General features: G+C 32.9%; 1 protein-coding gene and 2 long non-coding RNA genes across 5 annotated transcripts; 1 reads left to right on the top strand and 2 right to left on the bottom strand.

The window, feature by feature from the left end:
• Positions 1-13342: 13342 nt before the first annotated feature.
• On the bottom strand, positions 13343-17912 carry LOC143077258 (uncharacterized). The gene is made up of 2 exons (XR_012978938.1): positions 17335-17912; positions 13343-15479 (listed from the first exon to the last, which is right to left on the bottom strand). It is a non-coding gene; the product is annotated as an uncharacterized LOC143077258 (long non-coding RNA).
• Positions 17913-29423: 11511 nt separating this feature from the next.
• On the bottom strand, positions 29424-43950 carry LOC143077222 (uncharacterized). 3 transcript variants are annotated; one of them, XM_076252962.1, is made up of 8 exons: positions 43812-43919; positions 43278-43321; positions 42269-42362; positions 40714-40784; positions 39854-39994; positions 38530-38644; positions 34613-34685; positions 29424-30186 (listed from the first exon to the last, which is right to left on the bottom strand). In XM_076252962.1, the coding sequence occupies exons 3-8, from the start codon at positions 42359-42361 to the stop codon at positions 29918-29920; spliced, it is 762 nt and encodes a 253-aa protein (XP_076109077.1). In that variant the 5' UTR covers position 42362; positions 43278-43321; positions 43812-43919; the 3' UTR covers positions 29424-29917. The 3 variants fall into 3 exon arrangements, with proteins under 3 accessions (XP_076109077.1, XP_076109078.1, XP_076109076.1); XM_076252963.1 differs by lacking the exon at positions 43278-43321 and having other exon boundaries at positions 43812-43950; XM_076252961.1 differs by lacking the exon at positions 43812-43919 and having other exon boundaries at positions 43278-43424.
• An 18325-nt stretch (positions 43951-62275) lies between these two features.
• Positions 62276-65305, top strand: LOC143077211 (uncharacterized). Its single transcript, XR_012978936.1, has 2 exons — positions 62276-62577; positions 63196-65305. It is a non-coding gene; the product is annotated as an uncharacterized LOC143077211 (long non-coding RNA).
• Positions 65306-72089: the final 6784 nt, after the last annotated feature.

The following is a 72089-nucleotide window of genomic DNA, read 5'->3' as shown; positions in this document are numbered from 1 at the left end:
TCCATTATTCAAAATATCCATTTCATTATTCAAAATTGGCTATTTCTTAATTTTCACGCGTATTTTGGCATTTAGCTCTTCTAATTTTCGTTACGGAACATATTGACTATATACATGTTGTTCCTCTTGTAATCAGCTTTCGAATGAGGTATAAGGTTTATCTATAATTAGGGGCTAAAGGGTCGCCACAGTCCATTCCATTATTCAAAATATCCATTTCATTATTCAAAATTGACTATTTCTTAATTTTCACGCGTCATTAGGCATTTAGGTCTTCTAATATTCATTGCGGAACATATTGACTATATACATTTTGTTCGTCATGTAATCAGCTTTCGAATGAGGTATAAGGTTTATCTAGTATTAGAGTCTAAAGGGTCGCCGCACTCCATTCCATTATTCAAAATATCCATTTCATTATTCAAAATTGACTATTTCTTAATTTTCACGCGTAATTAGGCATTTAGGTCTTCTAATATTCGTTGCGGAACATATTGACTATATACATTTTGTTCGTCTTGTAATCAGCTTTCGAATGAGGTATAAGGTTTATCTATAGTAGGGGCTAAAGGGCCGCCACAGTCCATTCTATTATTCAAAATATCCATTTCATTATTCAAAATTGGCTGTTTCTTAATCTTCACGCGTATTTTGGCATTAAGGTCTTCTAATATTCGTTGTGGAACATATTGACTATATACATTTTGTTCGTCTTGTAATCAGCTTTCGAATGAGGTATAAGGTTTATCTATAATTAGGGGCGAAAGGGTCGCCACAGTCCATTCCATTATTCAAAATATCCATTTCATTATTCAAAATTGACTATTTCTTAATTTTCACGCGTAATTAGGCATTTAGGTCTTCTAATATTCATTGCGGAACATATTGACTATATTCATTTTGTTCGTCATGTAATCAGCTTTCGAATGAGGTATAAGGTTTATCTATAATTAGGGTCTAAAGGGTCGCCGCACTCCATTCCATTATTCAAAATATCCATTTCATTATTCAAAATTGACTAATTCTTAATTTTCACGCGTAATTAGGCATTTAGGTCTTCTAATATTCGTTGCGGAACATATTGACTATATACATTTTGTTCGTCTTGTAGTCAGCTTTCTAATGAGGTAGAAGGTTTATCTATAATAGGGGCTAAAGGGTCGCCACAGTCCATTCCATTATTCAAAATATCCATTTCATTATTCAAAATTGGCTGTTTCTTAATCTTGACGCGTATTTTGGCAATTAAGTCTTCTAATATTCGTTGCGGAACATGTTGACTATAAGCAAGTTGTTCCTCTTGTAATCACCTTTCGAATGAGGTATAAGGTTTTTCTATAATTATGGTCTAAAGGGTCGCCGCACTCCATTCCATTATTCGAAATATCCATTTCATTATTCAAAATTGGCTGTTTCTTAATTTTCACGCGTATTTTGGCATTTAGGTCTTCTAATATTCGTTGCGGAACATATTGACTATATACATTTTGTTCGTCTTGTAATCAGCTTTCGAATGAGGTATAAGGTTTATCTATAATTAGGGGCTAAAGGTTCGCCACAGTCCATTCTATTATTCAAAATATCCATTTCATTATTCAAAATTGGCTCTTTCTTAATCTTGACGCGTATTTTGGCAATTAAGTCTTCTAATATTCGTTGCGGAACATGTTGACTATAAGCATGTTGTTCCTCTTGTAATCACCTTTCGAATGAGGTATAAGGTTTATCTATAATTAGGGTCTAAAGGGTCGCCGCACTCCATTCCATTATTCAAAATATCCATTTCATTATTCAAAATTGACTATTTCTTAATTTTCACGCGTAATTAGGCATTTAGGTCTTCTAATATTCGTTGCGGAACATATTGACTATATACATTTTGTTCGTCTTGTAATCAGCTTTCGAATGAGGTATAAGGTTTATCTATAATTAGGGTCTAAAGGGTCGCCGCACTCCATTCCATTATTCAAAATATCCATTTCATTATTCAAAATTGACTTTTTCTTAATTTGCACGCGTATTTTGGCAATTAGGTCTTCTAATATTCGTTGCGGAACATATTGACTATATACATTTTGTTCGTCTTGTAATCAGCTTTCGAATGAGGTATAAGGTTTATCTAAAATTAGGGGCTAAAGGGTCGCTGCAGTCCATTCCATTATTCAAAATATCCATTTCATTATTCAAAATATCCATTTCATTATTCAAAATTGGCTATTTCTTAATTTTCACGCGTAGTTTGCAATTATGTCTTCTAATATTCGTTGCGGAACATATTGATAATAAGCATGTTGTTCCTCTTGTAATCAGCTTTCGAATGAGGTATAAGGTTTATCTATAATTAGAGCTAAAGGGTCGCCGCACTCCATTCCATTATTCAAAATATCCATTTCATTATTCAAAATTGGCTATTTCTTAATTTTCACGCGTATTTTGGCATTTAGGTCTTCTAATATTCGTTGCGGAACATATTAAGTATATACATTTTGTTCGTCATGTAATCAGCTTTCGAATGAGGTATAAGGTTTATCTATAATTAGGGTCTAAAGGGTCGCCGCACTCCATTCCATTATTCAAAATATCCATTTCATTATTCAAAATTGGCGATTTCTTAATTTTCACGCGTATTTTGGCATTTAGCTCTTCTAATTTTCGTTACGGAACATATTGACTATATACATGTTGTTCCTCTTGTAATCAGCTTTCGAATGAGGTATAAGGTTTATCTATAATTAGGGGCTAAAGGGTCGCCACAGTCCATTCCATTATTCAAAATATCCATTTCATTATTCAAAATTGACTATTTCTTAATTTTCACGCGTCATTAGGCATTTAGGTCTTCTAATATTCATTGCGGAACATATTGACTATATACATTTTGTTCGTCATGTAATCAGCTTTCGAATGAGGTATAAGGTTTATCTAGTATTAGAGTCTAAAGGGTCGCCGCACTCCATTCCATTATTCAAAATATCCATTTCATTATTCAAAATTGACTATTTCTTAATTTTCACGCGTAATTAGGCATTTAGGTCTTCTAATATTCGTTGCGGAACATATTGACTATATACATTTTGTTCGTCTTGTAATCAGCTTTCGAATGAGGTATAAGGTTTATCTATAGTAGGGGCTAAAGGGCCGCCACAGTCCATTCTATTATTCAAAATATCCATTTCATTATTCGAAATTGGCTGTTTCTTAATCTTCACGCGTATTTTGGCATTTAGGTCTTCTAATATTCGTTGTGGAACATATTGACTATATACATTTTGTTCGTCTTGTAATCAGCTTTCGAATGAGGTATAAGGTTTATCTATAATTAGGGGCGAAAGGGTCGCCACAGTCCATTCCATTATTCAAAATATCCATTTCATTATTCAAAATTGACTATTTCTTAATTTTCACGCGTAATTAGGCATTTAGGTCTTCTAATATTCATTGCGGAACATATTGACTATATTCATTTTGTTCGTCATGTAATCAGCTTTCGAATGAGGTATAAGGTTTATCTATAATTAGGGTCTAAAGGGTCGCCGCACTCCATTCCATTATTCAAAATATCCATTTCATTATTCAAAATTGACTAATTCTTAATTTTCACGCGTAATTAGGCATTTAGGTCTTCTAATATTCGTTGCGGAACATATTGACTATATACATTTTGTTCGTCTTGTAGTCAGCTTTCTAATGAGGTAGAAGGTTTATCTATAATAGGGGCTAAAGGGTCGCCACAGTCCATTCCATTATTCAAAATATCCATTTCATTATTCAAAATTGGCTGTTTCTTAATCTTGACGCGTATTTTGGCAATTAAGTCTTCTAATATTCGTTGCGGAACATGTTGACTATAAGCAAGTTGTTCCTCTTGTAATCACCTTTCGAATGAGGTATAAGGTTTTTCTATAATTAGGGTCTAAAGGGTCGCCGCACTCCATTCCATTATTCAAAATATCCATTTCATTATTCAAAATTGGCTGTTTCTTAATTTTCACGCGTATTTTGGCATTTAGGTCTTCTAATATTCGTTGCGGAACATATTGACTATATACATTTTGTTCGTCTTGTAATCAGCTTTCGAATGAGGTATAAGGTTTATCTATAATTAGGGGCTAAAGGGTCGCCACAGTCCATTCCATTATTCAAAATATCCATTTCATTATTCAAAATTGGCTCTTTCTTAATCTTGACGCGTATTTTGGCAATTAAGTCTTCTAATATTCGTTGCGGAACATGTTGACTATAAGTATGTTGTTCCTCTTGTAATCACCTTTCGAATGAGGTATAAGGTTTATCTATAATTAGGGTCTAAAGGGCCGCCACAGTCCATTCTATTATTCAAAATATCCATTTCATTATTCAAAATTGGCTATTTCTTAATTTTCACGCGTATTTCGGCATTCAGATCTTCAAATATTCGTTGCGGAACATGTTGACTATATACATTTTGTTCGTCTTGTAATCAGCTTTCGAATGAGGTATAAGATTTATCTATAATTAGGGGCTAAAGGGTCGCCGCAGTCCATTCCATTATTCGAAATATCCATTTCATTATTCAAAATTGGCCATTTCTTAATTTTCATGCGTATTTCGGCATTTAGGTCTTCAAATATTCGTTGCGGAACATATTGACTATATACATTTTGTTCGTCTTGTAATCAGCTTTCGAATGAGGTATAAGGTTTATCTAAAATAGGGGCTAAAGGGTCGCCGCAGTCCATTCCATTATTCAAAATATCCATTTCATTATTCAAAATTGGCTGTTTCTTAATCTTCACGCGTATTTTGGCATTTAGGTCTTCTAATATTCGTTGCGGAACATATTGACTATATACATTTTGTTCGCCTTGTAATCAGCTTTCGAATGAGGTATAAGGTTTATCTATAATTAGGGGCTAAAGGGTCGCCACAGTCCATTCCATTATTCAAAATATCCATTTCATTATTCAAAATTGGCTCTTTCTTAATCTTGACGCGTATTTTGGCAATTAAGTCTTCTAATATTCGTTGCGGAACATGTTGACTATAAGCATGTTGTTACTCTTGTAATCACTTTTCGAATGAGGTATAAGGTTTATCTATAATTAGGGTCTAAAGGGTCGCCGCACTCCATTCCATTATTCAAAATATCCATTTCATTATTCAAAATTGGCTATTTCTTAATTTTCACGCGTATTTTGGCATTTAGGTCTTCTAATATTCGTTGCGGAACATATTGACTATATACATTTTGTTCGTCTTGTAATCAGCTTTCGAATGAGGTATAAGGTTTATCTATAATAGGGGCTAAAGGGTCGCCACAGTCCATTCCATTATTCAAAATATCCATTTCATTATTCAAAATTGGCTGTTTCTTAATCTTCACGCGTATTTTGGCATTTAGGTCTTCTAATATTCGTTGCGGAACATATTGACTATATACATTTTGTTTGTCTTGTAATCAGCTTTCGAATGAGGTATAAGGTTTATCTATAATTAGAGTCTAAAAGGTCGCCGCACTCCATTCCATTATTCAAAATATCCATTTCATTATTCAAAATTGGCTATTTCTTAATTTTCACGCGTAGTTTGGCATTAAGGTCTTCTAATATTCGTTGCGGAACATATTGACTATATACATTTTGTTCGTCTTGTAATCAGCTTTCGAATGAGGTAGAAGGTTTATCTATAATTAGGGTCTAAAGGGTCGCCGCACTCCATTCCATTATTTAAAATATCCATTTCATTATTCAAAATTGGCTATTTCTTAATTTTCACGCGTATTTCGGCATTTAGGTCTTCAAATATTCGTTGCGGAGCATGTTGACTATATACATTTTGTTCGTCTTGTAATCAGCTTTCGAATGAGGTATAAGATTTATCTATAATTAGGGGTTAAAGGGTCGCCGCAGTCCATTCCATTATTCGAAATATCCATTTCATTATTCAAAATTGGCCATTTCTTAATTTTCATGCGTATTTCGGCATTTAGGTCTTCAAATATTCGTTGCGGAACATATTGACTATATACATTTTGTTCGTCTTGTAATCAGCTTTCGAATGAGGTATAAGGTTTATCTATAATAGGGGCTAAAGGGTCGCCACAGTCCATTCCATTATTCAAAATATCCATTTCATTATTCAAAATTGGCTGTTTCTTAATCTTCACGCGTATTTTGGCATTTAGGTCTTCTAATATTCGTTGCGGAACATATTGACTATATACATTTTGTTCGTCTTGTAATCACCTTTCGAATGAGGTATAAGGTTTATCTATAATTAGGGGCTAAAGGGTCCCCACAGTCCATTCCATTATTCAAAATATCCATTTCATTATTCAAAATTGACTATTTCTTAATTTTCACGCGTAATTAGGCATTTAGGTCTTCTAATATTCGTTGCGGAACATAATGACTATATACATTTTGTTCGTCTTGTAATCAGCTTTCGAATGAGGTATAAGGTTTATCTATAATTGGGGTCTAAAGGGTCGCCGCACTCCATTCCATTATTCAAAATATCCATTTCATTATTCAAAATTGACTATTTCTTAATTTTCACGCGTAATTAGGCATTTAGGTCTTCTAATATTCGTTGCGGAACATATTGACTATATACATTTTGTTCGTCTTGTAATCAGCTTTCGAATGAGGTATAAGGTTTATCTATAATTAGGGGCTAAAGGGTCGCCGCAGTCCATTCCATTATTCGAAATATCCATTTCATTATTCAAAATTGGCTATTTCTTAATTTTCATGCGTATTTCGGCATTTAGGTCTTCAAATATTCGTTGCGGAACATATTGACTATATACATTTTGTTCGTCTTGTAATCAGCTTTCGAATGAGGTATAAGGTTTATCTATAATTGGGGGCTAAAGGGTCTCCGCACTCCATTCCATTATTCAAAATATCCATTTCATTATTCAAAATTGGCTATTTCTTGATTTTCACGCGTATTTCGGCATTTAGGACTTTTAATATTCGTTGCGGAACCTTTAATGGCTGACTATGCGGTATGGGCTTTGCTCATTGTTGAAGGCTGTACGGTGAGCTATAGTTGTTAATGTCTGTGTCATTGTGGTCTTTCTGGATATTTGTCTCATTGGCAATCATACCACATCTTCTTTTTTAAATTTCCTCATTTTTATGCATTTTGTGGCATTTAGGTCCTCCGTAAACACTCTTATGGTCATTTCGAATCAAAATATAGCTATTGTGTCACAGTCAATTTTTTTCTATATTTTTTTCACTATTCACCGCTTCAATTTGAATAATGAAACATAAACCATTTCATTATTCATTATTCATTTTTCAATAGTGAATAGTGAATAGTGAACTATTGTATTATTCATTATTGAATAATGAATAATGAACTATGAATAATGGACGTACTTCAGCGCGGTATCTTTAGAACCAGTACGACATTTCCCCACCCAGACATAGTTATTGTGCAAGTCACGAGGCTTGCAATTTGTCTTCAAAAATGTTTCAACCAAGCAAAGTAGGTCTGGGGAATCTTGATCAAGGTGTTTGTTCACCTCATGAATTTTACCCTTGATGCCTCTTATATTTAATAAATCAATACATGATTGTGACACTTTATTTTTATTTTTTCCACCCCTGTGATGGCGTCGATTCTTTGTTGTCTGACTACATCTTACGTTTAAAATATCATTCGAACTGTCGCCGTGTCCGGCGCTAACATCATGGCCGAAAACCTACAATAAGTAAGTAGTGAGCAGTTGTCGTTACAGACACACGTTCACCTAATCTGTCCCAGTCAATGGGATAATTTAAGGTTGTCAATCAATGACCACAGCTACACTGTTTTGAATATGATTCTAACTATTTCACCGAGTTCTGCCAGCTGAATTTCCATAAGAGCTATCTCATTCGACTTTCAAACTTTTGAATGATGCAACAACAAAAATAACTAAAAACGTAACATATGTCTGGTGGTATATTACACAATCAAGTATATTGAAAAATGGCAAACTTCCGATTCAGATGTTTATAGTAATCCTGGAATCAGACTCGGTGAACACACATTTTATCCAGATTTTGCTAATTTTTGGTCATAGTTGTTAATTTCTGTGTCATTTTGGTCTATTGTGCAAAGTTGTCTCATTGGCAATCATATCACATCTTTTTATATTTGACAATACATTTATTTCAGGGTGTAACTAAAATCACGCCTAAAATTGAGCTCGGACATTAAATTTAGGAATAGATTTCGTCTTTAACACAGTTCTGCGCAAATGATCTTTTTTTCATCAATCTAAATTACAATTTATTATTTGCTCAATTGTGAAGCTAATCGCGGGCGGCGCTAAATATACTCTTTAATTTGTTTGACGTAGAAGTTTGGTGCTTCTATCTGGAACTCCGGCTTATTTCAACAATAAAAGCTGGCCGCCCCAAAAAGATAATATTGTTGAAATAGTCGTTAAACACCAAATATATTTATCAATCAACTTTTCATTTGCAGTTAAACAAAACCGGTTTTTTTTTTTTATATCGAAAATGTTTTTTTTTAAATCTACGATATGTTCTTGACTCGTTTACAACAGCGGAATGCTTATAAGTATTTTATTGTATGAATACATAAAAAATAGTTTGAAAATGTGTAGATATATAAAGAAAAGTATATGTTTGAAGATTTTGTAAAATTCATCTGCCATTTTGGTTTAAACAGATTCAGGTTTTGACTCTCTGAATGGAACAAATACATTGGATAAGCATTGTTTCTATAACGTTCAGTCAATTGGACATTTAGTCTGAGCTGAGTAGTCCGTCCTTCTCGTTAATCATAATTTTTATTTCTAAATCTTTTTCAGAAAAATGCTACTTTAGTAGTATTTTTGTTGTAAGATACCTCTTGGTCATATAGCTCGTTAGCAGTTATACAAAGTCATGTGCAAGATATCTTTTTTCTCCTTTTATTTTTGTTTTCACATTTTTTAAATATAAATTCTAAGTCAATACCGCTGCTTTATATGGACTGTTAATACCACGATTTGAAGCCTGTTTCGGTTATATGATTGATACCAGACATTTCCTTAATTTTCCTTGGATGACTTTATAAATTATTATTGGTATAATATTACAACTCATTCATTAAAATCTATAAAGAATTGGGGTTTTGGTTTTATTTTAAAATAATAGCTGTATCTGAATAAGTAAGAAACGCAAAATAACTGTTTATTTTTAATAAAAATAACCTCATTAAAGTTTTATAACAAAACATATGTTCTGTTTATATAAATGTATTTTGAATAAAACATTTCAGAAAAGGGGTCCAAATGTGTATACAATTCAGACTGGCGAAGAAATCATTTCTGCTTGGTATAGTCGTATCTATATAGATGTTCCACTGTGTCCAGTCAAAATCTGTTAAAATCATTGTCATAGGAAAAATCGAAAGCAAACTTATAATTAAAATAAAATTATTATGAAAAAGAATTAAGCTGATATGATATATAATGCCACCACTACATGTATGTAAAATGAGGCTAACCTGATGTTCAGTGGTTGTCGTTTGTTGGTGTGGTTGGTACAATGTAAGTGTTTCTCGTTTGTATATAGATGAAACCGTTCGTTTTTCCGTTTTAATGGTTTTAAACTAGTCATGTAGCTTGCTATTCGTTGTAATCCAATGCTCCGTGTTGAAGACCGTAATTTGACCTTTATATGATGGTTAATTTTTACAAATTGTTACTTGGACGGAAAGTTGTTTCATTGGCAATCGTACCACATCTTCTTATATCGATTAATAAATCGGACAAAAACGAATTCTAATACTAGTAGTATATCCTTTTCATGTAGCTCTGAATATGCACGACCCGTCCTTTAAGCAGGGCACAGGTCTTTTCCGCTTTTATACTTGTTTAAAGCCCCAGTCCCACTAGGCCACGATCGCACCACGCTCACCGCGATCTAAAATGAACTCAGATCGTGGTAAGGTCGTGGTATGAGCGGCATGAAAATGTAAAGTTTCGTTGCTTTCACGATGCTACTACGTCCTCATTACGCTTCTACAACGATCCCGCTACGTTTATACCAAGTTTATTCTGCGACCTCACTACGATAATCTCGATCTTTCCACGCTCATCACGTCATCACTACGACCATACCACGATTTATCTGATTGCAACACGATCTTACCACGCTTTTACTGCGATTATACCACGACCGTACCACGTTCATATACTGAGATCTTACTACACTCCCTGTAATATATCGTCAACATCGTGTTCCATATAAGTACTGTATCATTCCTTCTATTTCTCATTGATGCGTATTTCTCATTGATGCGTAAAGTTTCTCGGAAACAACGTAGTCATGCAACAAAAATCTACCTGAACTCGTGGGCGTAGTGGTAGGGGTAGAGGCAGAGGCAGAGGCAGATCTGATAGTAACGAATCATGATCCAGTAGAGATTACTAATCAACAAATCCAACCAGAATTTATTGCTGGTCCATCAAGCTCAAATGATGATGTTTTAGTGAACGATAGCAGGGATGACACAGATGTGTCAAGCATGGTTGAACCGTTGGATAAAAAGGACAAGAGGTCCAAATTACATGTACATACAAACAAAATTTAGAGAGCTTTTATGTATTTCATGTGAAAATGATAATGTGCATGATTGTCGTAGTATGAACGTAGTAAGGTCGTAAGAAGAGCGTGATGAGGACGACATGGGCGTGTTAGAATCGTTCTATGGTCTTGAACAGCGTAGTGTAAACGTGGTATAGTCGTAGTGGAAGCGTAGTTAGGTCGCGATGAGAACGTAATGGTCGTAGTGAGGTGGTAACGTCGCTGTGAGAGCGTTGCGAAGTCTATCCGAATAGAATCACGCTTTCGCTACGCTCTCGCTACGATGGTACAGTGACCTTTGCGATCTTATCACGACCGTACCACGCTCTCACTACGCTTCTACTACGACCTGATTTCTCCACGATTGTTTAGAACATGTTCAAAGTTGACCACGCTCATCACGATCTTGAAGACCTCACCACGACCGTACTACGACCTTACTGCGATCTGCATCATCGCGCTACGACCATCAAAATTTTCATTTTATTCACATATCGTAGTGTGATCGTGGCCTAGTGGGACTGCGGTATGCCAACGACATTTGCGCTCACAAACTATGGACATTTGCGCTTTATAATTTGATACACCTATGTGAAGTTGAAGGGAGATTTGCGCTTTTTATCTATAAAATTAATGAAAAACGGATTTATAGATTTTACACATACGACAACCTAAGTGGTTACTGTTTTTTCAAAATTGGTTGTTAATAATTGTATATTAAGGTTGCTGGATATTTTGTTTGAAAAGATTGTGGTATGTTTCAGACTTTATGTGTGGAATATTCAAATAATGCCAAGAACTCTACAAACATGTTTATGCGATTCACGGAATGAAAAATGGAAACTGTACTCCGCTTGTCTTTATGCAGAAAATAGACTTTCAAGAATGATGTATGCCTCGTTCACACGTACATTTAATTCGAATCGAATGCGAATCGAATTCGCTAATCGCGTTCACACACTCTTTTATTTATTCGAATTAATTCGAATTGGCTAATTCGAATTATCCAATTCGCATTTGAAAAACGTTTTTGTTAATACGAATTAAAAGTTAACGCAATTAGGACAGTAAAGCGAATTTGACGCGCATTGCAATTCGCATTAGAATTGACGTAAGGACGTAAAGCGTTTCGAATGCGAATTAAACTAATTCGAATTAGTTAATGCGAATCGAATTCGAATTACGTGTGAACTCAGCATAATGGTAGTTTTAAAAAAAAAGACTAACCTAGACATTATAAAACATTCAAAAATTAAATTGTTTTTAACTACATCTTTGCCAGGGAATATTTCGATAAATTTTCCTTTGATAATGGTTTCTCGTCTTGGTTGGGCATAAATAATACATATCAACCCAATCAATTTTTGAAATAAAACTGTATGACGGTGTTTCGGCACTTTTCCAAAATATTCGTTGGTTGGTTACTAAGTTAAATCAAGATAAATTCTAATTATTTGAACCGTTTTCTTTTATTTGAATATTTTTTTATCCCATCAACAGTTCGACTTTACAATAAAACCCAATTTTTTTTCAATATTTCGTTTCTATTGTTTTACACCAAAACTTTCTATGTAGTAACATTATTCCATTCTGGACAAATAAGAATTATACGAGGACAGTAGACAAGGTCATGAATTATACATCAGTACTATGAGTAGTAGTACTACGTGAAATATCATGATTTATCGACAAATTTTGATAATTTCCGTGAAACCGGACTTTTTCCTACTGGAACAACTCTAGCAGGGGCGGAGCCAGCCATTTTAAAAAGGAGGGTTTCCAACCCAGGATAAAAGGGGGGTTCCAATCATATGTCTCCATTCAAATGCATTGATCGTCCAATAAAAAGGGGGCTACAACCCCCGGACCCCCCCCCCCCCTGATCCGCCACTGTCTAGCATGGAAGCGTATTGTGTATTTTGATGATGACTTTGCTGCTTTTAAAACGACCAAAAAACATATGTACCTCACTCTGCATGGACTACATAGCATTGAAGCATCCAACCCTACGAAAATATGCATATTATTTGATTTCTGTTTGCTGTTTAGTAAGAGACAATGCCAATGGGCAATACATTCTCTGTTACAGGTGTGGTCAAATGTTTTTGGATCCACAAGTTCTCGCTCATGTGACTATCTCGACGAAAACCCTGTTATCTTTTGGTGCGAAATTATAAATATAAATGCAATAACTTTCAGTATCTCCGTAGCAAACATGTCTGATGCAGAACTTTTTTTATAACTTACTATCCTACAATTCGGACAATATCCCACTAGAAACTGACCAATTAGAGACATTCCAAGCAATATGCGTTCGTTTTATTTAGAAATTTGAAACTTTACTAAGAGATTAAAATCACTGTAATATCCGTTACTGAAACTCACTCATTTCAACTGATCATGACATTCTAATTTAACTTGCCTATTTTGTTCAATTGTTAAATTTGGTGTTGGTAATCCGAACATTTCAGATATATGCAACAAAGTTTTTATTGAACAAAACTATATATTGAAAACTAAGAGATTCACATAACAATTCTTAAAGACTTAACTACAATTTCTAATCCTTGAATCGTATAATGTAATTGGTATTTTTAATTTTTTTCTGAATCAATATTGATTATACTATAAATGATAAGTTAATATTGACATAAAAATACATCTGAACTAAAATAAAAAAATAAGGTAGTTTTTTTAAAAGCAGCCTCATAACTTCTTATGAACTTTACCATTGTTTACTATTGGCACTAGAGCTATCAACATGATCAAGGTTCAGACACAATTTATTTCAAAAATGAAATTTAAATTATTCTTCAAGTTGCAGCATACATTGTAGGCACACCGTATCTTCTTATAGCGACCGGATTCAATGGCGAACTTCAACGTTTACTACAATGGCATGCAATGTAGTTCATTTTTTACTAAATTACAATTATTTTGTGAATTTTAATCAAATTGGCAAATGACATACAAAAGGAAGATGTATTATTGCCAATGCAAACTCACCACTAGAGACCAAATAACACAAAAATTAATAACTATAGGTATTCAACAATGAGCAAAGCCAATACTGCATAGTCAGCTGTAAAGTTATTAATATTTTCTGTGTTTACATCTGGAATATAAAAGTATATATTGTATAGAGTATCTAAACATCCAAATTATACTATTATGACTATGAAGCCCTTCACTTTTTAGAAACCGAAAACAAAAATATGATATAACAACAAAAAACTCTTCAACTACTTGATCATCTTTTTCATGTTTTTTTTATAGGAAACACAGACATGTTTGGAACTATTTCTGTTCAAAAACAGAAAAACTACTGCATCGGTATAGGACCATTTTTGTGCAGGCATTATTAAAGCAAATAGCAGTATAGGAAAGCGACTCTTCATAACTTTCTACGACGTCCAAGAATGTTCCATCCGGCTTCAGTCTATATATACCTTTCGAATCTACACAAACGTAAACGTAACCATTGTTGTCAACTGCTAGCTGCCACAGAGTATCGTCATCTGGTGCGGAGTATGTATAAACTTCTGTACCATCGCTTCTAATACAGCTCAAGACTTCTCTGTCGGTGTAATAGATGTTTCCAGTTTTATCCAAAGTAATGAACCAAGTTAGTTTCCTATGATGTGCTTCTATTAAACGAATAAATTTTCCTTGAAGATCCAGAATTTTAATGTTACCTCTGGTTCCAACAAATATGTTTTCATTTGAGACCGCAACTCCTCCTTGGTGAATTCCTTCAACAGTTACGGTTCTTGATATGCTCTTTTCTTTAAAGTCAACAAATTGTAGGAAATCGTCATGGTGCGATGTCACAACGGCTTCATTTATACTTGAGATAAAAGCAATATCCCACGGTCTATATTTAGTATCGATTCGGTACTTGAAGATATCCTTATTATCGTATACTAATATTCCACCAGTTCTTCTACCATCAACTATGAGTACTTCATCATTATCATTTACTGTGATGCCGTTAACACTATGATCGTCCTTTATGATAAAATCACTTTTATGAACAAATTGTGGCAAATTCTTAGGCTTCTCACATGGCGTTAGGGCAGAAGGTACTTCGTTAAGTTCTATTGACCCGATAGATTGTATAGTTTCCTGTAACCTCTCTGGAGTCAGTTTAATTGTAGCATTTGTCGACTGCCCTTTCATACCAGTTATCTTTTTCTTGAGATCTGTCAGAACTTGTGTGTACGCATGCGCAAAAAGAAATGCTTGCTTCTCGGAACCATGTTTATCTACAAGATCAAAGACAACTTTTTTGTCTTTTGCTATCTTTCCAACATCTTCGGCTTCAATAATAGTTGTCTTTGACTTTTGCATTATTTTGTCTTTTTTTAGATCAAGGTCAGAAAGTAGTGACTTTTCTAGTGATTCAATATGACTAATTGCTTCTTTCTTCAACTCCCTTATTGCATTTTTGACTGAATTGGCCTCTTTTTCAAAGTTTTCAATAAAACTCTCTCTGTCAATGACAATGGTATGTGTTGTCTCTACTAATTCACCCACAAGTTCCAAGGCATCTATAAATGACTGAGACTGCTTGGCACCTTTAGATACCGCATCAACAGACACTACTTTTTGACAAGAGCGATGACTTTCTGCAAGACATTCTTTACAAGAAAGAACATCATGATCGATACAAAAATACTCAAATGGCAAGTTTTCGTGTTTGAAACAGCATTGGTTTGCGATATGTGTATGCATAGGCTTTCTGTTGATATCGACGAGTTCATGGTCTCGCGATATTTTCTGGGCATGATGGTTTTCTGTGCAGTCTGAACAAAAGGACTCTTCACAAAAAACACACCAATGAGTTGATTCGTGTTTTTTGTCGCGGGTTTTACATGGTTCACATTCAACTTTCTCCATTTCCTGCAATAAAAACAACATAAATAATGTTTTATCTGCCGTGGAATATTTGAAGATGAAAACCTTGGAGGTGAACATTTGATTTCATTAAGGAGTTCCTCCATATTGACTTAAAATAAGATCTTGTCGTGGTGATATTTTTTTTGCTTATTCAAGTTTCGATACATCTATAATTATTATTTTGAAAATATCAGCTTCTAATTCTATGATCGTATATCTGGTCAATTCCGGTCCTCAATTCCTTTCAAAATATGTTTTCTTTTAAAGATGTTTAAAATGAAGCATTTTTTTTTAATCCAAATTCGTAAGAATTTAGAAATCTTATAAACAATAAATATTACAACAAAAAATGTGTACGATTAAATAAGTCTAACCGTATAATTATAATTCCATTCAGGCCTTTCCATATTATTCTCATTCAGCTCCTAGTTTTTGGCGCATTTTCAATTATTGTATTTCGATTTTAATACTTTTCCTTTAAACGAACGAATGCAAATTTAAAAGTATTTCCTCTATTTATATACTTTCGAGTCATTTCAGGTACGCGTTCCAGTCTTTAGTGTAACCCTATTAATTTCGCTTTCAGTTCATGTTTATTTATAGCAACAATCCAATCACGAATCCCAATATGCGACTGTTTTTTATACAACTACACTAAACTATTATCAAGTTTCGACATTTTTGTTCATGTAAAAAAAGTTTATTTAATTGTTACGTGTGCATGCATGCAGACGACGAGCAACCAAGAACTGAAGAAGTTGTGTAAAAACTTGCCACTCCCAGTAAATAATGGCAGTATCTTGGTACCTGTTTTGACGCGGACCAGAAATGACGCACCAATTTAGTTTTGGGTTTTATATTTCTAAACAAAAGCTGTGACGTCATTGATAATTACTATTCATAACATGATGGTGAAGGTCATATGACTACAACATAGATGCGGAAAACTCTGTCCAGAAATGTTATTATTGCTTGAATTATTAAAGATAGTGCAATTTCCGCCATTTTATTAAGGTCAAAAACAGTCTACCCTTCCCCAAATGATTATCAGTCCTAAATCCACTTTGATCGGCAAAAAGTTTGTAAGCCCATGCTTCCCCAGTTTGTGTTTTTCAAATCATGTGACTGTCATGTGACATGGTTTTACATTTAAGCGGGAATCACTGTAGAACAAATGATCATCGCTTATATAATTTTCTATGGTTTATCGACTTTTTTCATTCATTGTATGAAGTATACATTGATAAATGTATTATTGTCAATGTTGTTTTATGAATGCAATTACTTCTTATTTTCAAGTATTTGGAATATATATGTTACTTTGATAAATTTTGAACAATTTAATATAAAATTTGAAATAAAATATAAGTTATAATTAAATTAATGTAAAAAATTGTGTTGCTATCAACATGATCATAAAAGTGACTGTAAATGTCAAAATTTGTTAATAAAATTGAATTTGTTGAATAGTGTTAACTTTAAATTATCCGGATTGAAGCATTTTTTCGAACATCAGGTACGTGCAAGTGGTTTTTACTGGTTTGTTTACAGTGCGTCATTACTGGTACCCATCATAAGGTTGACAGTCCGTTTGTAATGTTAGCAAACATGATTTTTATTGCTATTACTGTTTCAAAAATAAACTGTTTAATGATTGAAATGTTTTAACAAGTGATCAATCTTTCATTCTGTTCCGTTTTTCTAATTCTTTTAAATGGTAGATTAAATGTAGAGACAAACACAACGTTAGGTGCGTCATTACTGGTTCCTCGGGGATATACGCGTGTATTTCTCAAATTTGGCACAAAAAAAGTATACTTACAGTCGCTATCCAGTTAATAGAATGCATTTAATTTACCTCTTTAACTTAGGCTATCACTAATATATCATATCAGGTTAATCATAAGTAGATTAATGTAGAAAGATCACCAAGGTCATCCTTCATGGTCAATGAAGCACACAATATGACAACAGTGGTCAACAGCCTAATGATCTCCGATCAGGAAAGTCAACGGATAGTACGTCCACGACTGGCACGTTCAATAAAACATTATTTGATTGGTCCGGTACTAACTCTTTACAATAAAGAAATTAATCATTTGCTACTATAAATACATTTGTCCTCGTTCTTATATATGTCGAGTTATCTCGCCTACAACAATGTTAGTATTTCGCATTTATATTATTTTTGTAAAAACAAGGATTTGTATAGTACAAAATATATATACAAATTGTAAGAATAAATAAATTATAGTTTCTATCATAAAAAAAATACAACTGAAATATTAAAGGATTAAACGCCTTTTTAAAAAGAATTCATTGGTGTATAAACTCTACAAATTCACTCACCTTGAAACGAGAAAAAATCTTTCGGACTTTTACATTGTTTTATGATATGATCTGATATGTTTGTGACTGACTAAGTCACGGGGGGGGGGGGGGGTGGTTAACTTCCTATTATTGGGTATACGGGGATGTGCCAAAAATATGGGTCATAATTTTGCGAGATTTTATATAAAAATGACCCTCCTTTTTAATGACATCCTATATTAAAATGCATTTACGTTTGATAACTGTATATTGATTTGGGGTATGATCTACGTATCATATATACATATCTCACACCCACTTTAATATGCAATTAATCCAACAATCCATGCGTATATATAACGATAAACTACATGTGCACCAAACGATGTCAGTTCTATGATGTTTTATTTCCATAAAATGGGCTCACAAGGAGCATAATATGATATCATTGTAATATTATCGGGATTCTTTTACAAATATAAACAATACAGTATACATAGTCACAAACACAAATAAGAAACAATAGTTTTCACATATCAGTATATATATAAAACCTTTGTCTCAGGCAAACCTCTAGAAAGTAACAAAAAAGAATACTGTGAGTAGGCTAAATATATCTAGCTGAACTGCAAGAGGCATCAATGGACGGTGCTGTATGGTATGGTGAGTGCATATATAAAAACTTAAGTGTGGCTGGTATATTTATGAATTATGAGTGATGATGAGTTAGTGCTTATATAAGCATGGGTCATATTTTAAATATTGTATATAAGTATAGGTCATTCTTTCTTAAATATTTATATAACTATAGGTACTGAATTTCAGTGAATGTTATAATTATTCTTATGATTATGTACTCGTGAATGCAAACGAATACAGATAACATTGGCAGTTTCTCTTTTTACCGGAAAAAAGAATGCACATATGAATTAGGTACGATTTAGTTACCTAATAGAGATTATAATGACCATAACAATTATACTAATATTTATTATAATAATAAGAGCATTTGATGAAGATTTAAAGAATTAAACGCAGTATATATTTGGTTTTTTTTTTCTTTGAATTTTCATATTACATAACATCTTTTTCGATTCATGCAAGTTACTTTAAATATGTTAAAAGTTTTTGTTATGATCAGTCAATCTTAGGAAACTAATTTAAAGCGAGATAACTATGACACATTTCAAATATATAATACAGACACAGTTATCTTTCCTTAGCGTCCTCTCCGTGGACTAACGTTCTCAGCGATGACGTTCCCAGCGATGACTACGCTGTTGACCCCTTTTCCATGAAGCATTCTGTTTTTGGTTCAGTGATTCAGTCAATATTTAAATATATATAAAATATCGATGGGCATGTATTATATTTCGGTATTTTGAACGTTAATAATTTAATTTAAATAATTACATAACAAAAATGAATATAGATTAAACCATGGATTTATATAATAAGATTATAATAAATCATAAATCATATTGATCGAACAATCGATTAAGAAGTAACAACTTTTTCAAAAACAAAAAGTACTGGAACTTTTAATTCAAACTGTTAATGCACACACACACACACACAGAAAGCATAATTATATTTTGTTGTATAGAATTACATAACAAAATGCCAGGGGACAGTTTCACGAAGCTGTCTTAGGACTAAGACATGGTCTTACGACATATCTTAGTCCTAAGTTGGTTTCACAAAGCGGTCCTAAATTGGGACATCTCTGTAAATTGGTCACAAAGTTAGGACTACATGGGAGGTGTCTGATGATGGTCTTAGGATATATAGTCGTACGTTTATATATTAATTTTACCAATTATCTTTTCAATTTTCTATTCTCCTTTTCCTGATTTTACCTAAATATTTATAGGTTGACGAATTATATATCATGATTGTTTAACAATGAAGAGTTGATTTATCTATATCACAAATGCACGATTTTATCCTTTAACTTATTTTATAACCAATACAGTGACAAATTGAATTCAACTCATTGGTACAGGTTTTTTTTCTTTCATTTTATTCTTTTTTCATAATTTTTATATTTAAAGTTTTCTATGTATATTGGTGTATTATTTGTAGATTATTTATATCGGTTGCACTTATTTTTCATGATAATTTTGTAAACTTTCTGATTATATTAACCAATACGTTTAGTAATTAATGGGAAAGACATTCTACATTGAAATGAATTTGTCTATACATCCATGTTTTTCCATCAATCCATTTGTAAATTTATAGAACTTGCGACAAGTTAAGGATTTTTTTTAAGATCATCCTAAAACAGCTTCGAGACGAGGTCAGAGATATGTCCTAGGATAGTCATAAAAGGATCTTAAGACATGTCCTAAGACATACATATCTTATGACATGTCTTATATAGGACAGCTTCGTGAAACCGGTCCCAGAACTTTTTGTTATACATTTTAGATCTTTAACTATCGTTTATATACAATTTACCTTAGGTTTATAACAAGTATTTGTATTGAAACTTTGAGAGATACAAACATTTTTTTATCAATTTAGCCAATCATTCTCTATTCTTTGTAAAATGTTACCCCAATATGCTGTATTCTTTAATTCTTTTGCCTGATTTGAGTTTGTTATTTTGCCTTTTATTTTACACTCTTTCAGTCTTTGTCTATTAATTTATTCTCTATTCTTTAGAACCCAAACAGTTTATATCGCGCAATAATTGTTCATTTAATATAAAGGGAAATCAGTAATAACTAGTATTCATTTCCATCCATTGTATTATTATTTTCTGTGTGCGACTCAACTGAATAAATTGTTGATTCATTGTTTACTTTACGTCCAGTGTGAAATATTTCAGATAAAATTGATAAAATTATTATTTTGTTCCGGGGGTTCGATTCCCCCTTTCAAAATGATTGGATCCTCGCCTGATCTGAAATTTTCAGTATATCAATCGGCTAATTTACAAAAACGTACACAAAGAACATATAACAACAAGGACAGGAGAAGCACTTTTGAAAATTAAAACAACAGCGCAAGTTCAACGCAATTATTTTTTTCACATCAAATAGCATTTTAAACCCCGCTGATAAAACCCTTCCGTCTTGAAATATAATTTGCTGTTCTCATACAGCAATGGGTGTTTTCCTCCTATTCCCACTTTTTAAAAATCACTTTTCCTTCTATTCCCACATACAAAGAACTAATAATAATATCGGACTAAAAAGAACTAATAATAATATCAGACTAAAAAGTCATTGAATTTGTAAACCTAAAAAATTGCCATCCGAACACATAAATTGAGGATAGATAATAAAATAACAAACTTCCCATCTTGCAAGATTTCCATGTACAACAAATGACAAACGAACATAGTAACAGTTTTATCAAAAAACCAAAGGTGGCACATTCTTTCTAATAGACGACAACACAATTTGGTGTGTGTTAGTCCTCAGTACTCGAAAGAATCTAACACATTAGCAGCAGCAGCAGATATCAAATACTAGTATGGTAAAGGTACATTTTACTCCTGTTCAAGCCTATTTTTCAAACTTTACACATATCACGCAAAGGTTGACGGCGGTATATGAACGGATATGAACACTGATCGACTTAATAAAAGATTTTATAACTGGGCTGAAAATAGTTTAAGACGTTAAAAAGCATGTAACAATTCATATTACAGACTTTTTAAATCGTCACTTCGAATCGTGTAATATAAGTGACTGGTATAATGACACGAACATTCATAAGACTACAGTGTTAGCTAAAATAGAATATAAACTTTTTACTAATTTTAAAAATAAATGGTCGGGTTATTTACTACTCGAATGTCAGTTTTAAAGCATAAACAATACAGGGAATCACTTTCTTGCCCAAAACAAACTATTGAAGGTCTTACTTCTTACCTATTAAAGTTGTCCACTTAAACTTAATTTGGTCTTTGGTGGAGAGTGATTTCATTGTCAACCTTATTTCATCTTCTAACTTTTATATATTGAGAAAAACAAAACAAAAATTACAGTTTTTACAAGGCCAAGTGTTTAGATCCTTATAAAACACATGCATTTGACTATCTGTTTACACTTCATCTTGGTCCGACGACAAAATGTTCAACTTACCTATTGGATTTATTTATTGTCGTCCTGAATATGCATGATTGAAATATTTGCTATTTGATATTAAGCTAACAATCATAAAACAAATTTTAATTTGACATATTAAAAGCACATGAACAATCAAACATGTACTATGATTGCCAATCAGACAACTCTCCACAAGAGACTTCACTTGTTTGTGTTAACATGTCTTTTGATTTACTTAAGTCATTTAAATTGAAATTTTACAGTGGTTCTTTCTATGTTGTAATGTTATACTATTGTTTCAATTCAGAGTGAAGATTGGTACCTATTAAAACGTTTATCAACCCTGTGCATTTTTTGCACCTGTCCGAAGTCAGGAACGTGATGTTCAGTGGTTGTCATTTGTTGATGTGGTTCATAATTGTTTCTCGTTTTTTATATAGATTAGACCGTTGGTTTTCCTGTTTGAATGGTTTTACACTTGTCATGTTGGGGCCCTTATCATGCAGCTTGCTCTTTGATGTGAGCCAATGTTCAGCAGTGTTGAAGACCGTACTTTGACCTTTAGCAGTTTACTTTTGTGGCTTTGATGGAGAGTTGTCTCATTGGCACTCATACCACATCTTCTTATATCTATAAAGTACTATCAACAATCTCAATATGCACCATATCCTTGTGGTACACGTACGTGTCACGCTGTTGACAATGTGCACAACGGTAATATTTTCAAATGGATTTTTAACGGACTATAAATGTACATGCAGTGCATTTTATCCTTTAAAGGATACCTTAAATTCTGAAACAGTTTTGAAGGAACGTGGTTTGTCTATAATTATATTGTGTTCGTCTGATTAAATTTTTTAATGAAAAGTGCAAATCTTTATAAGAGACATTTCATATTTCAGGTTGTTGCAAAATATTTGTAAAACTGCACTTTGAAGATTAATATAATAAAAATACGGAAGTAAGGTCCAAAATTATTCATTTCACGCTTTCCAAAAATTAAGGTGTCTTCATCTTGGATTTTGAAAAAGCAGATCTGAACAATCGTTCTGGATTTTTAATGAAATGGGCTAGAGTAGTATGCAATTCGTGTACAAGACTTTTTGTGTTAATATAGAAAATCAAATATTTCATAATATTAACGGGTGTATTCTACAAAAACAGAAACCAGAGTTTGATTCCCATCTTTTTAACTTTGCAACATAAGGGGAGGTAACTCAGATATAAGGGAAGATAAAAGAAATTGTGTTGTGAATTAAATCATCACTTCGAATCGTGTAATATTAGTGACTGGTATAATGACACGGACATTCATAAGACTACAGTGTTAGCTAAAATAGAAATAATCTTTTTCATTATGTAGAAAAAACACGAGTACGTTGACCCCATTTTTTTTTCTTCTTATCTGAAAGCATATCATTTAAGCTATCTCCTCATATTTTATCTTTAAATTCTATGGTGAAGTTTTCTTTTTTATCATACAAGATTGGGTTTTCCAGGCATCTATACCAAATGTGACAATTTTGCAACACCTGTAGCTTGAAAAAAGCCCGATGACCCATACTTATAAATTATATTTTTGAAAAAAAGCATTATTTAAACTACATTTTGACAAAAAAAAAAAAAAAAAATCTATGGATTTTAATTAATAATTTCCCCATCTACCTTAATTTCCCTTCAGTGATGCGCGTGGCGTGAAAGCAAATTTCAACAAACCTTTATCAATATTTGTCGCAATTTGTCAGTATCGAATTCCTTGCTACTTTGCTGGTGATACAACCGAGGATTATCAATTAACAAACAGTTTGATACACTATTGTGGATAGCGGCTACGCTATACTAAATTAAACAAATGTACTCATTTTCTTTAACTTTAATATAAAGCAATAAAACATAGTTTAAAATACATCTACTTAAATATATTAAATTTGATGGAGGGTTAAAAACAAATGAAACGAACATATACTTAAATATCACATAAAAAAATAACACAAAATAAAAAAAACAACTTTGAGCTTATAATCAATAACAACATCATGAACAACGAGTAACATTAAAAAGATTAACATCATATAATTGAATATCAATTATGAATTATTTAAACAGTTGCAAAAACATTAAAAAAAAAAATACAAGATGTATATATCACGGATACAAAAAGGATATGAACGTACTTTGAAAAGATAATACTAAATTATCATCAACATCATCAAAAATGGCGTTTCTGATCGCTTTTTATATTGCATACCCCATGCGCCAGAAGATTCAGACAATAACCATACTCTTAAACCTGAACAAATGAAGAATGAAGAAGGGCGAATATTAAAACCACAGTAGCTTTCTATCACAAAAATTTCACCCAAATAGTTTACTAAGAAAATTCGACTTTTTCTTAGTATTTTCTGTTGTTGAAAGATCCTTCGACGTTTCACTTGATTGAACACTCCCTGTGGTTTGTAAAAGCTGAGTGTCTGATTCGCTTTGGACTGTCTCTGTATCTGTTGCTTTCCTTGGCTTTGATATTGTAGCTGAATACATAACATCAGTCCTTATTGCATATTTTCTTCCAGCAATAAGTTCAGACCCTTCATGGAGTATAGGATGTTCAAAGACAAGTACGGAACCTAAAACAAAAACAAATTAAAAACCAATTCCTCAGAGAACAATTGAAGGTCTGTCCACCTCGATAATAAGAATGAAATTGAAACTAGAGGCTCTCAAGAGCCTGTGTCGCTCACCTTGGTCTTTGTACATATTAAACAATGGACACAGATAAATTCACGACAAAATTGTGTTTTGGTGATGGTGACGTGTATGTAGATCTTACTGTACTGAACATTCTTGTTGCTACAATTATCTCTATTTATAATGATCTTGGCCCAGTAATTACAGTGGAAAATATTTTTTTTTAAATTTACTAAAATTTATGAAAAATGTAAAAAATTGACTATAAAGGGCAATAACTCCTTAAGGGGTCAATTGACAATTTTGGTCATGTTGTCTTATTTGTAGATCTTATTTTGCTGAACATTATTGCTGTTTACAGTTTATCTCTATCTATATAAATATTCAAGATAATAACCAACCAGATGCTCCGCAGGGCGCAGCTATATACGACCGCAGAGGTTGAACCCTGAACAGTTGGGGCAAGTATGGACACAACATTTAAGCTGGATTCAGCTCTAAATTTGGATTGTGATTAAATAGTTGACACAGCATAGGTTTCTGACACAGAATGAATGTGGTCTAATGAACTTAAAATATTTTTTTTGCCTTTGAGCAATTCACTATGCTGTTGAATATTAATCCTCTCAAAAAAAATGTTTGAAGAAATTTTATTTTTATTTATGAAATCTGAAATGAGAAAAATTTACCCCCCCCTTTTTTTCACATCCCCCTTTCCCTTTTTCCAAAACTAATCTCAATTCAAATTCCTAATGGAGTTTGCAACAATAACTACTCATTTAAATACATCATAAAATATTAAAATGTAAAATAAAGTGCTTATCACTGAATGGTAAAGATTGTTTTAATTTATCAGTTGGTAGTAAAAGTGAATATACATTGTATATTGTATAAAACAATGATTTAAGTTGATTCAACTACTATTCTGATAAATATTGAAAAGATAATAACCAAAAACAGAAAAATTTCCTTAAAATTACCAATTCAGGGGCAGCAACCTAACAACAGGTTGTACGATTCATCTGAAAATTTCAGGACAGATAGATCTTGACCTAATACACAATTTTACCCCTTGTCAGATTTGCTCTAAATGCTTTGGTTTTTGAGTTATAAGCCAAAAACTGCATTTTACCCAAATGTTCTATTTTTAGCCATGGCGGTTATCTTGGTTGGATGGCCAGGTCACCGGACACATTTATTTAACTAGATACCCCAAAGATGATTTTGGCCAAGTTTGGATTAATTTGGCCCAGTAGTTTCAGAGGAGAAGATTTTTGTAAAAGATTACTAAGTTTTACGAAAAATGGTTAAAAATTAACTACAAAGGGCAATAACTCCTAAAGGGATCAACTGACCATGTTGATCATGCTGACTTATTTGTAGATCTTACTTTGCTGAACATTATTGCTGTTTACAGTTTATCTCTAACTATAATAGTATTCAAGATAGATCTTGACCTGATAAACAATTTTACCCCATGTCAGATTTGCTCTAAATGCTTTGGTTTTTGAGTTATAAGCCAAAAACTGCATTTTACCCCTATGTTCTATTTTTAGCCATGGCGGCCATCTTTGTTGGTTGGTCGGGTCACCAGACACATTTTTTAAACTAGATACCCAAATGATGATTGTGGCCAAGTTTGGTTTAATTTGGACCAGTAGTTTCAGAGGAGAAGATTTTTGTAAAAGTTAACGACGATGGACGACGACGACGGACGGCGGACGCCAAGTGATGAAAAAAGCTATACAGCTATGCCATGAGCGCATGATACGCCCGACGTCTTGTGTGGAAGTTTTATGCAATAATCATCAATAGTTTCTGAGAAAGTTTTAAGCAATAACCATTTGAAAAAACATCCCCTTTTTTACAAAATACTCAATAACTCAAAAATAAATTTTGAGTCATCTTCATAAAAAAGTATACAGATCTTAAGATTAATATAACTAAGAAGTGCGTAAAGTTTTAAGCAATGATCATAAAACGTTTTTGAGATACGGCACGACATGTAAAAACCACCTCCCCCTTTTTTACAAAATACTCAATAACTCAAAAATGAAATTTTGAATCATCACCAAAAAGTATACAGATATTAAGATTAATATAACTAAGAATTGTGTGTATAGTGTTAAGCAATAATCAAGAATCGTTTTTGAGATACGGTGCGACATGTGAAAAAAAAAACACACCCCGGTTTTAGTTACAAAGTGCCGTAACTCAAAAAGTTTAAATCTTATTTTCACCAAAAAGTATATAGATCATTTGACCATTATAAGAAACAACTATATTAAGTTTCATGAATTTTGGATAAGTCGTTCTCAAGTTATGGTGCGACGTGCTTACGCTGGACAGACAGACGGACAGACGGACAGACAGACGGAAAGACAGACGGACGGACACCGGACATTTGTATACCATAATACGTCCCGTGAAAATTTTGACGGGCGTATAAAAATATGATTAATAGGTTTATGCAGAAGACTGTAATTGTTTAATAATGAACCAGAAAGAATTTTTAGCAAAGGTCATAATCTAAAACAGAAAATCAAATGGTTGCTGCCTAACTGGGCTGAAAATAGTTTAAGACGTTATAAAGCATGTAACAATTCATTTTACAGACTTTTTAAATCGTCACTTCGAATCGTGTAATATAAGTGACTGGTATAATGACACGAACATTCATAAGACTACAGTGTTAGCTAAAATAGAATATAAACTTTTTACTAATTTTAAAAATAAATGGTCGGTTTATCTACTACTCGATGGTCAGTTTTAAAGCATAAACAATACAGGGAATCACTTTCTTGCCCAAAACAAACTATTGAAGGTCTTACTTCTTACCTATTAAAGTTGTCCACTTAAACTTAATTTGGTCTTTGGTGGAGAGTGATTTCATTGTCAACCTTATTTCATCTTCTAACTTTTATATATTGAGAAAAACAAAACAAAAATTACAGTTTTTACAAGGCCAAGTGTTTATATCCTTATAAAACACTTGCATTTGACTATCTGTTTACACTTCATCTTGGTCCGACGACAAAATGTTCAACTTACCTATTGGATTTATTTATTGTCGTCCTGAATATGCATGATTGAAATATTTGCTATTGGATATGAAGCTAACAATCATAAAACAAATTTTAATTTGACATATTAAAAGCACATGAACAATCAAACATATAAAAATGATGTACTATGATTGCCAATCAGACAACTCTGAGTCTCCACAAGAGACTTCACTTGTTTGTGTTAACATGTCTTTTGATAGACTTAAGTCATTTAAATTGAAATTTTACAGTGGTTCTTTCTATGTTTTAATGTTATACTATTGTTTCAATTCAGAGTGAAGATTGGTACCTATTAAAACGTTTATCAACCCTGTGCATTTTTTGCACCTGTCCGAAGTCAGGAACGTGATGTTCAGTGGTTGTCATTTGTTGATGTGGTTCATAATTGTTTCTCGTTTTTTATATAGATTAGACCGTTGGTTTTCCTGTTTGAATGGTTTTACACTTGTCATGTTGGGGCCCTTATCATGCAGCTTGCTCTTTGATGTGAGCCAATGCTCAGCAGTGTTGAAGATCGTACTTTGACCTTTAGCAGTTTACTTTTGTGGCTTTGATGGAGAGTTGTCTCATTGGCACTCATACCACATCTTCTTATATCTATAAAGTACTATCAACAATCTCAATATGCACCATATCCTTGTGGTACACGTACGTGTCACGCTGTTGACAATGTGCACAACGGTAATATTTTCAAATGGATTTTTAACGGACTATAAATGTACATGCAGTGCATTTTATCCTTTAAAGGATACCTTAAATTCTGAAACAGTTTTGAAGGAACGTGGTTTGTCTATAATTATATTGTGTTCGTCTGATTAAATTTTTTAATGAAAAGTGCAAATCTTTATAAGAGACATTTCATATTTCAGGTTGTTGCAAAATATTTGTAAAACTGCACTTTGAAGATTAATATAATAAAAATACGGAAGTAAGGTCCAAAATTATTCATTTCACGCTTTCCAAAAATTAAGGTGTCTTCATCTTGGATTTTGAAAAAGCAGATCTGAACAATCGTTCTGGATTTTTAATGAAATGGGCTAGAGTAGTATGTAATTCGTGTACAAGACTTTTTGTGTTAATATAGAAAATCAAATATTTCATCATATTAACGGGTGTATTCTACAAAAACAGAAACCAGAGTTTGATTCCCATCTTTTTAACTTTGCAACATAAGGGGAGGTAACTCAGATATAAGGGAAGATAAAAGAAATTGTGTTGTGAATTAAATCATCACTTCGAATCGTGTAATATTAGTGACTGGTATAATGACACGAACATTCATAAGACTACAGTGTTAGCTAAAATAGAAATAATCTTTTTCATTATGTAGAAAAAACACGAGTCCGTTGACCCCATTTTTTTTTCTTCTTATCTGAAAGCATATCATTTTAGCTATCTTCTCATATTTTATCTTTAAATTCTATGGTGAAGTTTTCTTTTTTATCATACAAGATTGGGTTTTCCAGGCATCTATACCAAATGTGACAATTTTGCAACACCTGTAGCTTGAAAAAAGCCCGATGACCCATACTTATAAATTATATTTTTGAAAAAAAGCATTATTTAAACTACATTTTGACAAAAAAAAAAAAAAAATCTATGGATTTTAATTAATAATTTCCCCATCTACCTTAATTTCCCTTCAGTGATGCCCGTGGCGTGAAAGCAAATTTCAACAAACCTTTATCAATATTTGTCGCAATTTGTCAGTATCGAATTCCTTGCTACTTTGCTGGTGATACAACCGAGGATTATCAATTAACAAACAGTTTGATACACTATTGTGGATAGCGGCTACGCTATACTAAATTAAACAAATGTACTCATTTTCTTTAACTTTAATATAAAGCAATAAAAAATAGTTTAAAATACATCTACTTAAATATATTAAATTTGATGGAGGGTTAAAAACAAATGAAACGAACATATACTTAAATATCACATAAAAAAATAACACAAAATAAAAAAAAAACTTTGAGCTTATAATCAATAACAACATCATGAACAACGAGTAACATTAAAAAGATTAACATCATATAATTGAATATCAATTATGAATTATTTAAACAGTTGCAAAAACATAAAAAAAAAATACAAGATGTATATATCACGGATACAAAAAGGATATGAATGTACTTTGAAAAGATAATACTAAATTATCATCAACATCATCAAAAATGGCGTTTCTGATCGCTTTTTATATTGCATACCCCATGCGCCAGAAGATTCAGACAATAACCATACTCTTAAACCTGAACAAATAAAGAATGAAGAAGGGCGAATATTAAAATCACAGTAGCTTTCTATCACAAAAATTTCACCCAAATAGTTTACTAAGAAAATTCGACTTTTTCTTAGTATTTTCTGTTGTTGAAAGATCCTTCGACGTTTCACTTGATTGAACACTCCCTGTGGTTTGTAAAAGCTGAGTGTCTGATTCGCTTTGGTCTGTCTCTGTATCTGTTGCTTTCCTTGGCTTTGATATTGTAGCTGAATACATAACATCAGTCCTTATTGCATATTTTCTTCCAGCAATAAGTTCAGACCCTTCATGGAGTATAGGATGTTCAAAGACAAGTACGGAACCTAAAACAAAAACAAATTAAAAACCAATTCCTCAGAGAACAATTGAAGGTCTGTCCACCTCGATAATAAGAATGAAATTGAAACTAGAGGCTCTCAAGAGCCTGTGTCGCTCACCTTGGTCTTTGTACATATTAAACAATGGACACAGATAAATTCACGACAAAATTGTGTTTTGGTGATGGTGACGTGTATGTAGATCTTACTGTACTGAACATTCTTGTTGCTACAATTATCTCTATTTATAATGATCTTGGCCCAGTAATTACAGTGGAAAATATTTTTTTTTAAATTTACTAAAATTTATGAAAAATGTTAAAAATTGACTATAAAGGGCAATAACTCCTTAAGGGGTCAATTGACAATTTTGGTCATGTTGTCTTATTTGTAGATCTTATTTTGCTGAACATTATTGCTGTTTACAGTTTATCTCTATCTATATAAATATTCAAGATAATAACCAACCAGATGCTCCGCAGGGCGCAGCTATATACGACCGCAGAGGTTGAACCCTGAACAGTTGGGGCAAGTATGGACACAACATTTAAGCTGGATTCAGCTCTAAATTTGGATTGTGATTAAATAGTTGACACAGCATAGGTTTCTGACACAGAATGAATGTGGTCTAATGAACTTAAAATATTTTTTTTTGCCTTTGAGCAATTCACTATGCTGTTGAATATTAATCCTCTCAAAAAAAATGTTTGAAGAAATTTTATTTTTATTTATGAAATCTGAAATGAGAAAAATTTAACCCCCCCCCCTTTTTTTCACATCCCCCTTTCCCTTTTTCCAAAACTAATCTCAATTCAAATTCCTAATGGAGTTTGCAACAATAACTACTCATTTAAATACATCATAAAATATTAAAATGTAAAATAAAGTGCTTATCACTGAATGGTAAAGATTGTTTTAATTTATCAGTTGGTAGTAAAAGTGAATATACATTGTATATTGTATAAAACAATGATTTAAGTTGATTCAACTACTATTCTGATAAATATTGAAAAGATAATAACCAAAAACAGCAAAATTTCCTTAAAATTACCAATTCAGGGGCAGCAACCTAACAACAGGTTGTACGATTCATCTGAAAATTTCAGGACAGATAGATCTTGACCTAATACACAATTTTACCCCTTGTCAGATTTGCTCTAAATGCTTTGGTTTTTGAGTTATAAGCCAAAAACTGCATTTTACCCAAATGTTCTATTTTTAGCCATGGCGGTTATCTTGGTTGGATGGCCAGGTCACCGGACACATTTTTTTAACTAGATACCCCAAAGATGATTTTGGCCAAGTTTGGATTAATTTGGCCCAGTAGTTTCAGAGGAGAAGATTTTTGTAAAAGATTACTAAGTTTTACGAAAAATGGTTAAAAATTAACTACAAAGGGCAATAACTCCTAAAGGGATCAACTGACCATGTTGATCATGCTGACTTATTTGTAGATCTTACTTTGCTGAACATTATTGTTTTTTACAGTTTATCTCTAACTATAATAGTATTCAAGATAGATCTTGACCTGATAAACAATTTTACCCCATGTCAGATTTGCTCTAAATGCTTTGGTTTTTGAGTTATAAGCCAAAAACTGCATTTTACCCCTATGTTCTATTTTTAGCCATGGCGGCCATCTTTGTTGGTTGGTCGGGTCACCAGACACATTTTTTAAACTAGATACCCAAATGATGATTGTGGCCAAGTTTGGTTTAATTTGGACCAGTAGTTTCAGAGGAGAAGATTTTTGTAAAAGTTAACGACGATGGACGACGACGACGGACGGCGGACGCCAAGTGATGAAAAAAGCTATACAGCTATGCCATGAGCGCATGATACGCCCGACGTCTTGTGTGGAAGTTTTATGCAATAATCATCAATAGTTTCTGAGAAAGTTTTAAGCAATAACCATTTGAAAAAACATCCCCTTTTTTACAAAATACTCAATAACTCAAAAATAAATTTTGAGTCATCACCAAAAAGTATACAGATCTTAAGATTAATATAACTAAGAAGTGCGTAAAGTTTTAAGCAATGATCATAAAACGTTTTTGAGATACGGCACGACATGTAAAAACCCCCTCCCCCTTTTTTACAAAATACTCAATAACTCAAAAATGAAATTTTGAATCATCACCAAAAAGTATACAGATATTAAGATTAATATAACTAAGAATTGTGTGTATAGTTTTAAGCAATAATCAAGAATCGTTTTTGAGATACGGTGCGACATGTGAAAAAAAACCACACCCCGGTTTTAGTTACAAAGTGCCGTAACTCAAAAAGTTTAAATCTTATTTTCACCAAAAAGTATATAGATCATTTGACCATTATAAGAAACAACTATATTAAGTTTCATGAATTTTGGATAAGTCGTTCTCAAGTTATGGTGCGACGTGTTTACGCTGGACAGACAGACGGACAGACGGACAGACAGACGGAAAGACAGACGGACGGACACCGGACATTTGTATACCATAATACGTCCCGAGAAAATTTTGACGGGCGTATAAAAATATGATTAATAGGTTTATGCAGAAGACTGTAATTGTTTAATAATGAACCAGAAAGAATTTTTAGCAAAGGTCATAATCTAAAACGTCCAATTGACCTTTGACCTTGACCTCAATTTTGAGTTCATTTGTCAGTGATCTCAAATGAAAAGATTCCAGGTCAATCACTTGTATGGTTGTGGAGAAATACTGATTTCAAATACATAACCAAAACTCTTCGTCTTAAATAGGTTGAAGTTGCGCCTTATTGTAAACATTTTTTGGCGAACACATCATATCATTTACTGAAACAGTTTTTTTTTTAGTAAGGATAACAAGCAAAATTCAAAATTTATAACATGACCTTGACCTACGACCTTGATCTCAATTTCAAGGTCATAGGTCAGTGAACTCAAATCAAAAGACCCCAGGTCAATTATTTGCATGGTTGTGGAGAAATACTGATTTCAAATATAAAAGGGGAGAAAACTCCTATAAGGGTGAACCAAAACTCTTCGACTTAAATAGGTTGAAGTTGCGCCTTTTTGTAAACAGTTATTTGGCAAAGACATCATATCATTTACTGTCACAGTTTCTTTGGAAAAACGATAACAAGCAAAATTCAAAATTTATTACATGACCTTGATCTTTGACCTTGACCTCAATTTCCTTCAAATGGACCAAGGACTTCATATCAAAAGACTGTAGGCCTCTACGACTTATAACGTATGAATTTATCCAACAAATCGCCTATCGTAAATTTTCAAAGGGAAATAACTCTCATAAGATGTCTTCTGATCACTCAAGTCAAAATTAACCAAATCGTTCTTAAGAGTACACGAACAATTTGGTGAAAACAGTTTGCTAAAATCTTTTACGGTTTTAGGGAGATATAGCGATAACAAGAAAAAGGGGACATGGGGAGATAACTCCCATAAGAATAAGTGTTCGGTCACACAGGGTGAGTTTTGAATCCTCATTACTGTACAACATCATTGGCCAAAAATCCATTTGATATGTTGTAAGACAAAAAAAGCATCTCAGACGGCAGAAGAAGAAAGAAAGAAAAAAATCAGAAGAAACACAAAAGGTCTTTCCACGAAAAGTGGAAAGACCTAAATAACATCAAGTTCAAAATCTAGGACAGAATATAATAAATTGCTTCGCCGGAATACGACTGCAGAGGTCCAACCCTGAACAGTTGGGACGAAAATTGACACAATATTCGCACTTGTTACAGGTCTGAATTTGGATAGTAATTAAATATTTGACACATAATAGGTTTCTGTCACAGAATAACTGTAGTCAAAGAACTTGAATTGATTATGCTTTTATGCAACACACTTTTTTCCCCAAAAATATATATATTTTGTCCCCCTCCCTCTCCCCTTTTTTTGGCAAAAAAAATATGTAAAGAAATTTTCATTTTGAATTCTAAAATCTTGAAAACACAAATTGTCCCTAGTACCCCAACGTAAACTTTCTTTACCCCCACCCCCCTTTTTGCAAAAAAAAAAACACCGTCTTTCCCTCAAGATATAGTCAATTGGATTGAAAAGAACATTGCAGAACATCTAATTCATGTTTGGGGGTAACTTATGCATTCATTTTTTAGTTGTTACTTGCTTTTAGTTACAATTTTTATGATTTCTAAATATCTAGCGAATGCAGTGGTGGATTCATATGAAAAGGCGTAGAGGACAAATGCCTTCCAACACCCCCACCCCATCCCATCAATTTTGATTTGAAAATATAATTTTATAGAATAACGCCCTTTTCAAATCCGTATCTGCCCCTGTACTGTATGTCTAGCTCAGCCGTTTCAAAATAAATATTTCTGAATATCAGGTGCATAATATTAAAAGCTGGTGTTAAAAGAATAATCATATAATTTTGTCATTTTTCTTTTCTTGTTTTGATTTTATTATAAAAGTTACCTGTTTTTGGTACAACTTCAACTCGTTCTTCTATATGATTTCCTATAAATGTGGTACTTCCACCTTCAAAACCCTGTAAATCAAAAAAGTACTTAGGCAGCAACCATTTGATTTTCTGGGGGGGGCTATGGTTTTTTTTGGAAAAAAAAGTTTGTTTCCAGTTTTTGGAGAAAAAAATAATTTGTTTTTGATTCTGAGAAAAAAAAATTGTTTGTTTCACCCTCAGCTGCCAGTAAATGTAATGCTAAAATTGAAAGAAAAAAATTGTTTTCGACTTGTCGCGAAAAAAATAGATTGTTTTTCGCCGCAGGCGAAAAAAAAAGTTTGTACAGAAAAAAAAACCATAGCCCCCCCCCCCCCCCCCCCCCCCAGAAAATCAAATGGTTGCTGCCTTAAACGAATCTTGTTAAAATATTACTTGCATACCAAATTGTTCTAGCCAACCATTTTACATGGGTGTTTTACAATAATGTTTTGTTTTATTTGATTGCATCATACATGTACATAACTGAATTTGATCTCATTTCTTTAAGATGTACAGCTGATTATAAGCATGCAATGTATCGTTTTTGTACGACTTTGCCCCCCGCAGAGCTATAGAAAAACAGTACATTAACGGGTGTTACACGGACTCTTTTTAGACGATACACGGACTCAAGATTATTAGTTGTTACACGGACACTTTTTATGAATAGAATCACTCCATGATTAGTGAGTTCATGGGCACTTTAACTTTCAATTAGATGTGAACTTTTTGGTTCACCGACTTATTTCCTGTCTTTTTATTGAACAAAATATTTACATTAGCATCAATATCTTTTTTCAAACATTTCCAGTAAATACTATTCAATTTCATATCAATACACTAAGGGATTAGACATTTAACTTCAAAACGGGGGGTGGGGGGGGGGGGGTATGGTTTTCTTCTAATAGATATTTTGATCCCAAATTTTATGAGAAAATTATATTATGGTAAAGCAGATGACAAACTAATGTTTTGCATGAATCCTGATTTTCCGAATACCGTTAAAAGTGCTAATTTTAACAAAAACACTTCGGTGATGGCGTTGAAAAGTAAATAGTTAATATACTCAAAAAAGAACATACCGCCCCCTTTATGAAGCAAAATATTCGGTCAATAAATGTTTTCTTCAATATATGGACATGAATAGTATTTTGGACAATGCTGAAAGTAAAGAAATGATGATACTGACGTGTATATTTCAATAAAAATAAGACAGGAAATAAGTCAATAAAAATCAAATATAATATCAAAAGATAAAGTCCCTATCAACTCACCAATGCACGATTGATTCTGTAAACAAAAAGTGTTCATGTAATACACGTCCAAATAAGCAGCAAATCTAGAAGAAAATCATTCAACTTATGTCATCCATTTTGGTCGTTAAGCTGCGATTGGATCATATATAAACACGTGTTTAATCCCGATCAACACTTGCAGATCTAGAGACAAGCATGAATTTAAAAAAAAATCAAAGTATATGCCTGAATATATATAATATTAAGACAAAATCCATTTTTTCATAAATATTTAATTCACTAATGAAGTAGGAAATTCATTCTTTTGATACATTTATATTGTTATCGAATTTACATCAGTGGCGGATCCAGGTCCAAATCCAGGACAAAACAAGGGGAGGGGGTTCCAACTTTATGTCCCAATCTAAATGCATTGATCGTCCAAAAAAGGGTTGTTCCAATCCCTGCGACCCCCACAACTGAATATTAAATTCATGAATTTGGCAACAAACGCGCGATTTTTACGATTTTTTTTAATGGGGGGTGGAATGGCACATCCCACATTTTTTCATCAAAATATTTCTTTAGTATAATTTTTATTACTCTTTTACGAAGTTGCATTTTATTTATCTTTTACTGGAAATGGTTCTTTTTTTTTTATCAAATTATTAGATTCCTGTTTTTTTTTTCTCGAAAAAAATCTCGGTTGAAGGGAAATGAAAACAAAATGTGTTTTTTCTATAGCTTACATTTACTGCTTTATGGCTATCGAAGTTTCTCAAATGTTTAGTCTTGCTAAAAGTATTATTACTTTCTTCAAACGTCGTACAAGTCAGATAAAAAACAAAAGAAACAAAAGAAACAAGCCGGTTACAACCAGCAGAACAGTTTTTCTGCACTTGTAGTCAGGGTAAGGTCCTCGGCTATCGCCTCGGACCTTGACCTGACTACTCGTGCAGAAAAACTATCCGGCAACGGTTGTTACCGGCCTGTTTCTTTGTTACCTTTGTATTTTATCTAATACATGAATATACGGTTTTACCTTATCATTTCTATTAATTAGACAGTTGTTATTTAAAAAATGTACGGTAGATATACTTCACCGTGTAGAACGCCACATGCGGGGTGTCGGCTATGTTTGACATGGGGTGGCAATTTTGAAGCGACGAAAAAGTAACAAGGTAAGTTCAAGCATCAAAATTTCTTATTTTTAGAACTCTCAGTACCATATAATGTATTGCACGGAAGGAACCGCAACATAATCTATTTCCTGAAAGCAGAAGCAGTCGTTTTCAGTGCTCAGTATTCTCAAACACCTCGCTCTAGTTTTCCGTGTTGCAGATTTTGAGGCTTTATATGCAAATTTCGGTTAAAAAAACTACTTTTCACAGCTACCCTCCGTATCATTTATATAGAATTGTATTCCTCTCATTGATTTATACCAAATACCAGTTTCTTAGTTAAAATCAATTGGTTTTAAAACTGTTATTCATCAAAATATAAAGTGTCGCTCGGGGTGTCAGATTTTGCGTCGTATTTTTATCAGTGAAATCTGTTGTCTCCTTTTGTAAGATTTTTACAATTTCTTATAAGCTATTTTTGATGCCCATTGAATTTGAACCTCAAATTAGTACCTATCCATTAATACAATTTAAATGACATCTTTCATGGCTTCTCCATTTTAGGTAATATCCTTTTGGCGTGACTCGGTATTTATACACATTTTACTAAAGTCATTTTTTTTTTATTCTTGTCTTTCATTTTTGCGTATATGTCATTTAGTTTATCTATGTTGTATAGTGATAAAGGTTATTACACAGTATTAACTGCTGTACCCTAATTTATTACATTTTTACCTATTAAGTCTGTCTGTTTTGATCACAAATTGTTGTCAGTATAATGAAATTGTATGTGACTGTCATACAAGTGAGAGGTTTAGCTAGCTATAAAGCCATGTTTTATCCATCATTTTCTACATAAGGAAATGCCTGTACCAAGTCAGGAATATGAGTTGTTTTCCATTCGTTTGGTGTGCTTTTGATTTTGCCTTTTGATAAGGGACTTTCCGTTTTGAATTTTCATTGAGCATGTTGAGTTCGGTATTTTTGTAATTTTACTTTTTTCTCAATATATAAAAAGAAGATGTGGTATGATTGCCAATAAGACAACTATACACAAAAGACCAAAATGACACAGACATTAACAACTATAGATCACCGTACGGCCTTCAACAATGAGCAAAGCCCATACCGCATAGTGAGCTATAAAAGGCACCGATAAGATAATGTAAAACTGTTACAATTCAAACGAGAAAACTAACGTCCTTATTTATGTAAAAAAAAATGAACGAAAAACAAATATGTAACACATAAACAAACGACAACCACTGAATTACAGGCTCCTGACTTTGGACAGGCACATACATAAATAATGGGTCAAGACTTCTTGCATTTAAGATTAATTTTGCCAAAAAGAATGTATGAATTTGAAAATTTCGGTCAAATATGCAATTCATGATATGTCGTTACTGTGACAATACAAATTGAATTCGAACTCCCGACCTCGGTGTTGACAGGGTAAAGATATATTAGTTCGACTACTTAGGGCACTCGGACATACAGTGTATGGGTAATTTATAATTAAAAAGTATGCTTTACCTCGTTCAGATAGATCTGTACCGTTACATAACTTCTCTCTCCATTATTTCGTTTGTACATGCCATCATAATGGGGCCTGAAATATTCGCCTGGATCATATCTAAGAATCCTTAATCTAGAAAATAAAAAGTAAAATGATTTTAGACCTTTGCTCCGTGTGCTACTTCGTCTTAAAATTGACAAAACAAGAATGTTTCCATAGTACACGGATGCCCTACTCGCACTATCAATTTCTTAGTTCTGTTGACCGTAAAATAGGGGTCAAAACTCTAATTTAGCATTCATATCATAGGCAACATTTGTGCTAAGTTTCAAGTTGATTGGACTTCAACTTCATAATAAAATACATTGACCAAAGACTTAAATATAAAGCCGGGCGGACGGACGGACGGACATACAGACCGAAATACATAATTCCCCTAGGTTGGGCATACAAATGACTGTATAACAATATTAATACATGTATACACTCTACGCGTAGAATAAGAGTTCAGGTTATGTCGTCAATTTAATTTTTTCAATACGAGTAAGAGTAATCCAATTCAAGATATCAAAGTATAGACGGTTCCAATGCGACCTTAAATATGCGTCACACGACAAAAACTGGGCGGTCCAAAAGTGTTTCATAAGTCTATGTGTGAATGTTTCGGTATTGAACTTTGAATTTAGTCATACTTTTTTTTTTATTAATTTTACATCTGATTAACAATTAAAGTTTTGTAAAATCTTAATTTTTAAACTGCTTCCGATTTTTTACTTCTAGTTTTTACTTTTTCTTACTTTGCATTACAATTGTCGTTCTTTAACAGAGCTTCTGAATCAACTTTGACCCGTAATGACAAACAACAAATAATCAGAAAAGAACATTTGCTTTTGTTTGTTAACTTCGTCATAGAAATTGTCATTAAAATGAATTTTATCCGTGTTGGGTTGCGTTGTTTAAATGATCGCGGTACCTACTTGTGACATTTTTTATTTTTAAAGGCATCGGCCGAACAGATATGATATCCGATATTCACAATAGTATAGATAAATATTCTAGCAATGTCTTTATAATATCAGTTATTATAGTTTATTCCAAATTTAGTCATGCAATTACATGTGCGACTTTACATTCACGATAAAGTTTTGATCGTCAGAATTGTATAGTTTCAAAGAACGGATATAAAAATTCGACCACATAAAATTAAATTAAAATAGTTCAATGTGTGCATGCAAAAGATTCTCATAGGCAATTATACCACATCTTTCCTTTTTTCAAATATATTTTTTGAGAATAATAAAAAAGTTGTTTCGAATAATAAATTTTCCTAAAATATTGCACCTTTCATTCAATCCCATGACCTCTCTGTGACACCATACATCAGGAACATATTCTTTGATTCTTTTCCATATCTTATCAACCTCTTCTTTGGTATCCCATATACACCTTGAACTATTTCTTACATCTGTGGCTAATACTTGTCTGTAAATAATCACAGCTGTTGTATTTTTATACATGTTATTTAACAAGACAGTTTGCTATGTTGATGTCCCCTTGAAGATTTTGTCAAATCTCTAAATAATACAAAATGTATATTAAAACGATTTTATGAAGAAAGATGTATATAGCCATGCACTTTCCCTGTAATCTGTTTTATACAAGATTGCGTACTTTTAACGGAAACGCCCGTCTACTATTCAGAGGATTACAGTAATGCTAGATGTCAACATGTTTAGTCCTGAGTGTCACATTTTCAGTGGTTCATGTCTGTCAAATTTTGCGGGCGTAAATTGTTTTGTTATAAATTAGTTTGTTTTCTCAGTTGAGTTGTTTCAAATTTTTATGTTGGTGCTTTTTACAGCTGACTAAACGGTATGGGCTTTTCGCATTGTTGTAGGCCGTACGATTACCTGTAATTGTTTTAAACATTCATTTGAAATTTGGTGAATAGTTGTCTAATTTGGCAATCATACCACATCTTCTTATTTTTATGTCATAGAATAGAATGGCATCATGATAGACTTCATGTTAACTCGTTCATCTTCTTCTACCAGACTAATTTACTTTTTTGTGCAACATTTGATGAATATTTTCGAATTCAGATATTACGGTTCAAAAAGTGAATTTCATCTATCAATACCCACTATGTGTAAAAGAAAATCACATGTCAATCACAGCTATATATTACATGTGTATTTTACCTATCTCCAGCATTCAGAAGTGCAACTTCAAAACCTTTTTTCTCTGCAATTTGTATGTATTCTTCGCATTCCTGAAAAGAATATGTTTATATAGATAATTTATTATGTTTATGTGAAATGCCACTGAATCTCCGTGCAGATTCACAATTGAATCGTGTGAGATTGGTCCAAATTCTTTAATAAAAATTCATTGTTTTACACTGAGCCGCAACGTGCAATGTCATACTGAGATATACATGTATATATATATACAACTCGTCTAAACATCAACCCAACAATGTTAGATCTGTAAATTTGCTTTCGCATATATATATATATATATATATATATACAAATAGACTAATTTAAAACATGCAATCATTTTGTTACTATGACAACCTTAAATTATTTAAAACTAATATTCCCCCAAAAGATTTACTTTCGCAAATAATTTCTTCTAAGGTGATGTTGCCAATGTTTTATGGTAAAGAATATGGTTATTTTAACTTCTTCAACCTGGCAATAAAATATATAGTATAAAGAAGGGCATCGTATGAATTTTCATTGCGGTTCACATGAACACACAGCCACAGCCACTTAGAAAATTGAGCTGCAATTTCGAAACTCGTGCAATCAGAACGTCGCGCTCTCTGCACGTTTAAAAACATTTGCAGTGGTAGGCGGAGTTTTTCATCAGTAAGCCAGGTCCACATTAATCGAAAAGACCACCAATTGTTTTCGCCCTGAATATGCCAGAACTATTTTCCACTAGACTTGAAGATGATAACAATTAGTCGATCACATAATACATGTAAAAATAACAATCAATGTAAAGCGATAAAGTACAATTTATAATACTTTATCGCTTTACATTGATTATATATATTTAAGTATAAGAATTTTGAAATCTAAGTTAAGCTGCCGGGATTTAAGTGGCGTTTTTCTGGTAATGAAAAAAAAATCTGACATTAATGTATGCAAAAGTATTTCTACGTAAACAAAGATGAATTTGCTCATACATGTAGTATATAAATTAAACCAGATGCTCCGCAGGGCACAGATTTATACGACCGCTGAGGTCGAAACCCTGATCAGTTGGGGCAAGTATGGACACAACATTCAAGCATGACACAGCTCTGAATTTGGATTGTGATTAAATAGTTGACACAGCATAGGTTTCTGACACAGAATGAATGTGGTCTAATGTTTTTGAGCAATACGCTATGCTGTGGAATATTAATCCCGTCAAAAAAAGTATTTGGAGAAATTTTCTTTTTAATTTCTGAAATCTGAAATGAGAAAAATTGTACCCCCCCTCCATTTTTGTTTACGTCCCCCTTTCCTTTATTCCAAAAAGAATCTCAATTCAAATTTCTAATGGAGTTTGCAACAATAACTACTTATTTAAATACATCATAAAATATTAAAATATAAAATGATATACAGTCATGATTCCGGAAATCATCTGTTTTCGGACGACGCTGACGACGACGTGATACCAATATACGACCAAAAAGTTTTTAGTTTTTGCGGTCGTATAACAACAAATTAAAAACGTGTAGGTAATATATATTACCTCTTTCGTGAAAACGTTGTACAACACAAATGCCAGACATTTCTGAAAGTCTTTTGGCAGCTGTACATCTTCTTTTATGATATTTGAAGCCATCCTGAAAACAGATAAATTATGTCATTACCATGATAACATGTATCGTATAAATTGTTGACCTAAACATAGGTACTTTCATTAACTATCGCTGCATGATACTGCCCTTTCTGGCAAATCAAACAAAAAAAAAGTTAAAACAAAAATGTGTCAATTATAAGGACACCATTAATTTTCATCTTCGCTTATTCACTTTGCAATGTTCGGTGGAACATGAAATCTTGATCAAAATAAAGTTTTTTTCTTTCTACTTTTTATTAAGATCCACCCTTACCATCCCCGTACCTTCGCTGAATAAAATTAAGACGAAGCCCTGGCTATTAATGAAATATGTGTTACTGGGTGTTAAGCAATCAGCATTTTTTTTAACAATATCATTCATTCTATAAAATATTGGCGAATATACATGTAAAAATTCTAATTTATAGATTAAACTTATCGAAAGAATATACATCCAATTTCTAAATTCACATGTGTAAGTAAGAAAACATTTTCAATGGTATAGATATAGGGTTGACATTTTTATACCTGGATTTCTCCGTCGAAATTGAAACTTTTGCTACATTGAAGTGCTTAGTACGAGAACTGGTGTAATTAATGCATACCAGAAATTTGATTTATAAAAGTCGGAGATCCCACTTGATATAGTTGCATATTCATACATCAAACATAGTCAAACGGACACTTGCATATTATATCATATTATATAATCAAATATACCAGCAGGAAAAATAATAGAAATTTTTCGTTTGTTAATTAAAATTTTCAAGCACCGTCAGTAAGAATAATGTCCTACACTGAAGAGTCCCAAATAACCCTTTCCTTCTTAAAGAGATAATCTTAAAATGAAAATGTATATCAAAGACATATACATAGACATATACTATGTAAATATAAACTGCATTTAAGGTATACAAACCTCGGCTCTTCTAATCTTTTATCACCGCTTTATCTATCAAAAATCTGTTTTAAAATATATTTGCAGTAGTGCACGTAACGTTATTGCGATAATTCTTTACTTCACTAAATTACGCGTAAATGTAGGAAAAAAAGGAAAGGAAGTCTTCCTGTTTTAACAATTTAATACGCATTAATTTAAAGGTGGGACAGCATTGTTTACTCTCATGGCCCTCATGCAGTGTTTACTTCTGTACAGGGATGGTTGGTTTTGGATTTCAAATTTTGAAGGAAACATAATACCTTAAATAGTACCCTTCAGAAAGTGGGGAATTTACAAATTATTTTAAAATTCTAAATTGTTTTTTTTTAAAGATTTAAGTGCAATTTTATGATCCAGGACTTAAAATACAAATAACAACATTGTCAGCAGTAAAAATGTCGATATTGTTATATTCAACGAAATCAGTGTTACGTATCTTATCAAGTATATTTTTTTATTTACATTGTACTACCTCAGTCCTGTGATCGTATTAACGTATAAATCATTACATACCTGTTTGAAATGTAGTAGCCGTTCTATTGTACCTGTTTGATCTAAAAATATTTCCTGTTTTGACTGTATTTATTGGTGTTGTTTATATCATGGCTATTTATAGATGAGAGGTTAATCCCAGTTTGAATCATTAATTTATCCAGTCAAAACAGTATGAATTATCTCTCTTTTCATACTTTAAATACAATAACACTTTTTTGGGAATTTCCATTGGGAAGTACAAATATGATGATCTTGTTTTAACAAAATCCCGAAAATGGGGCATAATTTTGTTTCTTGTAACTTAATACTTGCATGTATTTTATTAGGTGGAATTAATGGCTATATAATAAATGAGTATATATGTTGACATATTCAATTATCATTCCATAAAGATTTTTCGTAAAATATATCATATCATGTCTGATAAAAATAGAGATAGGTGATAATAGGTATATTTTATATTCAAGAGTAATAGTCTATCTCCTTGAACATATGATGTATGAGATTTCTACACTCTAAGAGTTTTTTGTAGTAAGTTCAAACTGAACTGCAATGCGTAGGCTGATCCAGGAGGTCTTGGGGCCTGCATGGACCCCCTTTCTTGGGAAAAATGTGGTTGATTATATAGGATGTCACTGAAGCATGACTGGAGTGTGCCCCTTAGGTCAGTCAGTGAGCCCCCCCCCCCCCCCCCCCCCCCTTTTATGAAAAGTTCTTGATCCGACACTGCAATGTTTTATCTCCAAACTCCGATTGGATAATAATGGTTTATATATATCTCGTTATAATTCCGAGAACATTATACAGACTTCGTTATACATACAGACATTTCTTACACTGAGCTTACGGAGAAACTTTACTATAGCTAGTTCCCAATATTAACGGGCAAGATGGATATTAGATCCCGGGTACACAGATCCAAAATAATGACATAGTCCCAAAACAAACACAAACAGAATAAAGCCCCGTCACATTTGTCCTACATTTTTGTTAATGAACTTTGTCTATAATAGAGTGTCTATAATATGTCATTTTGCTTTTCTTTTGTTGAGATAGTAATTTTTTTATTAATTAAGATTAGAACACAGTGTTAACTGCTCTAGCCCAAATTTTGATATTTAAACCTTTTAAATTTGTTTGCCTTGCTGCCTCAATATAATAGAGTTCTTTACTAGTGATAGGTTTAGCTAGCTAAAACAAGGTTTAATCCACCATTTTCTATATAAGCAAGGGCAACTTCCAAGCATGGACTGAAGCTCATAAAATCGTCAATTCTGATTCCCGGATCCCGCTTACTGTTTTGTCAGATTCAAAATCATCAATCTTTTTCTTATAAAAATGTCGATTTTGTAGATACTTTTAATCTATAATTGACTTACTGCGAAAATTGGCGTTTTCCAGTGCCATGTACACCCAGTAGATAAATACGCGTTCTTGGTCACATCATGTGCATGAAGAGTGACAAATTAAATAGCTTTATCTAAGTTACTTAAAAACGTTTTTTTGTTGGGGTTTTTTCCGGAAAATTGTCATGTTTACTCAAAAACAGTAACGTCATAGTAAAGAACAAGCAACACACTGACGAGTTGAATTTCACAGTCTTTGCAGGAAAGGTTATGTTTACCATTGTATAAGACTATATAAGTTTTATTAACTTGTGTCTCATTCTTTTTTGCATATGTAAGCAAATAAAATATGTTTAAACTCAAAACTATTATGTTTTAGGCGGAATATTATATAATGATGAAACAGGAGTATATACGTTCCCCTAGACCCAGTGGATTCATACCAAAAAACTCTCTATTTGCTAAAGCTATACGTTAGTCAAGCGTTTAGTAAGTTCATTTGTTAGAGGTAAAGTGGTAATTTACGTTTATAATGATCGGATGAGATTTTCGTTTTAGGTAACATGATCCTTGACACTGAAGCGTTGCTTTCCTAGTCCGAGTAGACTTAATACATCCTCTGCTGTTCGTATTCATAGAGTTTAAATGTAACTGTGTCAGAGACCTGGGTTTAGCTCACGACTGGTATATGATAGTCGTCATGATCTTCCGATACATATGTTTTCAATATTAATATGCGGTAAACAGATTTAAAATTTGTAAATACAGATAATTTGTTCTGTTGCACCACTGTACCAGGTTAGGGGAGGGTTGGGATCACGCTTACATGTTTAACCCCACCACATTCTGTATGGACCTACCTGTCCCAAGTAAGAATCCTGTAATTCAGTGGTTGTCGTTTGTTTCTTATTCTGTACATAAATAAGGCCGTTAGTTTTCTCGTCTGAATTGTTTTATATTTGTCATTTCGGGGCCTTTTATAGCTGACTATGCGGTATGGACTTTGCTCATTGTTAAAGGCCAAAAGGTGACCTATAGTTGTTAATTTATGTGTGATTTGTTCTCTTGTGAAGAGTTGTCTTATTGCTAATCATGCCTCATATTCTTTTTTCAGATTTATAGTATTTTGAATTCTGAAATTCGAATCTGGTTCGCTATTTATATCTAAATGTAGTTAAGGAACCACAAAGCAACATCTTTCTCCAGGTGTTTTGATGATATAATGCAGTACTGTGACGTATACTAGTTGTTAATTTCTGTGTCATTTAGTCTCTAGCGAAGACATTGTCTCATTGGACATCATATATACCATATCTTCTTTTTCTATATAGACTTGCTCTGTTAATATGATCACAGATTCTGCACAGTAAATTAACTTTTTTCTAGGGCAGACAATTCCTATCTCATTTTGGGCCAAATTGTTTTGGAAATAAACAAGCCATCAATTATGGCCGATGAACAACCCACAAATAATTATATTCCAACTGCATTCAATATCCATAATATAGAACAAGTGCTATTGAGACCTAACTATTATAGGGTCTTCAAAATTAAACAAAATAGATAGATGCACCCTTTTTAGTACACACGTGATAGTATTGCTTGAAAGTCTTACAAGGAATTTGCAATTCAATTGTAATATGTATCGACGCAGCCGTTATCTTAGAGTTGTTAACTATGTAAGTATATATATTTACGAAATGTATGGTCGGTCAAATAACATATTTTTCAATCAGTAGCAAAAAGCCATGCTATAAGAATAAGATGTGGTATAATTGCCAATGAGACAACACCCCATCAGTTTGAGAAACCAAAAAACATAGACGTATGATCAAAAACGTGTGACACTTCAAATGATAAATTGTATATTAATGATACTGTTTGTGTGTGAGTGTTCTTGTGATGTCATGCCACAACATACTTCCATTGTGTTCATCACTTGTCCTGACACATTTAATTGAAAATTGCTTGTTAACTTTGGAAGTATAGTAGCTTTGTTTTATAACTTGTTCTTTAGATATTTTTTTTGCCTTGACAGAAATTCGAAAAATGTCACATAAAAATAAACAATATGACTTAAAGACTGCCAAATCTGTATAAATTGGACAACTATAACAGTCAATGTCAGTCAACGAATGTTCTTACTTTTCTTCTTTTTCTTTTTGTCATGCATGGTATTTTCTAATTTATTCAACATAAGGTTTTGAATTGTACCTTGGTATTTTCTGAAGATGGTACATGGAAATAAAGGTCTATGTTATTTTATAGGACACTAAAACACACCAGCGACATCGCAGATACGTTACTTAATTAAAGCAAGTTGAATTCTTTGATTCGTCGTTTTACGTCATGCCGGGTCACAAATTGGGCCTCGTTATTTAGTAGTATTTAAGCTGACCACTATACCATCGATCTTCACATAATTTAAGTCAGTAGAAAAATTGTATAATCTCTTGCATAGCAAAAAGTACTAGTTTTCTTGGAAAAGCGGTACCTTAAGCGTTTTTCTTTAATAAAAGAGTGACGAAAAATACCAAAGGGACAGTCAAACTCAGAAATCTAAAATAAACTGACAACGCCATATGGCTAAAAATGAAAAAGACAAACAGACAAACAATAGTTTTTGGCACAACCTTTTTGATCTTTTGGTCCTCGATGCTGTTCAACTTTGTACTCGTTTCGGCTTTCAAACTTTTGTATCTGGGCGTCACACGTAGGTCTTGTGTGGACAAAATACACTTCTGGCGTATTAAAATTTTGAACTTGTTGCCTTTTGTTGGCTGTTGTTCGTGTGATTCTTTGTCAATTGTGTTCTCCAATTTATTTATATTGTAGTCCTGTGTTGTCATTTTGATGTTATATATCTCATGGCCATAAAAGTGCGAGGTTTGGCATGCCACAAAACCAGGTTCAACCCACCATTTTTTCCTTTAAAAATGCCCTGTACCAAGTCAGGAATATGGCCATTGTTATATTATAGTTCGTTTTTGTGTGTATTACATTATAATGTTGTGTCGTTTGTTTTCTCTTATTTTTTAGTGTAAATTCACATTGCGATAAGACATGTCACGGTACTTGTCTATCCCAAATTCATGTATTTGGTTTTGATGTTATATATATATATATGTTATATTTGTTATTCTCGTGGGATTTTGTCTATGTGTGTTACATTTTAGTGTTATGTCGTTGTTCTCCTCTTATATTTAATGCGTTTCCCTCGGTTTTAGTTTGTTACCCCGATTTTGTTTTTTGTCCATGGATTTATGAGTTTTGAACAGCGGTATACTACTGTTGCCTTTATTTGTAGAGCGAAAAGACAGACCCGCAGACAAGGTGAATGCACTATAGCTCCAACTTTTGATTGATTTTGTTTGTGTATGTGTTTTAACGCCACTCTTTAGTACCGCTGTTGGGTTATTGCGTGGAGACCTGTTTTGTTTGTGGAGGAAGCCAGAATACCCGGACAAAACCAGCGACCTTTGATAGAAAAACTGACAATCCTAGTGAATCAAGATTGGAATTGAGTGCACCTGTATGAGCGGGGTTCGAATTCACAACCTCAGTTTTGACTGGCTAGTGATTCCAGTAGTAACTGCGTAAAGCACTCGGCCATCGGGGCCCCCGCTTCTCCTTTACATTGAAGGTATAATAAATGACGATGGACAAATATAATTTGCAACATACATAAAAATAAAACGAACCGATTTTCAAAGTTTAATTGAAGACTTGATATATAAGTAATTTTCAATTTACTTCAAATGATTATAAGTAGCAATTTATATCGTATATAGTTTTTATGTGATACAAACAACGAATAAAAGGATCACCAAAAATAGTTCTAAGAACAGCAATACATAAGGACAACCAATACACAACTCCTCCGACTTTACATTGTAATTTGGGGGCCCATTATAGCTGACTATGCGGTATGGGCCTTGCTTATTGTTGAAGACCGTACGGTGACTTATAGTTGTTAATTGCTGTGTCATTTTGGTATCTTGTGGAGAGTTGTCTCATTGGCAATCATACCACGTCTTCTTTTATAATATAGATATTTAAACAGACATACAGTCTTAGGAATGACAATACAATTCGATTAAATTGAAGATAGGTTTAAAACGCAAATTTGTGCAGCAAGCAGATGTTTATCAAACTTTAATTATTGCTAGTAATATAATGTTGTATATATTCATGCGTTTTGATCGCAGCATATCACATCAAAGCAATCAATACATGCTTTTAAATGTTACCGAATAATATTATAGGACGTTAATATCTGTTGGTTTTTCATGTTTCTTTGAATTAAGTATATCATTCATTAGAACATTTAAGACTTTGGAATAAAAGAAAAGTCAAATAAGTTGATACTTTTCGCCAAAGCTCGAACAGGATTTTTTAAAAAGGTAAATCAATATACTCGTATGTTTTCTAAAATCAAGTTCGTTTGAATTCCAAAGCCAGATTGAAATATTGCAATTTGGTATATACAGTATTTGGTTTTGTTTTCAATTGAGGTAGTTCATTTTGTGTTGTCTGTTTATTTCGTTTTTGTTTTAAATTCTGTATTTTGAATACATTTTTATATATGTTATATTTGTCGGTATATTCAAGTTACACATGGTTCGTCTACAGGGTTTAATTTCTTATGTTGTTTGTTACTGTTTTTTCTTATGTGATCTTGTCTATATTAAAGTTTTTTTTCATCTCATTCTATTTGTATTTCCAATGTGTATTTTAAAAATTAAAACAAAAAAATCATATGCATGGTTTAAATCGACTATGTGAACATGATTTTTTTATATCAAGTTTACATTAGACGACAAACCAAAATTGGCGAACTCCAAAACAGCGTTTACGTCCTCTTTACTACGCTACGTTGATAGTTTAGCGAAGCAACGTCACCCCTGTTTCGGAGTTTGCAAAATTGGTAGAATAATAACACCATCACAAAGTACACAATTTCATTTTGATAGCTTATCTTGTTTAAAAGATACATAAAATATCACCATTACATATTCACTACCAATTGATATTCTTGTAAACGTCTTCTAATTGTAGTTATCTATTTTATTTTTAGCAATTTATTAATGATGATATGAATGTAACAAAAAAATCTTCAGGTTTTGTAACGTTGATTCATTCGTTTGACGCGCAGTTATGTACTATAATATTGATTGTAAATATATTTCTCTGTTCTGAATGATCTTGTTGTTTTTGTACTGTATTCCTGTCACGTAGTGATCAATTTAGCTGTATTTTCAACACTGCCATACAAGCATGACTTTGGGCTTGCCGTTATACCAAGATAATTCCACCATTTTTTCTTCAAATGTTCTATACCAAGCCAGGAATATGGTAATTGTCCACACACAGAGTCTGTATCTCTGTATGTTGGCATTTACTTTTCTTAAAGATCAGTTCTTAGTTGTTCTGTTGTTGTCCTCTTATAGTTGATGTGTTTTCAACGGTAATACTTTGTTTTCCGGATTTGTGTTTGCTATCGAATTGTTGCTGTTAATCAGCGGTATACTACTTTTGCCTTTATTTGCAATACACAATGTTTATCCGAAATTTAGCAGTGGCCAAGGAAATTGCTAAAGAAAAAAACAATATTCATAAGAAAAAAAGATGCAATTGCGATATACCGATAAGATTGTGAAAAGTTTTCCATAATTTTCACATAGGTTTTGTAGGAGAAATTTCGACTACAAAATAGGCATATAAATATTGTAGAAATATCACAGTTGATACAACATTACAAGGATTGCGTGTTATGTTATGATTTCTTTGGTAACACGCTTCTGCTTATATTAAAACTATAACATCAATGCTGTTCTTCGCGTATATTTTATGAGCCTTATTTGTCTTCTTTCACACTTTGGCATAAAAACTCAAATAGCTATGTTTGCGGATACAGTGCTCACAGACATTTAGGTTGTTATGTAATGCGTTGAATTTAACACAAAGACGAAGATACCGAAGAAAAAAGCATAAAATTAGAATAAAGCCTTGAGGGAAATTAAAAACGAAACTAAAAGTCGAAGGACAGGCAACATCAATAATTATAACAATGAAATCAAACCACAGTCAAAATAACTCTTCATCAAAGATTTAAGAGTGGGCAAAATAAACAAGAATTACTTGGTTCTTGTTAATAGACGATATATTTGTTCGGTAGATGTCTCTCATCTATCTCATTAACTTTTCTTTTCATTAAAAGGTTAACACTTGAGCCCTACTCCGCAAATATTATCGTGTATTTGAAATATTGAAATAAAAAAAATCAGTTTTTAAAAGCAATGCATACATAAGATCGTGACTAAGACATTGACAAAAGTCATCACTACAGATGCAAAGACAGAACAATCATGCTAAACATCATTTAAAATCTAAGAATAAACTTTTTTTTGTTAAAATTACGAATTAGTTTATTTATATGTTATACTATTTACTAAATTTAAAATCATGATTAATTTACAAAAGGTCAAGAAATGGAACTACCTGATGGAATTCGTAAGATGAATTTTTGTGATATTATAAAAGAACTCGAAAGGCAGTCTAGCCCTCGGCCTAGCGATTATAGCATTAATAAATTATATTCTTACATTACTCGGTTTTTAAGTCATTTTAGTAAAGAACGTTTTATGATTGGAGGAAGTACAGAGGAAAATACACGTTTATGTACATCCATAGATGACGGGGATTATGACTATCTACTGATATCAGAAATTGCAATTCCTTCAGAATATATTGAGTACAAACGGGATAGACCATCTTGTTTTGTTCATGTAAATGGATCCTTCGTGCAAGAACAGTTTCCTGACATTGAAATAGTGGATGGTAAATATCTTCCTAGTAGTTTATTAAGTGAGATTAAGCCCGAAGCATTTAAACATGTTGGAGACATTATAAAACTTTTGTTAAGAAATAGAAACACTATATTCATAGATCAGAAAATAAAACTTGGACTTTCAATAACGATTTATGAAGATTCTAGATGTTCAGACCCTGGAATAACATTACCGGAAGCATCAAAAAATTTAGTGATGACCTTGGCAGATAGTCTTGACAAAGCTATACAAAATAATCCATCAGCAAGCACAGAAAAAATAAACCAATTATTAGAAAAATATAGGGCTCTTTCAAAACCCTTGAATGACAATCAAGAACAATAATGGAACGAATGTTTACTTAAAAACACCTCTTCCAGATGTGAAAATGATGACAAAATTGGAGTGAATGAAGTTAAAATATTCTACAGTCGTAAAAAACATAAAGATTATATTCCTATGCTCCAAATAAAAGGAGAACCAAAAGGGCTAGACAAGTGGAGAAAACGGGACCGAAAATCACATTGGCCCCCTGAAAACACTGTAAATAGAATTTCAAACTGTCAAATCTTCCTTGTTGCCAAGCCATCGAGAGAAAGAGAAAGACTTTTGTTTGGCGTTTAGCATGGCAGAAAAGGAACTTTCAGAGGCGTTGAGAACAGTACAAAAACGCGTTTTGTTGATAGTTAAGGCTTTCAATAAATGTACTTTACGCAATCATTCAAAAATCGTTACCTCATTTTATTGGAAAACTGCACTGTATTGGATTTCAGAGATTGTAGATCAATCTATCATTGAACAAAACACAGAAAGAAACGTATCTAAACTACTTCACCTAGTCTGGATTAAATGACAAAATGTTTGACTGAACATAATCTTCAGCATTATTTTATTGAAAGTAATCTTTTTGAAGGCATGGATCATCAGGATGCTTCTTCGATAAATCAGCTTATACTTGAAATTCAAAAGGATCCGGAAACGGAATTGCGATTGTTGATGAGTATGGATGGCTATGGTGTAGAGCAGTGTGAAACAATGACGCGGAAAAAATTGGAAGAATTTTTGATGGATTACAATGATCATCAATTAACACTCAGACTTTTTAAAGCTATCTTCAATAGATATATAGAGGAGAAAGATAAACTTCGAGAAGCTTTCACCGATGTTTTAACCAGTATCTTTGATGATTTTGTTGAACGTGAATCCAAAATTCGAAACAAATTTGTTTCATATCTTCTTCTTCTTTGTGCACTCAAATTCAAATTTGTAAAGGAACTAGAGGCTCTAAAGAGCCTGTGTCGCTCACCTTGGTCTATGTGCATATTAAACAAAGGACACAAATGGATTCATGACAAAATTGTATTTTGGTGATGGTGATGTGTTTGAAGTTCTTACTTTACTGAACATTCTTGCTTCTTACAATTATATCTATAATGAACTTTGCCCATTAGTAACAGAGAAAAATATTTGGTAAAAATTTACATAAATTTACCAAATTAATGAAAATTGTTAAAAATTGACTATAAAGGGCAATAACTCCTTAAGGGGTCAATTGACCATTTAGGTCATGTGGACTTATTTGTAGATCTTACTTTGATGAACATTATCGCTGTTTACAGTTTATTGCTATCTATAATAGTATTCAAGATAATAACCAAAAACAGCAAAATTTCTTTAAAAATTACCAATTGGAGGGCAGCAACCCAACAACCGGTTGTCCAATTCATTTGAATATTTCAGGGCAGATATATATTGACTTGATTAACAATTAACCTCCTTGTCAGATTTCCTCTAAATGATTTGGGTTTCAGAGTTATAAGCAAAAAACTACATTTTACCCCTGTTCTATTTTTAGCCGTGGTGGCCATCTTGGTTGGATGGCCAGGTCATCGGACACATTTTTCAAACAAGGTACCTCAAAGATGATTGTGGCGTAGTTTGAATTAATTTGGCCCAGTAGTTTCAGAGGAGAAGATTTACGAAAAATGGTTAAAAATTGACTATAAAGGGCAATAACTCCTAAAGGGGTCAACTGACCATTTCGGTCATGTTGACTTATTTGTAAATCTTACTTTGATGAACATTATTGCTGTTTACAGTTTATCTCTATCTATAATAATATTCAAGATAATAACCAAAAACAGCAAAATTTCCTCAAAATTACCAATTCAGGGGCAGCAACCCAACAACAGGTTGACCGATTCATCTGAAAATTTCAGGGCAGATAGATCTTGACCTGATAAACATATTTACCCCTGTCAGATTTCCTCTAAATGTTTTGGTTTTTGAGTTATAAGCCAAAAACTGCATTTTACCCCTATGTTCTATTTTTAGCCGTGGCGGCCATCTTGGTTGGTTGACTGGGTCACACCACACATTTTTTAAACTAGATACCCCAAAGATGATTGTGGCCAACTTTGGATTAATTTGGCCCATTAGTTTCAGAGGAGAAGATTTTTGTAAAAGATTACTTAGATTTATGAAAAATGGTTAAAAATTGACTATAAAGGGCAATAACTCCTTAAGGGGTCAACTGACCATTTCGGTCATGTTGACTTATTTGTAAATCTAACTTTGCTGAACATTATTCCTGTTTACAGTTTATCTCTATCTATAATAATATTCAAGATAATAACCAAAAACGGCAAACATTTCCTCAAAATTACCAATTCAGGGGCAGCAACCCAACAACAGGTTGACCGATTCATCTGAAAATTTCAGGGCAGATAGATCTTGACCTGATAAACATTTTTACTCCCATCAGATTTCCTCTAAATGCTTTGGTTTTTGAGTTATAAGCCAAAAACTGCATTTTACCCCTATGTTCTATTTTTAGCTGTGGCGGCCATCTTGGTTGGTTGACCGGGTCACGCCACACATTTTTTAAACTAAATACCCCAAAGATGATTGTGGCCAAGTTTGGATTAATTTGGCCCAGTAGTTTCAGAGGAGAAGATTTTTGTAAAAGATTACTTATATTTATGAAAAATGGTTAAAAATTGACTATAAAGGGCAATAACTCCTAAAGGGGTCAACTGACCATTTCGGTCATGTTGACTTATTTGTAAATCTAACTTTGCCGAACATTATTGCTGTCTAAAGTTTATCTCTATCTATAATAATATTCAAGATAATAACCAAAAACAGCAAAATTTCCTCAAAATGACCAATTCAGGGGCAGCAACCCAACAACGGAATGACCGATTCATCTGAAAATTTCAGGGCAGATAGATCTTGACCTGATAAACATATTTACCCCTGTCAGATTTCCTCTAAATGCTTTGGTTTTTGAGATATAAGCCAAAAACTGCATTTTACCCCTATGTTCTATTTTTAGCCGTGGCGGCCATCTTGGTTGGTTGACTGGGTCACGCCACACATTTTTTAAACAAGATACCCCAATGATGATTGTGGCCAAGTTTGGTTCAATTTGGCCCAGTAGTTTCAGAGGAGAAGATTTTTGTAAAAGTTAACGACGACGGACGACAGACGACGGACGACAGACGACGGACGACGACGACGACGACGACGGACGCCGGACGCAAAGTGATGGGAAAAGCTCACTTGGCCCTTCGGGCCAGGTGAGCTAAAAACTCATCAAGGAATTGGTTTCATACTTTTTATATTTGGTCGGTGGTTTTGAAGAAGAAAAGGGGTGCTTTCTTGTTCGAAAATTCCTTTCCTTCTATATTTACCGCCTTTTAAAAAGAAGATATAATAGAAGAAGTATATATTATTTACCAATTAAATACTTAGAAATTTATAAATTGGTATGCACAACATAAAAAGTTGCAATCTAAAATAAGTTCGAATGCAATTTCCGAGAAAAATTCAAAACAGAATTTCCGTAAATGAATTTTGCATATTTGAGAAACAGATAAGTTTCGTGTTTTGTAATAGATTTGTTCTATACCTATATAGAGAGTTTAACTCCTTGTGTATATAATTATGGTGATGTTCATTGTTAAATATAACGCGTAATGGTAACTGATTGTTATTTTCTATGGCCCCGCAACGAAGTTGTCGGTGCCATATAGTTTTACCCTTGTCCGTCATTTCGTCATTCTGTCATTCTGCCAAGTGGATACTCGAGTGGATGTCAGATAAAGATTTCGGATACATGTAATTTTCGTGAGTCATTGTTTTTATTTTTTCGTTGGTGATTGATTAAAAAAACGATTGAGTTAGCGTTGACAAGAAAGAAAAAAAATTCATCGAAGATATCTTGCTTATTATCTAGTTTGCCGAACTCGCGTTTCGTCTACATACGACTCGTCAGTACCATTCAAGCTAAATCCACAGTGATGGCGGCCAAGTGTGGAACAACCAAAAAATAGAGTCGAAAAAAAAAACAAAGTAGGGAAAACAAACCATGTATTCATTCCTTAAACATCGATCTGATTTTTAACTAAATTTATGTTTGAAGTTCAAGAATTAACTTCTATTTTTATGACGTGAACTTCCATTTTAAACATAAGACACATGATCTTGAATATATCGTTGCACTTCGGTGTTCCTGTTGTTTCTTTGTTTTCCTTTTGTAGTTGGTGTGTTTCCCCCGGTTTTGGTGTGTAACCCAAATTTGATTTCTCATAATCGATTTATGGCATTTGAACATCTACTGTTGCTTTTATATATCAAAATTGATGTAGCAAAAAATCAGTTCACTGTATAAGACATTATCGAATTCGACTTTAATTATCGATGTGTGTCATTTCTTATAAATAACACGATGGGTACGCTAGATGAGCAGGAACAGCTTACTATTCAAATCACTTTGGGACTCCTGTTTTATGTGGGTCGTATTGTACTATCTTTTTTTTCATGGTTTTTTATTCGGTTCATTCAGTCATAGTCTTTTTTCATCATATGTTTCTTATAATCCCTTTGTATGGTCTTTTTATTTTACACAAATTGCTACTCTTCTTCATGATCGAAATCATGATTGGTATAAGAGAGTATAAAACTTCATAAAAAGAAGATAGCATGACAACGAAAATCATCAAGATTGATTGATTGATAGTTGGTGTTTTAACGCCACTTTAAGCGCCACTTTTAAGCTATTCCATGGCGGTCAGTTTTTATGGTTGGAGTGTCCAGAGAAAATTACCTACCTTCGATAGGAAAACCGATAATCCTATTCAATTAAGATTGGAGTCGAGTGCATCCGCACGAGCGGGGACCGAACTCACATTCCCAGTGTTGACCGGCTAGTGATTGCAGTAGTTGAACTTAGACCACTTGGAAACCGAGGCCCAGAATCATCAAGAAAATGTAAAGTTTTGATAAATCCAAAAATAATTTCAAATTTAACAGAATATAACAATCCTTATACAATTACTGTCTTTTGATGAGGTAAATATGTGGTTTTATCTTACCTCCTATACATTTCAAGGAATATGATTGGTTAAAAGCGTCCGCGTGCAAACCGTGTATATTTGATATTAGGTTAGTAGGGAGGCGGGCCTTATCTCATACACGGTTAGTAGTGGAGTTACGCCCCTTAATATTCCATATTAGGTAAGAAGGGGGCGGGGCTTATTTCATACACGGTTAGTAAAGGTGTTATGTCCCTTTATAAAAACAAAACGGTACTGAGAAAAACTTAAAAGTTCCAACAGACGGAAGAAATTGATGATTAAGATTGAAATAAATTCATAAAACACATTTAAACCTTACAAGTCGTTATTGTTGGCATCTGTTTTTGTGGGATCAATGGAAGTATTTTCTTAATGCTAACAGTATTGCCGAAGACTTGCTCATTTTGAGAATCACTAGTATTTCACACGTTAAGATAGTCGGTAAGATAAATTCGTTACATAGTGCGCTAGTGACGTAATACGGTATATATGGGGTCAGTAAATTCCATATGGGGATTCGAGCTTCGCTCTCACCCCATATGGAATTTACTGACCCCATATATACCGTATTAGGTCACTAGCACACTATGTAACTAATATTATTGAAATTGAAAAACAGATATTTACTGAGGCCAACGGAAAAGGAAATTATTTACCAAAACCAATTGTACATCAAACGTTTTTTTACCAAAATCATACACGTGAAGATGGCGACGTTTTACGAGGGGTATATGCTTATTTATTCAAAAACCTATTCATATAGAAAAACATACTTAAGTTTTATCAATATGGAATAGTATCAGTTATTCACTTTCGTTATAAGTTTACAGTCACACAACATGGTCTTTTACCTTATTGAACTAAAGATTGGTTTACGTCTGCTCCTCTACCATCATGAGCATTTCTGTAAAATCACGCGTGCACTGAATAATTTTTCATTGAAAAAAAATGATTAAATTTATCGTCTTTATTTTGAAATGATTTGTTTATCAATTGAAAAGAAAAGGATTGTTATCTAATATATCACGTAAAATGGTGAATTCATCCTAAATTTGTAGCTAGCTATAACAATAGGAACATGTGGTATGATAGCCAACTCTCCCTTAAAACAAATACTAAGAACAGATCTGGGAGTACTGACAGCTAGTTTAAAGCCAAAAACAACAAAATCATGCATCTTAGACATAAATATCAACCAGTACATATTCAATATTAAATAGAGTAAGTGAAAAGACGTTATCAAAAATCAGAAAAATACATGATCTTGTGCAATGCCAAGATACAGGTATCGTAAGATTGTTCATATGTTTATGAAAGTAATATTTAGTTTAAATCTAATTTACCGATAACAAAATCAATATTGATACCAACAAAACAATATTAAAAGATCTAATTATAGTGTTGAATTGGTAACCTTTTAGAATTAGTTTATTTAAAGGATCGATTAGTTTACCCGGATTATATCTAAACTTCCGGGCTCGATAAATAACATCTTTGTATGTTGATGTGTGCTATCCCATGTTTAGTTACAACCCAACTTCCAAACCAAATCTTCATACCTATGGAAGAATTTAGAAAAGGCTTTAAGATATTTGTGGAAACGAAATTCATGACTTTTTAGTAATATAAAGCTTATGCTCATTGAAATTCAAAACGTCACAACAGACACGGAAATAATGAACGAGTTACGAGTTGGTGTATATAAACATCGTAAGACTAGGCCAAATGAACATCTCCGGCCGTTCAAAAAAGGATGCGTGAATTTTTATGTAGAGTTTCCTGTGTAAAACTGAAATATCAAAATTTAGGAAAGGACAGTAATTGCCGTTTATATTTGATTTATCATAAGTAAGTTCTTTTGGGTAACTGTCGGCAGTATATTTTAAATTATTTAACAAAAACATTTCATCAAGATAACGATAATTGTTGTTGCAATTTAGACGAGTCTTTACTAAGATTGGCCATAAACTGATATACATAACAGTACATAACAAGTCTGCTATTATTATAAAAGGGTGTCCATTGGAATACCTACAACTTGTCGATGAACTTCATTGCCGAAACGTAAAAAACAACTATTAAATAGAAACGAAGCAGTTTCATTCAGCTCATCCCGCATCCAGTAAGTATATCTAGCATTTGTTTCCTTTTTCGATAAAGAAGAAAGCTTTAAATGAGTTGTAGCAAATATATTTACATTCAAATTTACCAAACTAAGTTAAACATTCAGTTGAATAGGAAAACTAAACAAAAAAAAAGGAAAACTAAACTTTTGTTTGATGAGATTGTGTAGAAGTGTAGTGAAAAGAGTTAAAAATTCAAAATTGTCAACAGATTCAAAAAGACCATCAAAGGCACGTAATTATTCTAAAACATCCAAAGAGCAGTCAATATATACTAATCTTGTAGTTCTTATACACTAAATTTAAGACAAACGTCGATACAACTGTTTACCAAACTAACTTCCCAGTAATTATCCAAAACCGGTTTGCAATAAAGAAGTACTCTAGCTATCTAGTAAGCTTATTAATAAAGTTAAACTTAATATCATTATGTGTATGAATTTGATGTACAGAAGTTTTCGTTTGTTTATGTAGTTTATACGGGTTTCTCGTTTCTCGTTTTTATATAGATTAGACCGTTGGTTTTTCCGTTTGAATGTTTTTACATTACTAATTTTTGGGGCCCTTTATAGCTTGCTGTTCGGTGTGAGCCAAGGCTCCGTGTTGAAGTCCGTACCTTGACCTGTGGTTTACTTTTATAAATTGTTATTTGAATGGAGAGTTGTCTCTTTGCCACTCATACCACATCTTTCTATATCTAATTATCGAATTGTGAACAATTGAGGGATTTTTTTTAATTCATTTTGCTATTTTTTATTGAGAGGAAAAACAAACGCCCCTATCATGCCTATGTCTTGTTACATTTATGTTGTTATTATAAGTATCCTCAAAGTTTGCTAAAGTTAAATGCATGTTATCTGTGTAAGAAATTGTAACTGTATTAGCTTTTTTCATAGGAAAACGTCCACCAGTTTTAATTTGACTTACGATGAATCACTTAACAGTTACGATAATAAAATTATTTTGATATGAACAAATTAGTTTTTTTTTTTTTGTAATATAGTGTTTAGATAAATAACGTAACAATTACATTACATATAAGTTTTGGAAAAATTCTAATTATCTTTAAAAACGTTAATAATTACTTTATTCGTAGGTTTTAGCAATTACAATGCCCATCATTATTTGATAATAAAGTTTATTATAGTTTTTGATACAAAAGAAATTTTCATATCTTGACCCACGATTTTTAATATTAATAATTTATCAAATGTATACACTGAATTCCTGTCTGAACTTAAATCATATTTGTTCGTTCAACTTTTAATATACAAGTTGTTGGAATTTAATCAACTATTTACAAGTAGGATTTAAACTTGACCTTTAATTCCTATTAGATAAATAGTTGTCAAATATTCATATACAAGTTATATCGTAAATAGAAATTTTCAATCATCAATGCTCTCCAAATTCGTACTTCATTTGGCCTTTTTAATAAATCATCTTTTGATTCGAGCGTCACTCATGAGTCTTTTGTAGACAAAACGCCTTTTTAAAGGTAAATCCCCATTGGTCAATGAGTCATTTGTTGTAATTAAATATGCCATAAAACTGTAGGATCACTAGGATATCGAATTCAGTGTCCATCATAGATTGTGTTTAAACAAAAATCAAACTGCACTGTCAAACAGCTCTTATTCAAAACGTTTGGGGTATCAACATATTTTGGCTTCAACAGAACAGCCTCAGACGTCTATTGGTGCAGGAAAATCATTCTAATATTATGCAGACATTTAGTTAATAGGTAGATACAAACGTGACTTAAAGGAATTTGGGTACACGGTACTGTTAATGGTATTACTACCACTGGGTCGATACCTCTGCTGGTGGACTGTTAGTCCCCGAGTGTATCACCAGCCCAGTAGCCAAAACATCGGTACTGGCATGAAAATACGGATTTTTTTGTGTTATTGAAATTTGCTGTAACAAAATGTTATAAATTATGATAAATTAAGGAATGTATCTCCCTCATGCAAAGCTCTGATTCCTTTCACGGATTTGGCTATACTTTTTGGACCTTTTGGATTATAGCTCCTCATCTTTTATATAAACATTGGCTTTCAAATATTTTGGCCATGAGCATCACTGAAGAGACATGTATTGTCGAAATGCACATCTGGTGCAGGAAAATTGGTACTGTTAATGTTATTAAAGATGTCTTTGTGTTAAATTCTTGTTTCTTACCAGGATTTATATGTGTTGTTCTTATACATTAAATGTAAATTAGAAGGTCAGTATATTTACTGCTAAAATTTTGTTTACTCACAATATGAAATGTTATTATTTGTAAAACTTACAATATACCTAATACTGCTTGTGAATTTAACTTTTGTTTTTTTTATATTAAAATCCTACTTATTCAGTCAAAATTGGATGTCTTAGAACTGTTATTAATGACATGAAATAATTGCTTCAAGTGATGCAGGTGTATTTGCGAATCAGCATTGGATTGGATCACAATATGTCTTTTTTCTGTTTCCAGAGTAAATATTGGAAATGCTGATTAAACCTTTAAAAATTTTGTTTTTTACAATAAAAAAGCAAAAAAATGTAGACTTACACTTTGTAGAATTAATAATTCACTATCCGTCAGATTGTTTTTTATTGACGACTCTTAGCTTTGTTCGGTTTCAGATCTCTGCACGTTGTAATTTAGAAGTGCAATTTTCTTTCAATGTAATAGTATTGACCAATTAATGTGAATCAATCATATGTTTTGACGAAATAAGACACTTGTCACGGTTGCTATTTAATTTGTATACTAATACTATATATATATATTTTCAACCTTAGTAAGTCGGTGGAAGTTTTAGGCTCCTTGGAGATTCTAGTTGTCATATACATACTTTAATTTGATATAGATTTAAAAGGAATGTTCACAGGTAATTACTTATCGACCTTCGCAGCGTTTAAAGTTTTGCGTCTCGACGTGTACACTATCAACATTTAACTATGATTAAATACTGGATTATTATACAGTTGGAACTTTTCAGAAGTTCAATTTTTTGAAAAATCGATGTTCACTTTCATTTTAAAGAAAGTTAGCGAAAAGCAGAAAGCAGTTTGTTGATCATACTTAGATTATATTCGGAGATTTATTTGGTGTTGTGAGAGGTGCAGACTTGGTAAGTTAGCTGCAAATATTTACATTACAGAAACAAAAGCATAAACATTGATTTTATGATCATTTTTTGTTTTTCTGCTACATATTTTCTCTACAATGAACTATATAATACTAAGCGAGGACTGGGTGAAGCGGAAATGCAGAATAAAAATTAAAAAAAAATACCAAAAAGAAACTGGGATGAGAAATTATCAAAAAATAGTATATATGACACCTGGGTAAAAGTTGTATTAAAAAGGGGTTGTCGTAATTATTCAGGTTACTAACGCATATAAGAGGGTGCGTGCAGATGGATTGGGGTTTACAGAGTGGAGAATAATGGACACAAAATGATAAAAAAAAAAAAGAGAAACCTGGACCAAAAATATGAAGAATAAAGAATAATTAGGTGTTAATTTATACAGAAGAGAGAATAATTGGCAAAAATTATACAGAATGGAGAAAAAAGGCCCCAAAAAACAGATTTTTAGGACCCCACATCCAGACCCTCATTTGAAAGTTCTGATTCAAACTTTATAAGTAATTAAATACATACGGTATAATGTTTACCTACGAGTTTACTCATTTCATGTTAAAGGTAAGCATTTATATAAATATTAGTTTCTTTATTGGTTTTCAGATATATATCAGAAATGGCAAGCAAAGATATGTGCGATTAGACCACAGGCATTCTATCTTCGATTGATCGCCTTGAAGAAATGGCAAGCAAAGATTTGTGCAATGAGACCACATGCATTCTAGATTTAATTGATCGCCTTGAAGGAATGGCAAAACCAGTTCCAAATGATAGGAGGCAAAAAAAGTATTGCAAATACATATCTCTGTTTTTATCTCATTTTGGGCAAGAACGATGTATGGTAGCTGGGAGTACTAATGAGAAAACAAGATTGAGACTAAATGGAGATGAAGGGGATTTTGATTATTTGATAATTTCTGGAATTTCTATTCCAATTGAATGCTTAGAATATAAAAAAAACTTACCATGTTTTGTATATATTAATGGCAGTACGTTGAAAACCCTGTTTCCGGGAGTTGAGCTGATCGACGGCAAATATTTGCCAAGTGATTTACTTAGTGAAATCAAACCGGAAGCTTTCAAACATAGTAGAAATATTCATAAAATAGTAACTCAGATGGATTCAACACGAGGGCGAGACACACTGCGTGTTTCTATAGATCATAAAATTAAACCTGGATTGTCATTAGTGCATTATTCAAATCCTAAATGCCCAGAATTAAGCATGGAACAAAACAAACAAAAGAAAGACACCGGGCAAATCAAGCAAAACATCGAGAAAAACCTTGAAGGAGATTCAGATGAATTAAAAAAAATGATATACAGCGGAGCGAAAGCGTTGAGCAGTATTGTTGAGGATTGGGAAAAATTAACCAAGTCTCGTGACACCGAGAAAACTATTTTCCATCAGACATACGATCCTCTCATTAAAGCTATTAATTGTGAAAATACTTTGCATCAAGCGTGTCCTTCAAATCCAAAGAAACCAAAACTGGAGTCTAGTAATGACCTTTCAACTTTTAATGATGTGCCATCGACCTCCGGTGTATCAGGTAAATTGAATAATGAGAGTCAGAGAGACGAACATGCTCCGGTGAATGATGTAGACGATCAAGTCACTATTCAGTACAGCTATAAAACAAGCAAAGATTTCATTCCAGTTTTTCCTCTAAAAGGAAAACCTGAGTATTTAGATAAGTGGCAAAACCGAAAAAGAAATTGGCCTCCGACAGACGTTGTTACAGATATATATAACAGTGAGTTTTTCGTCGTTGCAAAACCTGCCCTTGTGGAACCATCCAAAGATATTGATTTTTGTCTTGCATGCAATATAGGAGAAATCAAGTTAGCTAAAGCAATGACTCAACTACAACGAAATGTCATCCTTATCATAAAAGCCTTACAGAAAAGTGCATTGCGAGATTATACTGAAATACTGACAACGTTTCACTGGAAAACTGCTGTATACTGGGTCTCTGAGAAAACTGAAACTCAAATACTTGAATACCGAACAGAAGACAATGTTCTCAAATTCCTTCGAAATGTCCTAGAGTATATGGTTAATTGCTTGTGTAAAAATGATCTGCAACATTATTTTGTTCCTAGCAATCTCTTTGTCGGTATACATAAAGATGATATACACAAAATAGTACCTAAGATTGTTGAGATTAAAAAAAATCCTATGGAGAATTTAAAGAACTTCGACAAAGAACAAAGTACTGGTCAAGTTCACTTTGACATTGTTCCTAGGAGCAAGATCCGAGAATTCCAAAAAATGCATTATGATCCAGGTGATAACGTCGTAGTCGAATCCGTCGTTTCACTCATCAGGGGATTCGTCATTGAAAATAGAGAAGTGATGAGGAAAGCTTTAAAGGAGGTTTTAACAGACGCAGTTCCATTTTTAATTGAAGAAACCAAGGATAGTAACTCACAAATTATCCAAGCCCTTTCAAGAACAGATAGTTTGAAAAGCACTGTTATTGATGTTGCCGTATCCTGGTTACTTGATGAAATGCATAGTACTGAAGCACCAAAAGTGGAAGATTGCACTCGGAATATGTTTGCACTTGTGATGCAGAAATTTTTAACTGGAAACTTGTTTTAACTTGCAGAAAAAAAATTGTATGTATTTCAACGTGCTGTTGTAGAACTGTATATTTCTATCTTTTTTCATGATCAAATTATAATGAATAAAAAATAATATATAAAAGCTTCTTTACAATTGCGAGTTGACCAAACTTTGATTTCGATTTGCTTGGAAAATTTGAATATTTTACGGACGCCATCACCATGAGTTTGTTTACAGTACACGTAATTTGTAACATCATTAAATGAGACTTGTCTTTTGTTTTGTAAATTGTTAAAAAAAAAAGAAGATGTGGTATGATTGCCAATGACGGAACTGTTCACAAGAGCCCATTAGTCAGCAATTCTTCTGTGCTGACATGAATTATCATTGATTGATATGGTCATATTTACAAATCAACTGTTTATAAAACGTTTGAATTTTTGAAATGCTAAGGCTTTTCTACCTCAAGAGTGGATTGCCTTGGTTGTATTTGGCAAAACTTTTGGGAATTATGGTCCTCAGTGCTCTTCAATTTCGTATTTTATTTGGCCTTTTAAATTGTTTTACATTCGAGCGTCACTGATGGGTCTTTTGTATACGAGAAGCGCGTCTGCCGTATATACAAATTTTAATTCTGGTGTCTATGATGAGTTTATTTTTATGACACAGAAATTAACAATTATAGGTCACTATACGGCTTCAACAATGAGCAAAGCCCATATCACATGTATTTCCTATTTGGGCGTTTTTCAATAAAAACGTACTTTCTTGTCCCAGCCACTTTAAAAAAAAATGTGTTTGATCTTTGCAAGTAATGTTTTGTGCAGTCAGTACATTGAATTAGATATAACATTTTTAAGCAAAGAAACAGTTTATTTTTTAGAGAGATTGATAAGATATTGATTCCTGAAGGGTCCAAAACAACCAAAATGGCATGTCCCTAGACCGCCTGTTCAACATTCATACTCTCAAATATCGTAAAAAAATGAAGAAATAAATATTAATTTTACTTAATATAAGTTCTTTAATAATTCAAAAGTATGTTTAGAGCCAACATATTTTAATAAACAGCTTTTAACATAGGATTTTTTATTTTAGAAGATGTGTCCCTAACACAATGTCCACTACGAAACGAAGTCATTAAAACTTGCTTATAAACAGTTTTATAAAATCAATGTAATTTTTTGTTTGCAAGAGATATAAACATTAGGGTCTTACAAAAGAAGTGATGCTTTTATAACGGCAATTAAACTGTTGGTAAGAAAAATTGAGCACATCAAATGGACCAGAGTGATACCGTATTTTTGTAAATGTCCACTACGAAACGGGTCAAATCTCCTTCAGTAACTGGTTTTAAAATTATGAAAAAAATATCAGTGTACAGCTTAATAACGCTTTGATGAAAACAATCAGTCTTGTTACTATTGCAATATTGGGGTTGTGAGAAAAAAATAAAACATGTGAATACGTCCCCTACGAAACGGTCCCCTACGAAACAAGTTTGGGAGAAAAACGTTTCGTAGTGGACACTACCACTACCATGCAGTCTTTTTTTACTCTTTTTTCAATTATATTCGTGCAAAGCAAATAACAAAGGTTAGTTTCATGTAATTTTTATTATGTTTTTATTAACATAGAATAGGGTTGATGTCAACTACGAAACTTTTTGTCCACTACGAAACGGTTTTGTCAACTACGAAACGCATCAAAATGTCCACTACGTAACATGAGTTGAGTTGTACCTTCATATGTGAAGTACTGTCTAATCTTTATCAATAAAAAATGGTTCTCCAATTCAGAAAAAAATGAGATTTTTCTAGTATATAACGTAAACAAACTTGAATGTCTATAGGAAACATTTAAAATTGCAAAAATATGTGTGTTTAGAAGCAGTTTCGTAGGGGACAAAAGTCCCCTACGAAACAGTACACAAATTATGAAAATAATATCATTTTAAAGAGTATTTAAGATTGCACTTTTTGTTTACAAACAGGTCTATAATAGAGGTATTCAAAATAACTCTTGAAAATTTTAGACTAGTTGATTTTCCATTTTTTTTAGGTCTGAAAGGAACGCTTTTATTGAAAAACGCCCATTTAAGGCATTGAAATGACAAATGTAAAACAATTCAAACGAGAAAAAAAATGTACAAAAACATATATGAAAAACAAATATGTAACACAGAAACAAACAGCATCCATTGAATTACAGGCTCCTGAATTGGACAGGCGCAAACAAAACAAATATGTCGGGGTTAAACATGTTCACGGGATTCCAACTCTCTCCTAACCTGGGACACTGCTTTTTAGTACAATATTAAAATGAACTATAAAAATCATGAGAAAAAGGCTACACTCATCAGATGGATACACATTGAAATGACGTTACGCGCGATGTTCGTACATGTAAGCGATACACAACGTCGCGAATATTTCGTAACGTTCAAACCGAAAATTCGACTGAAACGTTGTTTTTAGCAAGTGCGACATTCTTGTAAGACTCCGCAAAATCGACGGTGCTTTTTAACTACTTATCGAAAATTGATGTAATTTAGTTTTTTGAAAATTTAAGAAAAATACCATTTTAAAAAATCATAAAATTCTACCATTAAAAGAGCAGTGATAAGCAAACAATTGACGTAAATTTGAGTTGAGTTTGTTTTTACGTCAAAAAATGGCTGTGCGACAAACTTGTAAGCCTTTGAAAAATCGCTGATAAATTACCATATATCATTTTTCAGGATTTTTGTCTTTAAATTCATAAAATTAAGCAAATTAACATTGATGTAGTAAATACAAATACTAAACTTTTTTTCATTTTAGATGTTTTTTGATTCTCAAATCTGGAATCCCAATTGTTTTCTCGCGGGACAGATTTGCCCTTGTAGTATGGAACGCGTTTTTTTTTCTATGACGTCATCGTAACGTAATAAAAAATGCATAAAAGACTGAAGGAACCATACTGTTAAATAATGGAAAAAACCGTTTTTCAAAATATTAAATAGTTTTGACGAAAATCATAGTTTAGTGGTCACAATAAATGAAATATGTTACGCGGGACAGCCTAAAAATCGCCGTTTTTTCAAAATGAAGCTTGTCGCATGCAGCATAAAACATAGTTTCAACAATTATTTTTTTTCGTTTTTATTTTAAAAAATCGTTATTTTTTAAAATACGTACAATAGCAATGAATATGATATCACATAATTATATATTTTAGACTTGCATCTTGCCAACTACACCTAATTTCCAATGAGGTACGAACATCGCGCGTAACGTCGATACATCTTACCAAAACACAAAGAGGGCGTCGCCGGGTACTTGTACATCCAAACAACAAAAAGAAACTAATAACAGTTCTGAAAGTATTCGCAGTAACTAAGAGCTAATAACAATAACAACTAATTTTAAAAAACAGCATGCATCTAAGACTAAATAATCAAAAGTACACATCCACTTTAAATTATTTAGTGTAAAGACGTGAAAAGCAGTCAGACAAAAATGACCTTGCGCAATGCCAAGAATCAGATATTGACAGATTGCAGATACGTGAAAGTGCATATGTATATAACAATAATATTTAGTTTGCTTTCAACTTACTGATAACGAAATTAATAATAATACCAATGAAAACAATATTTAATGTTCTAATTTAAGTGTTGAATAGGTAACCTTTAAGAATTAAAGGATCGATAAGTTTACCAGGTTCGTGTCGTCATCGGTTTTTGCATTTTGCTATTGTGTTGTCAGTATTTCTTCGACTTATGAGTTTTGAATGACCACGTGTCCTGGCCACCATTCCTCATGTGAAATTGAAAACTAGTCTAAAAGAAATAGTCTACAATGCTTTTTAACATAAAAATGATAGCATACGCTATAAATTTCTTACTTTTGGATACCATACGGCATATTTTGTTAATAGTGAACAAAAAACTAAAATAAGCTACATAGAGACACAACTGATCCATATACAGGAGTTTCTTATTGACAACATATTTGATGAATTCGGAGGTATACTTTTTCAACAAATTGACGGCATTCCCATTAGAACGAACTGTGCGTGTCTTATTTTCATATGAGTCAGAGTTCCAACATACACCTGTTAATAACAAAAAATTCAATATTCCAGCTTCACCTGCATAATGGATATACATGTTCCCAAGTAATTCGGTACTCAAGATTTGCAGCTTATACTAAGACTTTATTAAATCTCACCAGTGTCACAGTACCATGACGGGAGTTTAGTATGACGTCACTGAACTAGTATACATTTTTGTTTAAGGGCCAGCTGAAGCACGCCTCCAGGTGCAGGAGTTTCTCGTGGGAGTGAAAACCCATTAGTGGCCTTCGGCTGTTGTCTTCTCTTTGGTCGGGTTGTTGTCTCTTTGATACATTCTTCATTTCCATTCTCAATTTTAACACCGTTTGTAGAACGTGATATTAGAATACGGTATGGATTTGTTTAGGGGAGATTGGGCCGAAAGTATGTTTCTCGGTGAGAGTCGCTTTTTTTCTCTGTTCTAAAGCGCGTACAAATAAATAATAATGTTATCTATTTATTTTACTGGAAATGTTATGTATTTCATTGCAATAAAATTGAAAATAGAAATGGAGAATGTGTCAAAGAGACAACAACAATGAATCTAAGATAGATAACCATAACATAAGGGAAGTGTTTCCCAGACTTTTAGAAAGTTTTAACTGCAACGGTTAATGAGTTCAAACACTCAAGATGATGACTTTGTAGTAATACAGCTATTGGGTTTATCATAACTTTGAAGAACGGCAACAATATTACCGCTAATCAGTATGATTTAATTGTAAAACACATAATCTTATATACTACATCAAATGCGATGGATGTCGGGAATGTTACAAAAAAAGCGACAGATACCCAGGAGACAAAACAAAAAATCATTAGTCAAAGAAAATTTAAAACGCAAAGGCGAAAAACGAAAGACGACAAAAAATCTACCAAATCCACGAAAGACCATATAAACACCCGATACGACTCAGGTTTTCCTATTCAATAGATGTTAGGTTATGTGGGGTTATGCTGTTCAGCCGATAACATAGTATACTATGTTACTATATAGTATCGGGTTATCCTGTTGAATAGAATAACTAAGAGGAACTATAAGGTCTTTTCGAGCATGCGCAATTCCGTTTAGCTAAGCACGCTGCATTCAGCATCACTGTTTTTGGCGGCCATTTGTAGATTAAGAAAAAAGGTAAAAGTAAGTGCCCATATTTATAAAAACACCTTTTTATCTGTAGGATAGTCTAAATATTTATGATATGTTGAAAGGCTGTTATATTTTTTTTCTTTGACGCCTTACATCGACGCTGGGAACAGTATATCTAACGTTAATATATATGTTCCTGATCGACGGACAGCGTTATAGCAAAAATAGAAAATATCCTTCAAACAAGACGTTACAAGGTGTCTAGTCCATATAATTATGACGTCTTGAAAGGCTATTATAATTTGTTTCTTTGACGCCTTACGTCGAAGTAATGCGTCAAAGAAAAAAAATATATATATTAAGACGTCATAATTATTTGAACTACAAGGTATCCAGCTAATCATGCCGTCTGCTGCGTGTATTTTTTTATTTTGCCTTTGTTTTTTTATCCCACATTGACAAGGAAGGCGTCAAAGCAAACAATTGCAATATTAGCCTTCCTTGACTAATTTGTAAGGGTGATTGCCACAGGCACTTGTTTCTATCCATCAGTGACAGTGTCCATGGAAATAGTCCAAATCGGTGGCGGATCCAGAAATTTTCATAAATGGGGGCTCACTGGCTGCCTAAGAGTAGGCTGGCTGCTTCACGCTTCAGTGAATCCGTAAGCAACAATAAGAAAAATCTGAAATGGGGTCCCTTCCCCCCCCCCCCCCCCCCCCCAATGTCTTTGAGATTATTAAAGATAATCTATAATTCCGGGAATGACATAACTGCAGAACTGTACATGTAGGTTCTAGTGTTATTATTTGACTATTTGCGGACTATACACTTTATCGCTATTAACCTTATCGGCCGGCTGACCGGGCCGCTTTAACTTTTGACGCATACAACAATCATTTTTCCATTGTGGCGTCAGATATTTTGTTTTATGACGTAAAAATTTTACGGGAACCTGTGTGATATCCAGTAATGGCGGACAATTAGCGATAAGGTGTAATAGAGACCATGGTTTGCAAATAGTAAAAAAATAATAGATGGGCCTAAGTGGGGGGTCTGACCTTTACAAGGACTCTGGTATCGGGATTTGGGAATTCTTTTTATTTGATTTCTTTTAATTCAAAGACATTTTCAAAATATTGCATCTATAATACTAAAATGATGAGGTCCAATTTGTCAGCCGTCATCACGTAAAAACGACGAATCAAAGAATTTAACTTTATATATAACTAATATAGTACAAAGGTGTAGATTAGAAATTACACCACTCCAGGCTCTTTTGTTTTCCACGTAATTAAAATTGCCAATAAAAAAGAAGTTCCGGATCGAGTCCAATACCTATACCAATAGTAATATATTCACATGTTACCGGTTACCTTATTTGTACGTTCCGCATCTGACAGGCGCACCACAAAGCGGTGTATTCAGTATTAATATGCTGTATTTATACACGGGTCATAATCGCAGGGTTGACACTAGGCCACATTTTAAAGAATGTCTATTTCCCCTCCCCTGGTCTACCCTTTGTAAACAGACCAGGAAGGCAGGTTTTTTTTTTACTGGACGTGCTTGTCATTGCATGGTCACATGAATGGTTTGATTTTTCCAGTCCAGGCCACTTATCAGTTGTTTGTGCTCAATTTGAGTGTATTTATTTAGATTATCAATCCTTCTGCTTTCAAGCACTTTCCAAAAATGGAAACAAATTATTTTCAGGAAAAAAATAATTTTGATTTTTTT

This window comes from Mytilus galloprovincialis, chromosome 1 (genome assembly GCF_965363235.1).
Source record: "Mytilus galloprovincialis chromosome 1, xbMytGall1.hap1.1, whole genome shotgun sequence".
Lineage (NCBI taxonomy): Eukaryota > Metazoa > Mollusca > Bivalvia > Mytilida > Mytilidae > Mytilus > Mytilus galloprovincialis.
Note: the sequence above shows the minus strand (reverse complement) of the source record. Positions and strands in the feature narration are given on the sequence as shown.

Coding starts and splice junctions, on each gene's coding strand:
- LOC143077222 (XM_076252963.1), bottom strand. CDS start 42,361: ATGGCTTCAAATATCATAAAAGAAGATGTACAGCTGCCAAAAGACTTT. Junction 38,645..39,853: donor GTCATGGGATTGAATGAAAG/GTGCAATATTTT, acceptor TTTATTTTCTAG/ATTAAGGATTCTTAGATATG. Junction 30,187..34,612: donor TGAAGTTGTACCAAAAACAG/GTAACTTTTATA, acceptor TTTTTGTTTTAG/GTTCCGTACTTGTCTTTGAA.